Below are 54,258 nucleotides of genomic sequence, written 5' to 3'. Positions count from 1 at the left end.
AAAAAATGTGTGTTTCGAGATTAAAACCATGACCCCCACGGAAGATAAATGGTTGGTACCTCAACAGGGAGATGGGCTCAAAAATGTAATCCATGCAACGATTCGGTGAAATCTTATAAGGATTTATCTACCTTTACCAAATAAATTTGTTGTTATGTTTTTGTAACTCATAAACCGTTAGCGTATAAACCTAGAGTCTTTTTGTTTGAGGTCCTTGGATTCTAACTTACAAAATGAGATCAAGGTCAAAGGTCAAGGTCATGTTCTCAATTTTGAACAATTGGTTTTTAATTATTATTTTTTTTTCTTCTTCCGCCACATTTATTTCTTGCGTTTAAAGAGGTACTAAAACGCTAAAATCATGTTTGCCTTAATCTAAAGTTCGTAATTAACTTTTAAGAATGCAAAAAACCCGATAAAATTTGATCTTATAATTATCGAGATAATTACTGTCAGTTTGTCATTTGAACACCTGAACGATTTAGTAAAACACGCCACTACAACGCACTACTTATACCCAACGGAAGTGACGCACAGTGGGTAACCCTGATCAAATACGTGTGTTATATCGTATGCAAAGAGATCACGACTTGCTAAGTTAAAAAACAGTTTTGAAATATAGCGGTGACAATTATTACATTGAGAATATTGATAACCATTTATCGCGAGGCTTGATAATCGCATAAATATTTTAATCAAATGTTTATAATTAGAAAAGTATTGAAAAACCAAAAGCACAAATCAACCTTTTTTTCTATAAAATATTAACATGTGCATCCTAAAGTGGCCGTATAAGCAGAAGTAGAACCGTGCATGTTATTTTCCATGCCGGAAAAACGGCATTCAAAATAGGACATTCCCAACACGTGCTTCCAAAAGACGACGAAGTTCGATTTGTTTAATAAACTATGTGGGTTTTTCTGAGCTACAAAAAAATAAAAATTCTCTTTCTTACGACTTTAGTAAGCTACACCAGCATTTCAAAATTATATAAGTTTGTTCTCCAGATAATGTGAAGAATTGAGAACTGTCAGTCACAGTAATCTGCTTGACTGGTTTAGCAAAAACCTGAATATGTATTGATCAAGCTATTTCATTAAAAATGAAATACTGGATAGACTTGTAATTTACCTATACGGAGATTTGAAAATCAAACAAAATTTTAAAATGGAAATCAGTATAAGTATATATGATTGTCATAGTCCTTGGACCTTATGTAAAAATATTGCTATATGTGTCATATATACTAACGTTATATCAGATCCCAGCTGGAACCAGCATCATGAGCATAGTCCCTCCTACGGACGAATGTAGGATAGAAAGTCACAGTACAAAAATTCACAATTCAGTTTTTAGTTTATTTATTTATTTTTTTTTTTGGAATAAAAAAACATTTGTCAAAATAATTTTTGTTATTTTTCTAGAACTTTTATATATATAGCAACTTTGTAAACAAACTTTTTTCTGAAAAAAATCAATAATAAAAAATAATTGTAAAGATAACAATTTATCAAAGTGGCTTGGTACTTAAATAGTTTCATTATGACATAGTGCCAATAAATATATCCTTTTCATGCATAAAATTTGACATCTATTCATTACTCTAGGTTTAAATGAACTATTTCATAAATTGCAAAATGAATAAATGCAAGTAACCAAAAAAAAAAATTGTAGAAATTTTTCCTATGTTTTCAAACAAAACTAAACAAATAGTATGTGTGACTTTTGTACTATAAAATTTGTTACTTTCTGTCCTGTAACTTTCAGTACGTTTGCCATCACAGTCCTATTTTATATGTAAATATATATATTTTTTTTGTTATTAGAAAAAAACCTATAACGTAGAAATATAAGAGAATAGAATGATTAAATAAGTTAAAATATATTTGAGCATTTAAAACTACAACAAAAACCATTGATATAAAATCTTTAGAAAAAGGGTTGCGCATTCCAAAATAACTTGTGTCTTAAATCCTGAATGTTATGATCACACCTTTTTTTTTAAATAAAAAAAAAAATTATACCATACTGCTTTTAAGATTAAGATATTGAACTTTTCATTCATTTGAAATTTAAGCAATGACAAATAAATGACCAAACAAAAAAATATTAATCCTCTCGATCACCTTTTGATCCTTTTAATTAAAACAGTCCGCACTTTGACACTACTGATAAGTACACATCCTGTATACAGTAAGGTAGTAAAGATCAAGCGGTAGCTATTATCCCTCCACTCAGGTATTTAACAACTTTGCCATGCAGAAATGCCACCTGTTGTTTATAAAGTGATAAACTTTATAGTTTGACAATTAACATTATTAAAAAGGTATTACACATACCCGGTTTTTAACTGGCAATTAATTATTTTTATTACATGGAACAGAAGCCTCTACCGTCATATCTTGCCAAGCCATGATGTTATGCAACTTTACGTACATGTAAATATTAACAATATTTTTTCTCGACTCAATAATATTTTTAGTTAATAGCTAGATTAATAATATATTGACCGTCAATTTGTCTCAGTTCTACGATCAGGAACAACGTTTTCAGTTGAAAACTCAATGTTGAATTATCCCAACCCTATCCCCCCTTTTTCTGTTGAAACACGTTATAAATACACTTCCCTTCTGAAACATATTTCGTTCCTTTTGACAAATTGGTCATAATGAAGAATGATCCTTGAATGGGTAGCGAAATTCATTGGCAGTGCTTTAAATCAACGATCAGAAGAAAGTTCATTTATCAAACAACGTTTAGATAAGCCGAAGAAGTGACCCACAGTGCGTCACTTCCGGTAGATTTGGTTTGAGGGCTGTTTCCGGAAGTAGCGTTGATTGGATTTTCCGAAGGTAAAAATAGTTGAACTTCACACGCTATTATCTCTGTAATTAGTGGACCAAATTGCATCGGGTTTTTTGCATTTTTTATCAATTATTTCGATCTTTTAAATAAGAATAACTTGTTATGTGCGTTTTAGTACCTCTTTAACTTTTGTTTCGTAAGATGTCGCTTTGATGTCTGGTATATGATATCGCATAGTTTATACGCCTTCGAAACTAACTCTGCTTAACCGTATACTTTTCTTTGTAAGAGTTCTCTCCCCAAACACTGTTTTCCTTGTGGGTGCATCTCCTCCGTAACTGTGAAAGAAATCGACAAATTTATTTTCCAAGTTCGTTATATCCTTAGGAAGTTTTGTCAAATTTTGACCGAGGCAATGCCAACACTCCATATGAGAGTTATTCCCCCTTCTGTATTTCACATAAGTGATATCTTTATGTATCATATCAATGGTAAGTGATAGAGACCTAAGTATTTTGATCTTAGGTCCTTGTTTAAAACAAATGAATTTGAGGTCAAGGTCAAAGGTCAAAGTCATGTTCTCAATTTTGACTTTTCCTTGTTTTATGATCTGTTCTGACACTTTTAAAGATATTTATTAAAAAAAACTAGTGCAAAATGTTTGCTTTTTTGTGATGAAGATATGATTCATTTGGTCTAAAACAATTCAATGACATCTTATACGAGTTATTGCCCCTGAAATATTTTATTTTAAGGTTAATCAATGATAACTTCAGATTGGTACATGATAGATAAAGGCAACAGTAGTATACCGCTGTTCGAAATTCAAAAATCGATAGAAAAAAACAAATCCGGGTTACAAACTAAAACTGAGGGAAACACATCAAATATAAGAGGAGAAGAAAGACACAACAGACACACTAAAATGCAACACACACAGAAACGAACTATAAGATAACAATAGCCATTTTCCTGACTTGGTACAGGACATTTTAAGAAAAAATGGTGGGTTGAACCTGGTTTTGTGGCTAGCCAAACCTCCCTCTTTAATGGCTATGTTAAATAAAACACTAAAATGACAACATTACATGACAGGACTACAATACAAATAAATGGAAGAACATACAGGACAGAGAAACACACAAATAAACAATACAAAGGTGCCAGGCCTAAAGATGAAGAGATGATGACCCAAAATTCCAAAAAGTTGTGCCAAATACGGCTAAGTTATCTGCCTGGGATAAGAATATATTTAGTATTTAGAATAATTCATATTTTTGCAAACAGTAAATTTATAAAATATAAAAATGGCCATATAATTCATATACATGTTAACACCGAAGTGGTGACTAACTACAGAATTCATAAACATATCATATGAGATCGGAAATTACATTTCCTAAACCAGAAGTTGGAAATGATCTGCCTTACTTCAGGCAAAAGTATATAGAAACCATATGTTTATTGAATCAGTATGAAGAAACCTATAATTGGATGTCAAAAGTAACTTTGAGTAAACCGGAAGTAGCTTATCAATTATTTAGAATATGATGTGGAAAGACCTTTAATTGTTCTCTGAACAATTGGTTTTTTAATTATATATACGATTTTTGTTGAAGTTGACCATTTTGTTTTAAGAGCCTAGGACAGTGCTATTTTTCTTACCCATTCAATTTTTCACAAATTTTGGGAAATGTTGAAATCGTGTAGCCATTTTTTTAATAAGTTTAATCGAAATTTACACCACATACAAATATCATTAACTTTACAAAACATTGCATAAGACAATCCTGTAACCTAATTTTAAAATTTCTCCGGATAATTTTGTGATTCCCTATTCATACTTACTTCCGGGTTGATAAATGTAGCGATGAGACATAAACATGTGACTACAATTTGGTATTTGTATATTTGCATATCAAGTTCATTCCTTTGGATAAGTCTTAAATAAAGTAAATATGTTGGGTTGTGAAATACACATACTCGTAGTAGGGATGAACCACTGGAATAGGTCACATGTTTGATAATATGTAGGAAGGTCGAGAAATTGACATGAAATACATCATTTTACTTTATTACGTTGCTGAAAAAATCTGAAACTAATCAGATTTCATTTTTTTTAAAGATGCGATTAAAACCACAGTCGTAAATGTATCAGATATTCGTCAAATATTCTTATCTCTCCGTGTCAAAACGTAACAATAATAACCATTTGATATAGTAGTATTTTTTTATTAAAAATATGTGAAAACGGTAGGGTATTTGATGTCTCAGCTGCTGCTCCCTCCCGATTCCCGAGCACTTAACATTAAAGCTTTTAAACGTGGTCTTGTATACCATAGATAATTTAAATGTAATTGAATTTAACAGCATTATTTTAGATTCATGTTTCAAAACTAGAACTACATTATATTAATCGTTGTACACTATAAATATGAATTACACAGTCACTCGTTTTCCAAACTTATAAGTATAACTAAATAGATATGGTCACTTTAGTTTTTCATTGTCGATATTTAGAACTTGGCATTACACAAATGACTGCTAATACGTCTTTACGTTGTACCAGTTTTAAAGTGTACTGCTTGATATATAAACTTGGTTTATTGTCTCGCCTGCATCAAATGTCACAGAATGCGAAACATGAAGATGATTATCAGATAACGGCGACGGTGTGAAATATTTACATAAAGATTACAAATCGTTTCTGCAGAAGCCTTATTCAAATAATTTGCACGTTTGTCAACCCCAAAGCCTTGTATAGCAAACCATATTATCACGATTATACGGCATGGATTTTTCTAATTTTTTTAAGGTCGTACGATGACCTGTAATTGTTCACATCTTTGTCCTTTGGTCTCAATGGATACTGTCCCCATTGGCAAGTATACCTCTCTATACCCTATATTTATTTTGTTCATCATTACTTGGATTAAAAAGGTCCTAAATGCTATTGTGCGTGAATGCCTCTACAATTAGATCTTTGATTTTTTTCAACAGTCTATAGAAGCCGGCTGCGGCCGACTTCGAGTGATTTTGCATTGTATGTTTAAAGAAAAAAAGCACCTTAGGTGAAAACGCAAACAGGATATCGGGAAAAAACGCAAAATCGCAAAACTACGAGTAAAAACGCGAGAAAAATACGAAAGTGCAAACTCGACAAATTTCCTGTTTTTGCGTTTTCGCTTTCGTGATTTCGCGTTTTTACGATTTCACATTTCGCAGGTGATATTTTTTCTTTCTTTATACCCGAAATGATTAAACAGTCGTTAATACCGTTATCTACGATGGCTACGAGGCGAGTAAGAGATATCGATTATATAGAGGACATGAATTATAAGGGTTAAGTTTTGTCAATTCTTTAATTTTATGTTAACATTTCTCCACTGAATGAATATCATGGCCCATGAAAGTCGTGTTATTATATGGAACACTATAAAAAAAGACATACATGTTATGAAATTTTTAATTAAATCAAATATCATGTTTGTATTCCTTGTAACTCGAAGAAGCAAATATATATATATTACTGATAGACTTTAAGTAAACGTTTCTGTCAACCTTCAAAAAATTTTTTATTTTCTAATCAGTTATTTAGGGATGGTTGTTAAAATATTTCAATAGATCTACGACATACCACGTTGTTGTGTCATAATCACAAGAGATGAATACTGTTGTATTCATCTTTCACTCCCGTCATTCGTACGTCGGGATTTACAATAATTTCTACGAAAAATGCTCACCTTGTTTATATAATCAGAGATGGTTTCATCATATTATATTCTTCGTCGTTCGCTCTCAGCCTTTACTAAAAATAGCTTCTGAAATTAGTAGTGACTAAGGTGGACTCAACTCTGTGGGATTTAGAGCATTACATGTACGTGCCCGAGTTACCAAATTTGTTTTTGTGCCTCGTATCGATCTTTTGAGTGGAGAATATTGCAACTGATTTTATAGTTTGTTCTTACGTTGAGCTGTAACACCGCTGTCCAAGGTAAGGGGAGGCTTGAGCGCTCGAAAACAGGGTTAACACAGCCGCATTCTGTATGTGCCTGTCCCAAGTCAGGAGCCTGTAATTCGGTTGTTGTTGTTGGTTCATATCTGTCATATTTGTTTTTCGTCAATTGTTTTGTTATAAATTAAACCGTTAGTTTACTCAACTGAATTGTTTTTGGCATCGTAAACTACAAAAAAATGGTCAAATATCGTTTCATCTCGGTTTTTATAGTAAATGTTCTAAAACTAAACTAATATACTACATGTAGTTCAATGAAGATAATTGAAAACTAAACATATCATTTTTTTTGTAATGAAGTACATGAAAATAAAGGAATTCCTGCTTTTGACGGTTGACAGTTATGAATTGTCACTACACTTCCGCAAAATCTAATTAAGTTGAAATTTGGCTAGCTTTCAGTAACTATAAATAGACTTATATTTGTACCTTGTGCTTGTTGTCTTTTTGGTCAGTGTATTTGTGTGTGCTTGGTTCCGATCTGATGAGTCAGGTATTTTTACAATTGACTTTATAGCTTGTATTTATATATATTAATTTTCGGGTATAAAGTCAACTTTCTCTCGGAAAGTATAAAAGCTACAGATATATATTTTTGTTTAGATATTCATCTTGTTCATAAGCAAACTAGTTTGTCGTTCTATAGTTGCGTGAAGGAATTTATAATAAAGCCGTGGGATGGTACATACAAATTTTATATGTATTTCAGTTACAAGTGAAAAACATAGCTAAAATTGTCAAAGTATTGTTTAAAGATTCTTACCAAAATATGAAAATTAAAACATATTTATCACAATTTTGTATGTACTGATTAGGTAAATGTTCTATTATCTTTTATCATATTGCCCTAGGTACAGCTAAACACAATTGGTAATTTAAAAAAAAAAACAGACCTTTGTTGGTCTCCTACTTGTCAATTCAAAGGTTATTATAATCACATTATTAACAAAGGATTATAATTCAGTGTTAAAGAAAAGTATAACTTAAATAAAACGGTCATTATCAAATATACATCTTTTAATTTGGAATATATGTAGAATACTTTTTACTTAGGCTAATGAGGAAATTCAATACTGCAACAGTTTATTTTTTTGAAGAAGTAAATAAATCAATTAAGTCTTAACTAATACTAGCATGAATTATTAACAATATAGACCTATGTTCAATAAAATTGTTATTCCTCGAGAGAAAAAAAATTATCAAAAATGAAACGGACTTCAATATTTTCCCTTCCTTTTGATCTACAAAAAAAAGAGAATGTTAAGCCTTTCAATTCAAATCTCAATTATATCAGAAATGTAGATGTTTGAATCCAATAAATTTGTTATAAATATTATTCTTATTTCTTTTGGATTATTAAAAAAAAAATCAAACTCAGGTTCTTAATTGTCCTCATTAACCTCAGATAAATCTAATAAATCAAACATGTTATAATAATAATCTTTATTTTAAGATGTGTCAAAAAGTTTGAAGTTTTCTTTGTATGTCAAGATATAACAGTTGTACAACTTCAAAATGTTCATTTAAGACCAAACACACAATTTGAAAATTTGTTTCATTGTAATCAGAATGTAATCAAAAAGTAATAAGTAATATGAGAATTAAGACATATTTATCACAATTTTGTTTGTGCTGCATAGGTAAATGTTCTATTATCTTTTATCATATTGCTGATTAATGATTACAATTACAATTACCCCCAAGTCTGGGGATGTATCCATTAGCGTACTTGATACCTTTAGATCAGAGGCTATATAGATGTCGCAGTATATTCTTGATCATGCAAATAAAGGTATGTCGGATGACTATGAAAAGATTTACTCATTCAGTGAAAGGACATTATGTATATACCGGAACGTAAAAGAAGGGCAAAAAATACCAAAGGAAAATTCAAAGTCAAGTCGAAAACAAACTAACAATGCCATGAAAAAAAAATTGCTTCGCCGAACGCAGCTGGATACGACCGCAGAGGTCCAACCCTAAACAGTTGAGGCAAAAATGGACACAATATTCGCGCTTGATGTAGGTCTGAATTTGGATTGTAATTAAATATTTGACACATAATAGGTTTCTGACACAGAATAACTTGTAGTCAAAGAACTTAGAATTGGTTATGTGATTTGAATTTATATTCAATTATTTTGCTTTTGTGCAATACAGTTGCAATTTGACCCCCCCCCCCCAAAAAAAAACAATTTACCCCCCTGTTTTTTTGGCTTTTGTGCAATACACTAAGCTGTTGCGAATTGCCCCTCCCCCCAAAAAAAAATATTTGAAGAAATTTTCTTTCTGAAATCTGAAATTAGAAAAAATTGTCCCCCCACCTCACAATTTCTTTTTTACCCTCCCCCTAAATTTTTTTCACCTCCCCCCTCCCCTTTTTCCAAAAAAAAATGCTTTTCCTCAAGATATGGTCAATATGGTCATAATCTCAATTCAAATTTCCAATAGATTTTGCAACCAAAATTACCAATTTAAATACATCATAAAAGTCTTAAAATAGAAAATGGCATAAATAATCATGGCTAAAATTAATAATCCTTAATAAGCATTTTTAAATAGTAACTTCTAAAATTAATTTGACAGCTAATCACCTCAAGACAATGCAACATTTCCTTATACATAATTTAAAAGCAGTGTAAGGGAGGTAATCCAAACATAACATTGTACTTTTTTTTAATTGTTCAGTAACCAGGAAACCCTTGTTTTTCCCCTTTTGTTGCCCCTAATTTCTATAAGGTTTGAGCTATAACCCCCCCAAAGCAAATCCTAATCATCCCTTTGTGGTATAATTTCAACGAGATCCATACACCGTTCCACAAGTTATTGTCTGGAAACTAGAAAAATGCTTATTTGTGCCCCTTTTATGGCCCCTAATTCCTAAACTGTTAGGACTATAACCCCCAAAATTAACCCAAACCTTCCTTTCGTGGTTATAAACCTTGTGTTTAAATTTATTAAAGTTATTGTCCGGAAACCAAATGTCTTCAGACGACGCTGACGACGAGAACGACGACGTGATACCAATATACGACCGCAACAAATTTTGCGGTCGTATATTGGTATCACGTTGTCGTTAGATTTAATCGTATAAAAACGAAAAAGACCAAACGACAAACAACAGCACACGAAACACAACATAGAATACTAAAGACTTAACAACGCGAACCTCATCAAAAACTGGAGGTGGTCTCAGATGTTCCGGAAGGGTTAGTAGATCCTGCTCCACATGTAAAGCCAATGGTTATTGTAAGCTCCTTTCCACTTTTCTTGAGAAGATCTTGTTTGAATTCTGCATTATAAGAATACAGGGGGAAATTGGCAAAAACATAGTTGGTTCTAAATAAATGCCGAGCATAGGTTTTGGCCTCGGAGGTCGTGAATCTGTCAAACATTTTGTTCATAGGCGTGTTGCATCGACATCTTCATATCATTTATATATCAAATTGTTAGTATCTCGAAAACTATTTAGGACAAAACAAAAAAGATTTTGAATACCAGTAACTATAAACGACAAGAATGTCGAACTAACCTACTACATCTAAAGGAAACTATCTTGCTTTTAATGTGAGAGCACCAAAGAGATAATAAAATTCTATGCACTAAAATGGCACCTTTTTGTTCAAAGGGATGAGCAATAAAGTGGTCTCAGATATTCGATTTTTGTTTCCTTTATATGATATTCTCTCAGTGGTAAGTCGAAGTTGTATTTTTATCCTTGATAGTGTATTGTATTATAACTGGTGCAGTAAAACTTGTACCGTATCGTATTATCGATCAGCGTAAACGTAGGTACAGTTTGCATAAATATACCAGATCAAACTGTTCTCGATATCATCTATAGTGATGTGTATGTTGGGGCTATGGTGATAAAAGCGTTGACTTTTTACACAGTCAAGTTTTAAGTTAAATTAGCTGACTTCTGCATTTAGTAAAAGGTAATTGTGAAGCGTCATCGAATCACAGTAGGATGTTATACACCATCGAAATGTAAGCCTAGGGGTTTGTGTCATCGATTTTTGTGTATCATACCTATCAGTGGTAGATACAGATTTTTCAAGAAGGGGAAGGTAGAGGGTCAATGGAAATTACGGGGTTCAATTTGATGTATATTTTACCTCTCATTTGAACTTTTGATTTAAGACTACAATGAGTAAAGAATAATTATCTGATCATCATATACACAAACAGAGATACCAGTAGTGAACTGATGCCACCCAAGCGGTCAGATCCATTAGTATTGTCATTTTGAAGATTTTGAAGGTACAAATCGGCAGCCATTTCAGCTTTACATGAATCAACTGCTACATTGAATCCCTGCATTTCCTTATTGTCCCACTGAATAGCCATTCGTTTGATCAGTTCGTATACGTCACCTTTCATGCATGGATGCTCTGCAAAAAGGACCTGAAGTGTCGCTTTGCATTCAGATAAACAATTACCGAACGGTTTACAATTTGTCATTACTTCATCCTTTACTCGCTTTGTTTCATTTACATTGACAAATATAAAATCAGACCATTTGCAATCGTTATGTTCTCGTGTAAGCCACAAATTACACATTGAGATATCTTTCCATGCTGTGCACGTAGCGAAAGGCATGTTTGCAGCAGGGTAAAAAGCCACGAATCCGAAACACATCTCGTCACTTGTAGCATCACCATAAAACGTGGTCTTTGGCCTTGAAAGGGATTTGAACTTGCATGTCGTTACAATTTCGTCTCCTGGTAGCACTTGAACTGCAGTTTTAAAATCAGTTGACATAAATTTTGTTACAGAAATCACAATTGCCAAATCAACAAAAACACGAATAAACACTACACTACTGCGTTTTGATTTTTACATTTTAAGTATAAATACTTTAATTTTCAAATCCGACCTAGAAGTGTAATGACTGACATTGCATTATAAGGGTCAATTCCATGAATGTGGCGTACAAAATTATAAGCTTGGTATCTTTGGTGAGTTCTTTTTTCATCATTACTACAAACATGAAAGAGGGTGATGTAGAAAATACGTCCATGAGACAACCCATCTACACAATAAACCAAAAGACGAATAGAGAGTATTATGCAGTCATTAGACAGATATAAACAAAATATGTCAAGCTGTAAAGCGAGTCCATTCGAGTTATATCATTTGTCAAGATAAGAATACACTATAAAAAATCCAAATTTCTTATGTGGTAGCGAATATGATGCCCTTTACTTTTCTACTGGTATCCAAACTCTAATAATTTTGGTCAAATACTAAAACATTGCCCATTCAGAAAATAAGTATATGGAGGAAAGTTTATTTTACGATAACATTGACCACTTTTAATTGTAACTTGATGAAGATGAATTTCATGTTAATTGTGACGTGAATACTTCACAAAGCACTGCTTCGTCCATTCATATTTGATACAAAACCTGTTCTATAACTTCTTTGTAGATAGATGGGCCAATTATGCACACTTAAAATGATTTGGTGAAAGTTGACATCGCGGAGATCTTTAATCAAAACATTTTAATTTGTGCTTGATAAATTATACCGGTATATCACTTTACTTCAATTTGAATTTTGGTTTTGTTTAAGAATGTTATTCGTATACATTTTTTGTACATATACTCTTCTGTTGCAATCTTCATCTTTCTATTTAACCACATTTAGTTCGCTCATATTGTTACAAATACGCCATAATATTGTAAGAACCTCAATATACACACATGACGCTGTGAAAGTGTGCAGTTAGGTCAAGATTTGATAGACTGTTTGAAAACAGCCTTCTTTAAAAATAATAAATCAAGGGAAATTTGTCTACTAGACCTAATTTGCATTTCATCTACAAGAATGCAAGTATTTAATCACTAGTAATTCAAACTATCAGAAACGAGATATCACGTGTTCAGCTTTTTTATATCATTCCATACGCTGAAAAATTCATAATATCGACAAGCAGAAAGCAGGTATCTAAAAAAAAAAGCATACGTTAAAACTCATCTTTACCAAGCTGTTGGTCAACTATTAATGCATTCTGTTTAGTAAACTGAATAAATGCGAGACGAAAATTTTAAGCTCCTTCAATTAATTAAAATCTTTATAGTGTCTGCAAACAGCAAGCAAGAGAGTTTCAGTCAGATCCGAAGTGCTCGCACAGTACAACTAATCAGTGTAAAGCTGCTGACCAAATATAGAGTTGTTCTGTTCTTTTGTTTTTGTGATACGTGTGCCAAAAATATTTGTTGGACGAACAGACGGACGGACGAATAGTCGGACAAGGCTATTGCATTATAGTCCTTACTTTACGAGTCGGGTATAATTGCTTGCAAATAAATTGTGAGAGTTTGTACTATCTATATATAAAGATAAAAAAAAGTAAAAAGCAAGATAAATAACGTAACTCACAACTCTGGTTTTTAGATTTATATAGCTCAATGAAACTTGATTTGTATACTCACTTGTTCTCTACAGGACTGTCATAGTTATAAATAGCATCATTTGTAAGTTCTGTATAAAACACACCGTCTCTGTATACCTGAATACTTATTTCATGTCCTGAAATTTTTTGACAACAAAATTATATTTATTCATCAAATCTAGCTTGTTACAAAACTCACCTAGAATCTAAGACTCTCCTGTTTACCACTATTGATTACTCAGGCAAAGACTTTTTATCTGTTTATGAATAATGCTAACACAATAAATTTAATCATTGCTTCTCCCTTATACTCATTTTATTTGCATTTACAGAAATTAAATTTCAGGAGGTCTCTTTCTCTCTCTCTTTGTATTAATTATCCTATTACCAGGAATGGAAACCAAACATTAACATAATATGCAACAGCGTTCAATAAGTAACTATGGTTTACAACTACCGACTCAAAACAAAACCCAAGGAAGGAGATTTGCTCCGTAAAAAAAAAAACTCTTCAGACAGAAAAATACAAAAACTTACTTTAATCCAATTTCAACGTAACTGAATTTATACCATGTTGTTTTATCATGTGATGTTGTCGTTTAGGTGTTGTGTTTGACGTTGCCATCAAAGCGGGAGGTTTGGCATGCCACAAAACCAGGTTCAACCCACCATTTTTTTCTTAAAATGTCCTGTACCAAGTCAGGAAAATGGCCATTGTTATATTATAGTTCGTTTCTGTGTGTGTTACATTTTTATGTTGTGTTTTAGTTGTGTCGTTATTCTCCTCTTATATTTAATGCGTTTCCCTCAGTTTTAGTTTGTAACCCGGTTTTGTTTTTATCTCTATCGATTTATGAGTTTTGAACAACGGTATACTACTGTTGCCTTTATTTATGCAATGACAGAAACTCAATCAAAATTTACCAACAACGTCCACTTCATAATGGTATTAGGTCTTGAGTGTTAGAGAGAGACAACATTATTATACTGATGTATAACTCCTAAATCAGTATATACGGTATATGCAAACACATGATAAACAAAACTGAGAAAAATTCACGACTCCAAACGGATCGAGACCAGGTGCGACCACATGGTGTATATTGCTATACATGAATATCACTCCTCATGCGAATCCACACTCAGTCAGATATCACCATCAGGAATAGTTCACACTCAGTCAGATATCACCATCAGGAATAGAACACAATCAGTACAATTTACAGAACAGATGACGTTTCTGGTATTAAAGATTTAAAACATGTCGCTTTTGAGTTGAGATATAAAAACATCGTATCGGTCAACGAATTCGTGATCTTAAAATATTTTTTTTATAGAGAACAAACTAATTGTAAACCACTTAATGATAAAACAATTACACATCACATCATCATAGTTTGATTACTGCCTTTTGAATCCGAATGAAAAGCAACCGTACAATCTAAATGCACATGGAATAATATTAATGAGTTCAAATGAAAAAAGTAAAATAACAAAAATACCGAGCTCCAAGGAAACAATAGAAACTACTTATGTTTCATCTCGATTGTTAAATGCTCAGTTTTAACCAGTTGTCAGCTTTATCATGTATATAACGTATACAACTATAAGTGATCAACTGATACAGCAGTGTGCAGAAGCTAAAACCTAATGACATTTAGAAAACACTTTCTCTAATTTTTGTGCTATTTTCACATTTCTTGATCGGTGTGAGAAAAATATTTCTCTTCACTAGTGAAATATCTGTTCTGGGCAAATGATTGGTCGAAATTTAATTATGAGGTCAAATTTCTTTGTTTCTTCTGAGTTTTCCTATTGTGGCGTCATGAAAAAAAGAGACCATACCTGATGACGTCACATATAAAGAACACAACTTTCTGAAATTCTTTGAAAATGAAGGATAAAAATCATTAGGGAAACAGATTTAACCACTATAACTCGTGTATTACGATATTTTTTCACTCTCAACAGTTAAATTTTAATTATTTAAAAAGCTCGGCAAGCCTCGCGCTTTTAACATTAAAATTTAACTATCTCGAGTGGAGAAATATTGTAACACACTTGTTGCAGTAATGGAATGTATATGTAATTTTAAAAGGAATATGTGCGTTAAAGGCTGTTATAAATAACTAAATGAATTGTTTTATAAATTTATATTGGTTAAAAAGGTTGTAGTTAATGTAATTTGTTTTAAAATTTTAAATAATAGGAAAATCAATAGGACTCTAGGGCTAACGTGATGAATAAATTATAGGAGTGATAAATATTAGAATGTGTGTGTTTAATAGACCACTTTTGAGTTTTGTCCTTCACTGGAAACGTTAGTCAATGATGATCACCTTTATAACATCATTTACTAGACAGAGGGGATCGCCTATATCCCTGCACTATTACAAGCGTCTTCGTAGTCGTCATTATACATCATAAACTAGAAATAATGTTTGTTCCGTAGGTACTTAATCACAATTCCCTAATGACAGCAGTGCTGATTATCAATTATAAGAATCTAAGTTGCCAAATAAGTTGTGCAATATAGCATCCTAATTTTTCAACCGCTTGCTCAACATGAAAAGGAAATGACAACGGACGAATGATGTTCACTTAAACCAAAGTTTTTGACGGAGATGCAACGAACTCGATGTGGTCTTTTAGTAATATGTCAAATGCCGTTATTTATAATTAAAGGAATCAACACAGCCTTGGTCTGTAATAACTACATTGATCCTTTATATTATGAATTTGCAAATTCGCATATTATTGACATCTATTTTTAGTACAGGCTTACTAAAATAAGACATAATTATTACCTAAATAGTGCATATGGTTTGTAGCCCAAAATATGTTAATTGGTGCATGTATTAATTTCCTTGAACATTCTGAATGGCATTTCCAAACTACTGTGTAACTCTGTTGTCCAGGTGGAATTTCAATATGTAACTGATCAGTCTGCATAATGGCAGCATCATTTGCTCGAAGTTTCGGAGTATAATAAAGAGTAACTCCCGATGAATCTTTCCAATCCGCTACTAACTGTGGATTGTTCCAGTGAAACTATGAATTGACAAAATTATCATTCTTAGGAAGAAAGATAAGAAGTAAGCAATATTATTTACCTTTACGTTCCGCTATATAGATGATGTTCTCTCCCTGAATAATACAAAATTTGGTGACTATGTTGAACGAATCTATCCCATCAAACTAGAGATAAAGGATACTACAGAAACAGTTAAGTCTGCCTCATATCTTGACTTACATCTAGAAATTGACAATGAGGGTCCGGTGAAAACAAAACTTTACGACAAAAGAGATGATATCAGCTTCCCTATTGTGAACTTTCCATTTCTATATAGCAACATTCCAGCAGCGCCTGCATACGGAGTATACATCTCCCAATTGATACGATATTCCCGGGCTTGTATTTCCTATCCTGATTTCCTTGATAGAGGATTGCTGCTCACAAGGAAGCTATTAAACCAAGAGTTTCAAATGGTGAAATTGAAATCATCCTTTCATAAATTTTACGGACGCCATCACGAGCTGGTTGACCGTTATGAAATAACCGTTTCACAGATGATATCGGATATGTTCCTTATGTCGTAACTACAATACCCTTTCCTTTTCACGAATGTGACCTACCGAATTAGACTATTTACCGGAATTGTAATAACATAAGCAACACGACGGGTGCCACATGTGGAGCAGGATCTGTTTACCCTTCCGGAGCACCTGAGATCACCCCCAGCTTTTGGTGGAGTTCGTGTTGCTTAGTCTTTTTTTTTCTATGTTGTGTCATCTGTACTATTATTTATCTGTTTGTCTTTTTATTTTTGGCCATGGCGTTGTCAGTTTGTTTTCGATCTATGAGTTTGACTGTCCTTCTGATATCTTTCGTCCCTCTTTTAAAACAAATAAATCTTTTTGATTAAAAATATTTTTTCTCTCGCTTTCTCTTCAACAGCAGTTATCATTTTTTTTTACAAAACTTAAACATAGTTTCTGAGATTTAACTTTTTCAGGTGTCCACTTCAGTTGACTGCCAAAAACTAAATCCTTTTATCAGCAAAATACGAGGAAAATATTTTAATTGAACATATTTCTTCAAATGCTTGTTTTTTTTATCATGAGGAAGCATTTGTTCAAGTTTCATAACATTTCATGGAGATTTGACAAAGTAAATTACCTCAGTAACTGCGAGTACTCTCTGATCTGTACTTAAGTGTCTTTTTGTTGTTTGGATGTACCTAGCCACCTCCACTCTGTGTTTTTGGTAGATGTATTTCTATTTGTATCCATCTGATGAGTTAACCCTTTTTCAACTGATTTTTATAGTTTGTTTTTATGTTGTACTGTTACACCACTGTCCCAGGTGGGGGGGGGGGGGGGGGGGGGGGCGCCCACTAACATGTTTAACCCCGCCACATTCTGTATGTGCCTATCATAGTCGGGAGCCTGTAATTCAGTGGTTGTCGTTTGTTGCTGTGTAACATATTTGTTTTTCGATCATTATTTTGTACACAAATAAGGGCATTAGTTATCCTTTTTTGAACTGTTTTACATTCGTCAATTTGGGGCCTTTTATAGCTGACTATGCGGTATGGGTTTTTCTCATTGTTGAAGGTTACGGCGACCTATCATTGTTAATTTCTGTGTCATTTGGTCTCTTGTGAAGAGTTGTCTCATTGGCAATCATACCGCATCTTATTTTTTTTTTTATATCAACTCTTTTTAAGCTGAATAATTTAAAAAAAAAAAAACAAATGATAAACTGACACACTACGATCACTGTACTGACGAAATATAACTTCGATTTCATTGTGACATTATCCTGTTATGATTGTTATAACTAAGTAAAACGTGTCATTAAACAAATAGTTAATGATAGTGTGAAACGAAATTACTGAAAAATACATTTGACTAACATCGTTAGGACGACGATGCTGATCATATCATCACGTCGATGTGAAGTCAAATGTTTTTTTAGATATTGTTCATATTAAATTTCAAAATGAAATGAATTATGTGGTTTTTCCCCATTTATATTTATAACTTTTGAAGGCCTAATGCAAACATGTTAGCTTCAGAAGAATGTTATAAGACATCTTTATAAAACTTCGTGATCTACAAAATCAGAGGAACTACGAGTAGGTGTGTATAACTTCTTCTCTTTTGTGAAATCTTATTTTAAAGATTTTTCTACTTTCAAACCTCTAATGCGGCCTGTTTAAATCAACTTTGACCAAAACAGAATCCCATTGGTCCATCTATGCAATATCCAGGAAATCGAACCGCCCATAATCCGATCAGTTTATTACAGCTACCCTCTTCTCCCATGCCACACTTGGTAACTGTATTGAGCTGTTCGTCTGGCACTGGGTCCTCTGTTTAAGTATAAACATGTATTTTATTCAATTTCTTCTCAGATTCAAATGAAAACTTATTTTATCTCGACATTAATTAATACTCGTGTCTCTAGTTTTATTGCTAAGGTACTGATCCAATCATGAATACTATTACTTAGAAGAGAGGCGAAAGAATTCAAAGGGACATTCACACTTATAAGTCGAAAATAAACTGACAACGTCATGGCTAAAAAAGAAAAAGACCAACAGTCAAACAACAGTACACAAAACACAAAACACAACATAGAAAACTAAAGACTGATCAACACGAACCCCACCAAATCATGGGGGTGATCTCAGGTGCTCCAAAAGTGGAAGCAGAGCTCCAATGTGGCCCCATCTTAATGATGTCAAAATAAGGAGTCAATTACATTTTAATACTTATACAACATTTTTTTATCAGATGTCAGTGGTTTGGTTATTATGTATAATAACTGGGGAATTGCTCCAATCAAGAAACTAAAGCAATTTTTTCAGACACTATCAACTTTAAAAAAGAGGTTAAACATTCAGACAGCATGTCAAGCTGACATAGTTACAGTGCCCTATAGGACACTACTGAAATATCAAAAGCGATAAATAACGAATTATAGTCAAATTCATATTACGTCAACTTTGCCTGAGTGAGTTGAAACAATGGTTTTCTAGTAATTTCTATATTTATCAACGGATAATCTAAAAAATAATTGTTATAAGTCATGTCATATGAAAAATATGGATGGTATTATTTGTCGTCGATGTTGTGTTTGCTTCAAGTTATACATTCTTGTTAGAATAACAGCCATATGTTTAAACTTCAGCAAAACCTTGAAGGGAAGGCACAAACGAAATTATCTGTAACCCATAACAAATTTGCACATTTTTTTCATGTATATACATTTAAAAACAAATATATATGTTTATCAAAAATAAGATTGCATAAGGCCTTTGTGTTGTACTTCTTATAATCTTCTTGTGAAAGGTATTTGTTTGGTTGTATGTAATGAGTTTTATTTGGAATATTTTGCCACTTTTTATACATCCTTGGCTTTTAAATAATTTTGCATTGAGCATGTTAAATGAAACTAAATCCAGACAAACACTTCGGACGCATAACATTTGTTTTGTTATCATATTGTACCTACCATTCGGTTCACATCCGTAAATTAATATATGATGCATGACCATCTCATTATCTATGTAAGGTTCATATGCCACCAGGTGATAATCTTCGTCAGAAGGAAGATTAAAGATCATACAGAAATACGTTGTTTCTTCAGCTGGCACTGCCGTCTCAAGAAAGCGAATGGTTGTATTTAATGTCTCTGAAAACAAAATGGTACGATGAAAATGACTGGGTAAAAGAAATTAGACAAAAAGTATGGATCGAAAATAGTATATTTTAATATACTCTTGCTATCAAAGTTGCTTAAACCTCATAAAATTAGTTCATAAAAATAATAAATCTTCTTATATTTGCTTTTTCTTTTTTTGGGGTTTTACCTGGTTCTTTCATAACATTACAGTTTTTCAGTCCATCTTCCACTTGACAATCTATCCATCCCTTGTCCGCATCACAAATGGACCCATCTGATAACGTACACACTCCTAAAAGTTATATGTATTTATAAGATCTTGTTTAATTGTTGGATGTTTGATCTGTACTCAATGATGCCAATAGCATCAGTATAGAACACAAGGAACATACAGAAAAAAGAACAAAAAAAAAGAACGAAAAGACAATCAGAAGTCAGCTGAATACTTTACAGAAAATTATTAAACATCACACGCACCCTGCTATCTAAAATCCGCTGTTGAATTAAGTTTCTTTATGGATTATGTCCGCAGCCGTTACTACTATAAAGATGCACAAGTGTTACGGACGAACGAATGGACACGCACACACAGAACGTAAATATCTGATTTCTTACATGAACCAGAGAATATGTGACTGTGTTTCAGTTAATACTCTTTTCACAAATTCGCTGCAATGGTTTTTACTTTTAGGACAAAAAAAAAGCAGACATTCATAAAGAAAAATCTAGCGAACAATTTATTTTCGACATTTATAAAAAAAAAAAACAATTTGGAAATGAAGCTTAATAAATACAAATTGATCGAAAAATGTCTCACTCCACTTTTCAATCCTACCTGTTAGTGTTATATCTGTTAAACGTGATGGTAAATTTCATTGTTTCCAGACACAATCAGGATCTCCAAGTTCTTCGCCATTTGTCCTTCCGTCTCCATCAGAATCTTTTCTACACAATTCAAGCGTCCATGACTAAATGCAATTAGAATTAATTTTGATTAGATTCTTTGTATAGTAATCCGTCAGAGCCAACAATGTTCTACATTTTATAAATCAGTTTTAAATTCGTATTGGTAAATGTGTCTTGCTGCGAGACAACGTATTCGAAGATGAAATTAAATATTTGATATTTGAATTCATTATCTTTTTTATTGTGCACGTTTTCATGTAACTTTGTACTACTTCATTGTTATGATTTTTCATTAATAAATACTGCTTAAACTAAGATAGAACAATCAAACTTGAAACACAAAACATTTATTGGTTGTTTTTTGCTTAACTTTCAAAGACTGGTAATTTTTTACCTATTTATTTAGGACGAGAATGGAAATAAAAGGAGATGCTGTATGGTTGTCAGTAAGACAACTATATATTAAAATCAAGTACTTAGATATGGTGAAGCAAGGTCGACCCACCTCGGGCTGAACAGTATATTTCGGCAGTCAGTGGAAAAAAGTTGGTAGCCACAATATGATCCCTAAAGGTTTCTGGAAACAACTCTTACTACACACGGCCCAATGATTAACGGTCCGGTTAAACGCACGTGTTGTCGTATCCTCCACAGCGGAACGGATGCACCTCTTCAGCATGCATCTGGCTTCAGACCACAATTAATTCCCTTTGTTCGTGGTCTAGGAATATAGTTCCCAATTATTATATGGGGTATTTCTTCCTAAGTATTCTGTCTACTGTTTTCTTTGAAATGTTTACTATTTAAGTGAACCTATCAGTTGCATATATATTGAAATAAGTAAAACATGTGGAAAAAATTTATTGTTGAAAGTGAAAGTAGTGATTTGGCCAAAATGAAAGTAGGGTAGAAATTAGCCTTAGTCATTTATTCAAGATTCAAATCCTACCATTGGCATGTTAATAGGGCTCTCAAAAGAAAAAGCACTGATGGATTATCCTGGGACAATCATATTTTATTAGAATAATAATGGTCTATAAGCAGTTAAATTTATTTCAGGTTTGAAGCGGTGCAAATTTTTTAATTCAATTTGACTTTTACCAAAAAGTGCATTATACATGCAAACTCAATAAGGTTTTACAAAAATGAGTTAATCCTGGGACATATAACATGACATACAAACACATTTAAAAATATGAAAAGCAATATGTCTTAAAAATTCAAAAGTGTCATGTCTAAATTATTTTTAGTTGTTTAGAAGTAAATAACCAATAGGTGGGATAGAAAGAAGGAAATAAATCATTTTTTTAGTTTTAATTCACCAACAATTATGCTTTTTATGTCGGTACCCTTATCATACTGACCAATTCTGATTTAATAACCATAGAGATATAAGTATGAAAAAAACTGGCATATAAGAGGCAGTTTGCTTTAGCAGTTGTTTCTTTTCACTTAAATACAAGTTATTTTTACTGGATCAAGGCATATTTTGGTAAAAAATTTCCAAACAAATATTTTCTGAATAAAATTTTGACTGAATTCTTAAAACTTTGCAAATAGCATGTTCCGCAGACAGATATACTAATATAAAAACATTCCAAATTTTTTTAATATTTGTCAGAATGTAATAAAATGTGGCATTTATACTACTAAGATATCATGATAAGTAACTGTAAAGTTTCATAAGAATACTTTAAATTTTTGAGGTCTAATAGGCTTCAGACCACAATTAATTCCCTTTGTTCGTGGTCTAGGAATATAGTTCCCAATTATTATATGGGGTATTTCTTCCTAAGTATTCTGTCTTCTGTTTTCTTTGAAATGTTTACTATTTAAGTGATCCTATCAGTTGCATATATATTGAAATAAGTAAAACATGTGGAAAATATTTATTGTTGAAAGTGAAAGTAGTGATTTGGCCAAAATGAAAGTAGGGTAGAAATTAGCCTTAGTCATTTATTCAAGATTCAAATCCTACCATTGGCATGTTAATAGGGCTCTCAAAAGAAAAAGCACTGATGGATTGTCCTGGGACAAGCATATTTTATTAGAATAATAATGGTCTATAAGCAGTTAAATTTATTTCAGGTTTGAAGCGGTGCAAATTTTTTAATTCAATTTGACTTTTACCAAAAAATGCATTGTAGCAAAGGGGAAGAATAATTGTGGTCTGAGGCCGTCTAAATATATGTCTACTTTGATTATTCCAGTCAACCCAAGTGGTAAAAACAGAAGGAAAAAGTTATATTTGTATGCCTGGTGTCATTGTATAATCGATTATGACCATTGATAAATAAAAATGAAAAAGAGAATCAGTTATTTGATATTCAACGTAAGATATTTTGGCTAAGCGATAAACTAAAACTACTCCATAAAATGTGTTTTACATGTTTGACCAAAAAGGTTGAATAGTGCTTTAAATATGAATGCTTCAATGTTCATTGTATAATCAATTATGACCATTGATAAATAAAAATGAAAAAGGGAATCAGTTATTTTATATTCAACGTAAGATATTTTGGCTAAGCGATAAACTAAAACTACTCCATAAAATGTGTTTTACATGTTAGACCAAAAAGGTTGAATAGTGCTTTAAATGTAAAAGCTTCAATGTTCCGTTCTTTCAAATTTTTACCATACTAAACCTACTGTAAAAAAACAGCAGAAATTATCAATAACCAGGAACATTCAGACGATTATTACAGGGTTTTGTTTTGGTACACCTAGTGCAAACTGGGAAATAAAATGTCTCGTGCCGGGAGAATGAATCGCAGTCTGCACGTTCAAGAACCCTTGCAATAATTCTACCATCGGAGGTATATGACCTGTTGCAAGACAAAATTTCTATCCGTATCCAAAATACCTCTTTTCCAAATACAGTCTAAAATTCATGCTCTTTATCACGGTCAGGCTTAACAAAACGCACATAATGTTTTAATATAGTATATACGGTCATAAAGATCAACACGATACGTCAAAAAAACAAACAACAATCATTTATTTTATACGTGTTGTATAAAAGTTATGATTTCAACATACCAATCCCACTGCTTTAAAATCCAAACCAAACTGGTTTCTACTTCCATCTCCAAGTGGATTGTTGTGGCCTACACCATGCCACAAGTAGATATAGGAAGATGTGGTATGAGTGCCAATGAGACAACTTTCCATCCAAGTTACAATTTATAAAAGTAAACCATTATAGGTCACGGTACGGCCTTCAACACGGAGCATTGGCTCACACCGAACAGCAAGCTATAAAGGGCCCCAAAAAATTACTAGTGTAAAAAAAATAAATTTTAATAGCTTTGAGAGTTTATTTAAGACGTTCAAGTTTGACACGCAATTTTGGCAATCTTAATAGAATGTACCCAGTGTGTGACCTCGGGACACACTACAATACAATATTTTAAAGGTAGTCAATGACTAGTTTATTTTCATCTTATACAATAATTACTGTCTATTGAATCAGCAAATTCGTGGTTTTATTGACTTGAAAAAAAGACGTTCAAGTTTGACACGCAATTTTGGCAATCTTAATAGAATGTACCCAGTTTGTGACCTCGGGACACACTACAATACAATATTTTAAAGGTAGTCAATGACTAGTTTATTTTCATTTTATACAATAATTACTGTCTATTGAATCAGCAAATTCGTGGTTTTATTGACTTGAAAAAAAAACTGTCATTCACCGAGGCCGCCGGCACTTCTCTGTATGTGTAGAAACTGAAAAACTGAACAAAAGTTACAATTTTGATCTCACGGTGATTTTTTAACGAAAATTTGTATTCAAGCTAATCTTGAAGTCGTTAATTAAAATACAAATGTATGTTATTAAAAATATACCTTCATGCGCTACTTTTAGAGATGAATGGGTCGAAAATTTAGACATTTACCCAAAATCGAGGTTTGAAAGAATGAATGAATGAATATTTTATTTGCAAAAGCATAAATAACATGCTATGGCAATAAATAGACAAGTATATACAGTATGACAAAACGACAGATAGCAGAGAACAATACATAATGTAATTTCTATCCTTCAGAGGGACATACCAAACATTTTTGTTTCAAAAGATAAACACAAGCGGAATTTTTTTAAAACCATTTGTAAGATCTTTTTTACATAAGTATGCTTTAAATTTATGTAAATTTGGAAATAATTCATTTCATTAAATTTTCATGATTTTAAAAAAACCTTCATTTTTTGTTTACTGTTTATTTATCGTTTATGAAAATTAATACAAAAAATCTTCACTCATATTAAAGATAAAGGCCACTTTAAAAAAGAGGGGCCCATGTACTCGTTTTCTAGCTAATGATTAAAATCAGTCGAAATAGGGTCTTTTCCCGATAAGTCTCAGTTTGACGTCTCGAAAAATAACATTTTACATTATCAACGTAATTACCTCCCCTGTAACTGTATCGCATATGCCTTTAAATCTGATGCCTCGTATATATGCATAGTGTCGCGCTCACTCCGCTTTAAGGGGCCTGATGGGTTATTTTCGTTCTTCGTGATCGGCGCATTTTCGCTATCGTGATCCGTTTTTCTACAGATTTTTTTCATATTTTCGTGATCCGTGATCATGGAAATTTATTTTCTGTGAATCGTGATTGACAAAAAAATCAAGTCGTGAATCGTGATGAGACCCCCCCCCCCCCCCCCCCCCCCCCAATCGGGCCCCTCCGCTTTGTAACAGTCTTTCAACAATTCTTTTAGGGGTTTGAAGGGTGCCTGTTGCAAGGCAATATGTCTGCTCCCATCAAACATTTAGTTTCCAGTGACCGTCAAAATGATGAGTACTTGTCGACAGGTCAGATATATAGTGTTTTCGTGTTTGTGCAGGGTAGACAGTATTTTAGAAATGCACGTATACAATAACGGGCTATATAAATAGTTCATCTGCAGAAAAGATCAACCGCAACCTCATTTCCAGTTTAAACATGTAATTCTTATAGTTATACAATATGGAACAATTCCAGTCAGTGCAGCTTGAATAATCATAAGTTATTTATTTTTACAGGAACAGCCTCAAAATTAAATTTACGAAATAAGATCAAGGTTTTGAAAACTTCGAGCGCGTGAGAAAAGAAGTGAGGTTGAATGAATATTTGTGTTCCACAACTATCGAAAGATTTAAAAAGGTGTCATTTGGAAGACATTATATCTATATTTTCTTCACTTGCAACCACTACAGCATTGTATCGCCCTTGGCGCTTGAGTTATAATGTTGGTAAAGATGTCATCGTCAATTTGTGCAGATACCGGTATGTGACTATATTACTGACATAATTAACTTTGTTTAATCTAAAATTTTATATTCATAAATTAATTATTAAAATACACCTGTGATGTAAATCTTTTGTTCAAACTCTCCGTTATTTTTCATGAATCTAGAGTTATTTTCTATTGTTCGTCTTCATTCATCCGGACGTTTTGCCCTTAGGATATTTCCATGTGCACTTTCTTAAAAAGTGTTCATCCATGGGAATAGTTCTAGAGGACGTAACGCAATATTGAATGAAGATGAAATCTTACTAAAACGACTGATACTAGATTTTTTTAAATTGGGATCGTAGAAATACAATGAACACTAAATATCTCATTATTAACAAACAGCTTTTATTTGCGAGTCGTAATTCCATCGTGTAAAATATAGTATCGTATTCACTAAAATTCAACAATATAATCCACAATATGTTTTCCGATGCAAATCTTGGCTGAATTTTTGTCACGGATAGTATCCAAGTGGGTAAAAACGAATATTTTCCGTTGAGTCCCATTCCTCTTCTGTGCATCTACAAAATATCAAATGTGTTAACTGTGTGTGAGTCAGTGAATGCTATTGTAATATTGAACACACTTATATGATTCAATAATGAAAGTAAGAAAAAAATATATTTCACATAAAGATTTGATTTTAATTTTACCGTTTAAGATATCATTTCCTTGAAATATTTTGATTTTGTACAGCAAAAATCGTTTATTGCATTTTTATATATATATAAATTAAAAACACAAAAATTACTCGGATAGTTTCTACAATAATATTGTGGTTTAATAGAATAAATAGTCCAAGAAACTGAAATGGTCAAAATGGCGTATTCGGTATTTTATTTGAGTGTTCGTTGTTATAATTTAAATATAGTACTAATGAATACAATTTGAGGGGGTATGTATAACATTTGTGTTAAATATTAGGCGGCGTTTTTATTCAATTTTCAACAGAAACGCGTAACATAATCGAATTCATTCACTGTTGTTAGATGTCCAGTGGCTAATATAACAGTTATATCGGCAGTTCAAATAAACGGCGTTAATCTTGAAATAAATGTTTAAATGAAATTAAAAGGTAGTTGTCCACTTAAGTTAAATACATACAAAACGGAATCCAGAAATGTTTTTAATCATGCGGATTTTTGTTTCTAAAACTTTTTTGCTTCCTTTCTGATAAAAGGAAAGAATGAAAAATATCTTCAGTTTGCTTGTATTGCTTTTTTAAAAATGCATAAAAGTTTTGTTCGTTGTAATTAGCAAAGGGAAAGACGAAATACTGGGTTATGCGTGAAATACTGTTTTCTTGTTTCATATTATTTCATCGAATAAAATGGTTTGAAATATATAATCACATTTTGTTTTCGATATGACTTGAAATCGAGCACCCCGTTATTAGTTGAAAAACCTATACTAGAGTGTTACATACCTGGAATTTCATTCTAGTTGTACCATTTCACATTTCATAGACGATTCTACATCTAATATTTATCAAAAGAAAAACACACATAATCCATTAACATATATGAATAAATACTAGTTTTTTTTAACTCTCCCGAGATACCACTTAAAGACACAAATAAATATCCTTTCAATCCCACTACAAGAAAGACGTGCGTATCCAATGACTTTAAATATAAATCTGAATGAACTTTATTCAAGATCTTTTTATAGTAATTATTCTTCTTTGTATAAATACTTCGTTAAGTGAGTAGATGGTCAGCTTGATCTTAAATTTTGCCTGCGGATTCTTGGGTACAACACGGGGAAAATGAAAAGAAAACCATTACAAAATTAAATAAAATTCTTTAAAATGTTATAATCTGAAGATTCGTTTTTAATATTTAAGGTGTATTTTAAGTTAGCGAAAGTCCAAATAGCTCCATTCCTGGGAAATAATGGGCGTTGGCCCTACGAGCCTCCGCTCCATTATTTCCCAGGAATGGACAGTTATTTGGACTTTCTCTATAACGTATTTACACTATATAAATAGAAAATATGTATTTGTTGATTTCCAGTGGTTATTCAAACTTTAAAGTAGGACAAAATCGAACTCTATTCTTAACCATTTATCTGCAACTTCGTACCTCGAATTTAACCTTTCGGAATATGGGGTTCTTATTGCTCTTCAACTTCGTACTTTATTTGGCTATTTTAACTTTTTAAATTGAGCTGGCGTCATTGGCGTCTTTTGTAGACACAGTTTTAAGCCTGGTATCTATGATGGTTTAATTTAAAACTTTTGTTCATTCATTTTTCAACTCATACTCAAATTCTAACATGAATCTATTACCTTTAACACGAACTTTTATATAGTTCAACTTCAACTTCATCTCCAACTAGCACAAAAGCTCTAAATTTCATTTGTCCTCAGAATTTAATTTTTTTAATATTTCTTTCAAAATTATTAATAAAACTCGTTTTAATTGTTAAGGGAATTTTACATTTAGCAAAGTAACTAAATTTCCAAAACTGAAAATTGTTTTGAAATGTTGAATATTACTTTTTTAATTTTATTTTAAAAACTTTTATATCGTTAATCCTGCCAAGGACTCCATGATGCTGTGTGTTTAAAGAATATCTAACATAGTTAAAATGTGTCTTAATTTGACTAAAAATTGAAGGGTTAGATGTCCGTACTAAATTCTTTCACAAAAATACAACAATATGAATATCTTGGTGTTAAATTCTCCTGAAATATATCTCTCTTTTTTTTGCCACTAGAAACTATCTTCGAAATCAAGCTATTAAAGTCATGTTTTGTGTTATAAAGAAGTGTAGATCTAACCATTTATCTAAAGATTGCTATCTCGATGTGTTTGATAAAAAAAGGAGATGTGGTATGAATGCCAATGAGACAGTTATCCACCAAAGCCCAAATAAAGTGGATGTAAGCAATCATAGGCAACCATACAGCCTTTAAAAATGAGAAACCCATACCGTACAGTCGGCTATAAAAGGCCCCGACATGAAAATATGAAACAATTCAATTGAGAAAACTGAGGCCTAATTTATAACAAAACAATTTACGAAAAATAAATACGACAAACATGAACCAACGACAACCAATGAACTACAGGCTCCTGACTTGGGACCTGCACATAAAGAATGTGGCGGGGTTAAACATGTTTGGGAGCGCGCAACCCTCCCCTAACCTCGGACAGTAGTGTAGCAGCACAACATAAGAACAAACTATAAAAATCAGTTGAAGAAGGCTTAACTCATCAGATCGATATAAAGCAGAAAAACATCAAACAAAAACACAGACCGGACGTGGCAGGGTATATATCCATCCCTCGTCCTTAACAACAAAAAATACACAAAGATCAGATCTGAGAGTACTCGCAGTAACTGACAGCTAGTTCAAAGCCAATAACAACTAATAAAAAAAAATCATGTATCTAAGACTAAGATATCAATCCGTACACATCAAACATCCAATAGAGTTAGTGTGAAGTCGTCATTAACAGTCAGAGAAAAATATGACCTTGCACAATGCCAAAATATAGGTATCGACAGATTGTAGTACCGTGAAAGTACATATGTATATAACAATAATATTTAGTATGGTTTAAATTTACTGATAACAAAATCAATATATATATACCAATAAAAACAATTTTTAAAGATTTAATTGCAGTAGGCTGTTTCACCTATTCTTTTATAAGGAGCCGAAATCTTGGGGTACGAAACTCTTGATATTTTGGAAAGGATACATTTTAGTTTTGTAAGCATGTATTGTGGATAAAAAGATCAACTCCTAATTTAATGACTATGGTTTATTGGGAATTTAACCGATTTTATACACGTTAAATTATGGATGATGAAATTTTGGTGAAACCTTTTTGATAATACATTTGAAAACAAGATTTCGTCAATGTTATATAAATTGAGATATATATATATATATATATATATATATATATATATATATATATATATATATATATATGTTACAGCAAATGTGTATAATTAGGGATTATGTATAATCACTGGTCACTCTAGTGATTATATATAACTACTAAAATTTTCAGAAATTATGCATAATCACTAGAAAAAATGTCAGGAATTATACATAATAACTGGAATGAAAAGACAATGAATAAGAGTTAAATAATTTGTTCTTTAAAATCAAATTTAAACATCTTTAGGAATAAAAATATTAAAATTTTAAGCACAATATACACATCATTTATTTTTACATACGACATTGTAAATTTGGATGACATCTATTATGAGGGTCTGGATATGGATCCTTCATTTCTTTATTCTTCAATTTTTCGATCATTTTTTTCTATTCTTTTTTTATTTTTCTCATTATTCTCTTTTCTGTATAATTTAACATTCCATTATTCTCTATTCTTTATCTTTTTTGTATATTTTTCTTTTTTCTTTTTGTCCTTTATTTTGCAATTTTTGTCCATCATTCTTTATTTGTAAACCCCATCCAGACCCTCTACTATTGATCATTTGCTCGGCTGTTTGTGGTTGTTTTTTTTTTGTTTTTTTTGGCAACAAAACAAAAAACAAAAAACAAAAACTTAACCTTCGCATACAAGGTTTGAATCAGATTTTACTGCTCGTTAAAGAAAACTAAAGTGTTCATCAGAAACATCTGAAGGTGCTAAAAAGGTCAATCAGGCACCTCTAATTTATTCCTTGTGACGGCTTGTATACTATCTAAGAAAAATTTCATGGTTCGCAGGCAGTAATCATTTTCAGTCCTTTTATGAACAATGGCCATTACATTTTTGGGGTCTCCTTTTCCACGAATCACCATGCGGAAGCGACCTCCTCCAAAATTGTGTTCAATCTGTCAAACATTTGTTCTGTTTGTGTTACAGTACCTTTAGTTGCAATTCTTTGCTTGGTTTGAATTCTTTGTTCTTTGGAACAAAGAACACACAAAATTTTAAATACGTTTCTGTTGGTGAGTTAATGCGGTCAAGACATTTAAATAGAATATCACCGGATAAACTGTTAACTTTATACGATTCGATAAATAGACAGAGAATGAAAACTGTCCACTCAAACCATAAAGGGGTAAACAAAAAAATGATTTATTTGCCTATATTTAATTTATTCCAATCAAACAAAGGATCTTTGTATTATTGATAATCCCATTATCATTTCAGGGAATTTGTAAAATAATTCTTAAAATTTTCAGTGATTATGTAAAATCACTGGTCATTTTCAAGAATTATATATAATCACTAATGATTTTAGTAATTATGCAAAATCCCTGAAAAATCAGGATTCTACATAATTCCTGATTATGCAAATTCACTGTAACATATAAATTGATTATAACAATTATGAAGTTGCCAGTGTAGACAGGAAGGTGGCATAATGTTCCAAGGCTAGAGAGATCAAGCAACCCTTTTGACACTGCAGTCATCGCAATTTTGTAATGTTTTGTCCTTATTTCTTTTCTTTTTTTAGAAAAGAACGATATAAGTATTTACCACACTGTTGTTTTACAAATGTTAATATCATTAAATTTAATAATGTATTCACTACAGTCAATATTGTTTTACTAGAAAATCTGTGTGTAGATTAATTAATTATATATATATATATATATATATATATATATATATATATATATATAAACAAGTCTAAATTGAAAACAACGTTCAAACCTATGATTGCGTTGGAGAAAAACCGCAATTTTTATACGTGTGCATGCAAAACAAATTTCTTGTTAGAGGGGTCTAAATACAGCACAAACAACATTTTCCAAAAGACCAAAAGAGTGAAAAGTATATTTTAACAAAACGCATTTATATATATATATATATAATGCGTTTTGTTAAAATACACTTTTTCACTTTTTTGGTCTTTTGGAAAATGTTGTTTGTGCTGTATTTAGACCCCTCTAACAAGAAATTTGTTTTGCATGCACAGGTATAAAAATTGCGATTTTTATCCAACGCAATCATAGGTTTGAACGTTGTTTTCAATTTAGACTTGTATATATATATATATATATCAGTGAAAGTCTGTCCTCCTAATTAAATATAAAAATAAGAAGATGTGGTATGATTGCCTATGGGAAACTCTCCACAAGAGACTAATTGCCACAGAAAATAACAACTATAGGTCACCATTCGGCCTTCAACAATGAGCAAAGCCCATACCGCATAGTCAGCTATAAAAGGCCCCGGAATGACAAATGTAAAACAATTCAAACAAGAAAACTAACGGCCTAATTTATGTACAAAATAATGAATGAAAAACAAATATGTTACACAGCAACAAACGACAACCACTGAATTACAGGCTCCTGACTTGGGACAGGCACATACAGAATGTGCCATGGTTAAACTCGTTTGAAGGCGCTAAGTACAGTTAATTTTGTAATTTTCACAATTTGCAAAATATGTGAAATGATATTGTGTATATTATTATCTCTGTGACTATGGTCTTTAGTTAACAAGAATAAAGATCTAGTCTATTCTAGACTAAGAAAAACTGACAACGCCATGGCGATAAGAGTGAAAACATTAAAACATTTTCAATTTTTATAATCCAAAATTTGTTAATTTTTTTTAGATATCTGTCGTTAACACTTGTAGCACCTACTAGTGTTTATTCAATCTGTAAAAATATGTTATTTTAAAACACACTTAAGTATTATTTTGATCGTAAAATGTAAAAAAAAATATATATGTATAAAAGTAATTAAAAAACAATAAACAGTTAATTGGAAAATGAATATATTTTGAAACAGAAATAACAGTTATTGTTAATCAAAAGGAGTATATAAAATCACTGACACCATGATGATTGATCAAAGGAATGGGGACGCTCATTTTCCTGGCCTCATACAGGAAAGTTGGGGTTGAAGTTTTTCGGCCCCTCAAACCTCTCATGTGTTTCAGAGTTATTTTAAATGCAAAATGTATTGCCCGCAGTCATACAATGAATTAATGTTTACCGTCAAAACACTTTCTAAATGTTTTGTTTGCCATTTATATATTTTATTTGAAACATGGTCCTCAAGACTTGAACTTAGAGTGAAATTCGATATGTTATAAGACATAAATATTCAACTTCTGAGAACCATATTGGATGTTTGATTTCTAGTGACGAACTTTTTTTTTTCTTTCGAACTCTACAAGTCAATGAAAAATCTAACAAAATCATGAAATTGTTGTCAGATCATATTCAAATCAACTGTAAAAGACAGGCGAAAGATAACAAAGGGACATTCAAACTCATAAGTCGAAATTAAACTGACAACGCCATGGCAAAAAAAAAAAGGACAAAAGTCTACAAAACACAACATAGAAAACTAAAGACTGAGCAACACGAACCCCGCCAAAAATCGAGGGTCATCTCAGGTGCTCCGGAAGAGTAAGCAGATCCTGCTCTACATTTAACATCCGTCGTGTTGCTCATGTTAGTACAAACCCGGTGATAAGTCTAAATCGGTAGCAATTGGCAATCCCCGGGAGAATCTGCTACTCTTCTTAAATGAAGGAACGGAATCGGCCGAGTTATGACGAATGATTCGGTAGGTCACATTCGGGAAAAAGAGGACGGGATTTTAGTTACGACAATTGGAACATATTCGTCATCATCTGTGAAACGGGTATTCATTAACGGTCAACCAACTCGTGATGGCGTCCGTAAAGACATTTCATAGTACCAATGTCAATATCTATGCAGCACGTATTGTCTGTGATTCTGAATACTGTATTGTATGATCAAACAAAACAAATACCGTGTCTGGACCTGCGCCCCTGCAACCAATTACTAGAAGTAACATGTATACTGAAGTATGACTGATCATTCCGTAAAATCATTGAAGCCAAGGAACAGACTATACAATTGTATTCTCATTAAACCTTTTGACTTTTTTGTTTTCTTTACTAATAGATAATCGGTATAATTAAATGTGCTCAAACCAGTAGTAAACCTTATATATGATCGAATAATTGCAAAAATTATTATTATATATTTTTACACTAGAATATGAATTAGACAACCGAAACAACTACAATGAGAATAAATGTAAAGGTTCTTTTGTGGAAACTGGCGAAGATATCAAAAACGACAGGCATGCAGTGACCGTTGACTGGTCATCTACCAGAAATAAAAAAACACAAAGTTGAACTATTTTGTTAACTCTGTCACACCACCATTGAAGTCCATGTATGTATACCCACGTAAATTAGTGGGTTATATCAAAGTCAGTTTAGTCTATAATAGAGGGGGCGGACAGGGGGTACCTTTCTCCTTTCTCCCGCCCCTTCTCTCCTTTCTCCCGCCCCCTTTCTCCTTTCTCCCGCCCTTTTTCTCCTTTCTCCCACCCCCTTTTTCTTGTCTCCCGACCTCGAACATGTAAAACTAATGTATAGAAATCTCGTTTTAATAAAAATCGATCAAATTTGTTGCTTTTTTTATAATAGCTAGTCCCTGTCTTGTCCTTTCTCAAGATAGAAGTGCTGTTTCTTCTGCTTGAAGAACTTCAATATTATTTTCACTGACTGTTAAGCTGTCTGTTTGCATTGAATTTGCAACTGAGTTTGATGCACGCCGTTTCCCGATGATTTTTTTTAAAGTAGAAATCCAAATGCTGCTACATAAGAGGAAAACAAATATCATTTATTGGACTGTTTAGAAGAAATTCGATACGATTTCGGAAGTATACCTCATGAGGATAGGCCTACGTATATATGACCATAACCGAAACACCTCGTTTAGTATAAAAAACACAGACCAGATCTGGATTTTTATTCTAAAAATACACACACACAATAATTATCACTACAAGCATGGAAATGTGAATGTCTTAAAAAATATGAAAATAAATTCTGAAAAATGTATTCCACAACAAGAAATATGTATCACATGCTGAGTATACCAGCTCCAAATTACTCTAAATATATGCACATAGAAAATGGAATTAATTACGAAGGATTATAATAAGATATACTGGATTGGTCCTGGACCTGATTGATTTTAATATAGGTTCAAGTTAATTTACGCTTCGGTGTACAGGAATGGTTGTATTTTTTTTTTGTTTGAGCTGGACATGCTGTACAGGTACAGATGATGAAAAATGCACCATTTCATAAAACGGTGAGTCAAAACGATTCATAAATGATTAACAACGGTATCTTTTTGGGGAGGGACACATTGCCGACATGACTCCATGAGCGTCGGAAAAAGTCAGAGGGTATTTTCGATCTTTAAAAGAGATTTTATAACAAGTACATATACAAGTATGTATGTTAAATAAAAGTGTTGTAAATGGAGATATGGGAGATTCAATAAGACTGCAACTGGCCAAATAACGACACACAAAAACCAAAGACATCTAGATAACACAGGACAAATGCAGGATGGACGAGAATTTTTATATGGCTAATATGTAGATTTAGAAAAGATAATTTGGTCCCTTGAATTGAAAGTTAATAAGTATATTTACTATAGTAAGTATAAAATCTATCATATGATAACATCACACGTTCACAACATTAGTCATATTAATTATAATACAAACATATGTCAATCTCGTAAGGTACACATTTGTTAGTCTTTAAACAACTCGTATTTCAGAAGAAAACTCAAACCATTATGAAATAAGGAGATGTAGTGCCTATGAGACATCTCTCTATCAAAGATAATATTATGTTTTGTCACAAAATGCCTTAAAAAATTGACCATCACCAGATACGCTTAATATATATTTTGGTCCCGGAAGCATACTGTTTTACCCGTGTCCGTATGACCGCCCGTTCCTGACTTGGTATATATAACTGAGGGTTTGTTCAGTTTATTTCTTATTGCTAAGTTTTTTAGATTCAACTTTAAATAATGTACCAGGTGATAGTATATATATCAGAAGTGCGCATATTGTCAGGATTTTTGTTTGTTTTTTGTTTTAAATGTCAGGTTGTTGAATTTGGCATTTTGATAATATATAAATACACGCAGAATACATAGCCCTGCTTACTCCTTCTACGACAACATGTACAATTTCAAGCTTGAACTTTTATATTGCGCCGAGTGTTTTACTTATAAAGAGGGTGCATATATATTCTCAGGATTTTTTATTGTATAATTTTTCACGAATGACAGAATGTTGAACTTTGTCTTTTCAAGTGAAATTTTGAATACAATTTGTAAGGTGCCTTTATATATTACCAAAATGTTAAAATGAGCAAACTCATTAAAAAAAATCACACGTTTACACCATACAGTATACTTGATTAAGAATATGTATTTCATCAAGATATTGTTTGTATCTATCATTTTTACAACTAACAGAATGTTTAACCTTTTTTGATGGTTGCATTAAATGTGTCTTTTGAACACAACTATTTCTAATTGTATTGAATCGTCCTAAACATGCATGAAATATTTGACACACGGAAATTGCGGTGGCATCACCCTTGTCTAATTTGGCTAGTAGGGTTAAGTTGAAGATTTGAATTTCTTTATAAGCTAATTATGCATCCGGTTAGGACGAAATGTAAGTAACCAGACAGGGGAAATGAAAACAAAATAACAAACACCATTCATATCCCGTTACATATTTTCATACCTCTCCGTAAAAATAACGTTATTTGATATGCAGAACCGTCATCCCTTTTCTGTCAAATTCTTTGCATATCGGTCAACTTTGACGCAATTTATCTAAAAAAAACAGGGATGGTAACATGTTTGTTACTATAAATGCACGGATTCAGAATACAATCATTGATATTCTGTTAGTTTTTAGTCTTTCTCCGTATATAAGAGATCGTAATGATTGAATAAGTGACGACGCTTGGCGTATTTATGAGGTCGTTTTCATTAAGCCTACTACGGCATTTATTAGCAATTTCTTCAAGCTTTGTATTATCTAATTTAATAAAATAATCAATTTCCGACTCACTTTTATTATTTTTTATAAACATTTTTGTCTCCCTTATCTACACCTTTTCTCCTTTCTCCCGCCCCTCCTCTCCTTTCTCCTGCCCCCTCTCTCCTTTCTCCCGCCCCCTCTCTCCTTTCTCCCACCCCTTCTCTCCCTGTCTCCCTTTACCCTGTCCGCCCCCTCATAATTGACAATTTGGCCGCTTTGAATGCAAGCTCGTTTCCAATATATGAAGATTTATTTATTCATATATGTTTGGGGGCGCATTGCATTTGCGCCAATTGTTTTTTGAAATTCGCATTGTTGCTTCACGATTGTTTTGAAAAGAAGGTATGTAAATAACGTTTTGATTTTATAGAAATATGTTAAAATGTTAACAACAATACTCTCTTATTTAATTCATAACCCAGTCACTTTTAACAACTTTTAGATTGTATATTTGACCCAGCAGGAAAACAAATACGAGGAAAGTTGGCCCTACTAATCGTTTGTTATATATACGATTTTTGTTGAAGTTGACCATTCTGTTTCAAGAGCCTAGGACAGTGATACTTTTCTTAACACATTCAAATTTTTACAAGTATTGGGAAATGTTGAAACCGTGAAGCCATTTCTTTTTAATTAAATTAATCGAAACACACCAAATACCAAAATAATCATTAACTATACAAAAAACTGCACAATAAAATCCTATAACTTCACCTCATTTTACATTTCTAAATATCCTTTTGAATAATTATGTAATTCTCTATTCATACTTACTTTAGGGTTGATAAATGAAGCGATGAGACATAAACACGTGACTTCAATTATGTATTTGTATATTTGTATATCAAGTGCATTCCTTTGGAGAAGTTATAAATAACGTAAATATGTTGGGTTGTGAAATACACATAACCTCGTAGTAGGGATAAGCCGCGGTTGTAGGTCACCTGTGATAATATGTAATTAAATCGAAAAATTGACATCAAATATATCATATTACTTTATTAAGTACCTAAAAAATCTGAAACTTATCCGATCTTAATGTTTTTTAAAGATGCGATTAAAACCACAGTCGTAAATGCATCAGATATTCGTCAAATCTTTTTATCTCTCCGTAAAATAGCGGAACCATAATAGCTATATATAGATGTATTTTTTTATTGAAAAAAATATATGAAAACGGTAGGGTACTGGATATCTCAGCTGCTCCTCCCTCCCGATCCCTGAGCATATAACAGCATGGAAGCTTTTGAACAATGTAATTGAATTCAACACTATTTGTTTTTAGAATCATGTTTAAAAATTAGTACACCATTATATTAATAGTTGTACAATATAGATATGAGTTACACAGTTATTCGTTGTACAGACTTATAAGTATAACTAAATAAATATGGTCACTTTTTTCCTACATTGTCGATATTTATATGATGGCATTACACAAATGACTGCTAATGACGTATTTACGCTATACCCGTTTTTAGGTGTACTGATTGATATCTTATTCTGATTTATTATCACGCCTGCTTCAAATGTCACAGAATGCAAGACATAAAGATGATTATCAGATAACAGCGACGGTGTACACTATTTACATAGAGATTACAAATCGTTTATGATGAAGCCTTATATTCCAAACTCTCCTTCTGGTATATGTTCGTTGTCCTTAACCTGATTTGTATCCTGTGTGTTTTTCAGTAATGATTCATAGAACAACTTTTTTGTAAGTATGTCCGTAAACCACACGTGTAAAACAGGGGTTACCTTACCTCGACTTCGTAAATAATCAGTGTGAAGTTTTCGTGATCGGCACTTTTTTTTTTATTTTCCTGGTTTTCTCTTTTAAATTGTTTGCAATTTTGTCAACCCCAAAGCCTTTTATAGCTGACTATATTAGCATGATTATACGGTATGGACTCTGCTCATTTTTGAAGGTCGTACGATGACTGTAATTGTTCACATCTTTGTCGTTTGGTCTCAATGGATATTTTTCCCATTGGCAATTATACCTCTATACTTTATATTTATTTTGTTCATCATTACCTGGATTAAGAAGGTCCTTAATGCCAGCGCGCGTGAATGCCTCTACAATTAAATCTTTGATTTTTTAACAGTTTATGGAAGCCGGATGCGGCCAACTTCGAGTTTTTGCTATTTTAAAGTGAAAAAGGTGAAAACGCAAACTGTGAAATCGGGAAAAAACGCGATATCGCAAAATCGCAAAACTACGAGTAAAAACTCGAAACAAAATACAAAATTGTATACGCGAAATGAAACGCTTTCTTGATTTCGCTTTTTTGCAATTTCACATTTCGCGGGTGGTATGTTTTCTCTCTAACCCGAAATGATTAAACAGTCGTTAATACCGCTGATCTACGATGGCTACGAAGCGAGTAAGAGATATCGATTATATAGAGGACCTGAATTATACGGGTTATGTTTTCTCACGCTCCTTAATTACATGTAAAACATTTCTCCACTGAATAAATATCATGGCACATGACAGTCGTGTTATTATATGGAACACTACAATAAAAGACAAACATGTTATGAAATTTTTATTTAAATCAAATATCATGTTTGTAGTCCTTGTAACTCGAAGAAGCAAGTATATATATATATGTTAATGATAGACTTAAAGTAAACGTTTTTGTCAACCTTCAATAAATTGTTCAATTTTTAATCAGCGTTTAGGGATGATTGGTGAATTATCTATTTTACATCTACAACATACCACTTTGTTATGTCATAAACACAAGAGATAAATAAATTTGCATTCATCTTTCACACCCGTCATTCGTTTGTTAAAAGGTCTTTGGCCGGTGTAGATACATTACCTGCTTTTGACGGTTGACAGTTATATAAAAATAAGGAGATGTGGTATGATTACCAATGAAACAACTATCAACCAAAGTTCAAATAGTGGATGGAAGCAATTATAGGCAACCGTATGGCCTTCAATAATTAGAAAAACCCATACCGTATATCGGCTATAAAAGGCCCCGACATGAAAAATATGAAGCAATTCAATTGAGAAAACTTTTGGCCTAGTTCATAACAAAACAATTTACGAAAAACAAATATGACAGACAATGAACCAACGACAACCACTGAACTACAGGATCCTGACTTGGGACAGGCACATAAAGAACGTGACGGGGTTAAACATGTTATCTGCCCTTGAATTTTTACTTGATAACATTTTTGTTCGCTTTGGAGATTCCGTATATCGTCAAGTTATCGGAATTCCAATGGGGACTAACTGTGCACCACTTATTGCGGACCTGTTTTTGTATTGTTATGAGTTACAATTTATGACTAAAATCAGCAAAGACCCATCGAAACAACATCTGATACAAAAATTTAACAATACTTTTAGATATTTGGATGATATATAGGCTCTCAATAATGACGACTTCAGTATGTATACTTAAGAAATTTATCCTGTTGAACTTACTTTAAATAAAGCTAATACTAATAATGACCACTGTCCTTTCCTCGATCTTGATATATATATATCATTAACGGGAAGTTTAATACAACAATTTATGATAAAAGAGATGATCCCATTTTTAGATGGTGACGTCCCCTTGTGACCCTCTTATGGTGTTTATATATCTCAACTTGTACGATTCGCTCGTGTATGTAACAACGTATTAGATTTTAGCGAGAGAAATTTATGTATTACTGAAAAATTATTACACCAGGGTTTTCGATATCATAAACTAGTCAAAACATTTACTAAATTTTATCATTGGTATAAGGACATCATTCGTAAATATAACTCAACATGCAGACATCTTATACGTTCGGGTATTTCACATCCAATCTTTTATGGTAATATTCTTTACAAAGCACAAAGATGTCAGTATTCACCTCAAAAGCTAACAAAACCTTTAAACAGACTTATTAAGAAGGGATATAGTTACGATACTGTTGTCAGGTCATTAAAGATTGCATATTTTGGCTTTAATATTGATTCACTTATAGGGTCTTTGCGGCGGAATTAAACATATTTATTCTAAAACCAGTTGTTGGCATGACACGGGTTATGTTCTTCTCATATATTTTATGATGGTATAATACTAAACCCCTATTAGGAGGGATTGTGCCTTCATATGATAAAGACATAATCTTTCAATCAGTTTAATTGAGGTCTGGAGCTGGCATGTCAGTAACTGCTAGTAGTCTGTTGTTATTTATGTATTATTGTCATTTTGTTTATTTTCTTTTGTTTCCTATTCTGACATCGGACTCGGAATTCTCTTAAACTGAGTTTTACTGTGCGTACTGTTGTACGTTTGTTTTTCTACATTTGCTAGAGGTATAGGGGGAGGGTTGAGATCTCAAAAAACATGTTTAACCCCGCCGCATTTTTGCGCCTGTCCCAAGTTAGGAGCCTCTGGCCTTTGTTAGTCTTGTATCATTTTTAATTTTAGTTTCTTGTGTATAATTTGGAGTTTAGTATGCCGTCCATTATCACTGAACTAGTATACATATTTGTTTAGGGGCCAGCTGAAGGACGCCTCCGGGTGTGGGAGTTTCTGGCTGCATTGAAGACCCATTGGTGGCCTTCGGCTGTTGCTCTATGGTCGGGTTGTTGTCTCTTTGACACATTCCCCATTTCCATTCTCAATTTTATTGTGAGTGCTCAACCCTCCACCTAACCTGGGACAGTAGTGTAACAGCACAACATAAGAACACACTATAAAAATCAGTTGAAAAAGGCTTAATTCATCAGATCAATACTAAGCAGAAAAACATCATACAAAAAAAAAAACAGACCGGACGTGGCAGGGTATTTATCCACCCCTCGTCCCTAACAACAAAACAGACACTAAGTACAGATCTGAGAGTACTCGCAGTTACAGACAGCTAGTTCAAACCCGATAACAACTAATAAAAAAAATCATGTATCTTAGACTAAAATATCAAGTAGAACCCATCCAACATCCAATGGGTATAGTGTAAAACGCCATTAACAATCAGAGAAAAACACGACCTTGTGCAATGCCAAAATATAGGTATCGACAGATTGTAGTACCGTGAAATACCATATGTATATAACAATTATATTTAGTATGGTTTTGATTTACTGATAACAAAATCAATATTTATACCTATAAAAACAATATTTAAAGATTCAATTACAGTGTTGAATTGGTAACCTTTCAGAATAAGTTTATTTAATTGATTGATAAGTTTACCCGGATCGTATCTCAATTTCCGGGCTCTGTTAACAACATCACTGTAAAATTTAGGATGTACTATTCTGTTTGAAATAAGTTTTTTACGAGTAGAGCAAAACTTGCAAACCAAATCTTTGTATCTATGGATTTAGTAAAGGTTTTAAGTTATTTGGGGTATTTGACATAATAATTTACTCGTAATACATAGATTACGCTCATTGAAATCCAAAACGTCACTACAGACACGGGCATCATGAAATAGTTGGTATATATAAACACCGTAAGACGGTGCCAAAGGAACATAACCGTCCAAAAAAGGAAAACTAACAATACGGAAAGTAAAATCATCCCTTTAGTCGTAAATGTTTGTGTAGAGTTTCTGGTGTAACACTGAAGTATCTAAATCTAGGAAAGGACAGTTATTGCTGAATGTTTGATTTATTCAAAGTAAGTTCCTTTGGGTAAATTTCAGCAGTATATTTAGAAAGTTCTTGATTATTTAACGAACAAATTTCATCAAGATAAGTGTTGTTGAATTTATCAATTAAATAGAATTTAGACGTTTCTTTACTGAGTTTGGCCATAAACTGTGATTCATAACAGTATAGGAACAAGTCTGCTATTAAAGGGGCACAATTGGTGCCCATAGGAATCCTACACCCTGTCGATAAACTTTATTGCCGAAGCGTACATAAATGTTGTCAAGGAGAAAATTTACGGCTTTAATCATCTCATTACACCTCCAGTAAGTATATCTAGCATATTTACCTTCAAGTTTCTCATTTGAGAAATAGGCTTTATATGAGTTGCAGCAAATAAATTTGCAATCAGATTTATCAAAAGACCATTTAATTAAATAGGAAAACTTTTGTTTGATAAGATTGTGTCGAAGTGTAGTAAGTAAGTGGAAAAGTCAAAACTGTTAACCGAATCAAAAGGGCCATCAAAAGCACGTAATTTATCTAAAACATCAAAAGAATGTTTTACACCCAAAAAATGGTTAAGCGATTAAGCGAAAACAAATCCGGGTTACAAGATAAAACCGACGGAAATACATCAAATATAAGAGGAAAACAACGGAACAACAGAAACACTGAACTGCAACAAAAACAAACGCCAACATACAAAGAAACGAACTATTTGATAACAACTGCCATATTCCTGACTTGGTACAGGACATTTTAAGAAAAAAATGGTGGGTTTAACCTGGTTTTATGGCTAGCCAAACCTCCCGCCTATTTGGCACTGTTAAAAATACCGCTAAATGACAACACAACGTGACAGAAATACAGTACAAACAAATGCAAGAACACTCAGCACAGAGAAACACATAAATAAATAATATAAGTACATTACAGGGTATTTTTGTGTGCTTACCGACCTGATGAGTCAAGCTTTTTCCATTTGATGCTTATAGTTTGTACTTATTTATATCTATTTTTCGGTTATAAAGTATTAAAGCTATAGATAAATCTTTTATTAGATATTCATATGTAGACCGGTTTCTCGTGCTTTAGTTGCATGAAGGAATTTAAAATAAGGCCGTGAGATGTATGCATTAGCGTACTTGTTACCTTTAGATTAGAGGCTATATAGATGTCGCAGTATATTCTTGATCATGCAAATAAATGTTTATCTGAAGACTATGAAAAGATTTTAGTTGAAATTTAACATGAAAGGCGACTCGCGAATAATGACCAAGAAATCATTTGTAATGAAAAATCTTGTATTCAGAATTGAGTTTACAGGTATTAAAATATTCCCACGAGGCCCTGGATTGGGTTTATAGGATAGAAAATAATAGGACAAAAAATAAACGAAAAAATTGGACCAAACAATAAAAATGAGAGACCAAATAGGGTGCTAAAATATATAGAATAGAGAATAATGGGCAAAAATATAAAGAATAGAAATAAATTGCTTTAAAATTAAAGAATACAAAAATGTAGGATTCTCCTCATCCAGACCCTCACACGTGAGTACACCATTTTAGTCAGGACAATACTTGCTTTTGCATGTTCGGCGCTTTTTTTTCGTGATGTGCAGAAGATTCAACGATACATTTATTTATATTCAAAAAACGAATTCAATGACCCCATACGAATTTTACACCAATAAAACAGAAAGTTCACTGGAAATAACATATCAGTCTATGTAAGAAAGGTCGTAGGACAGGGTTAAGAGAAATACTAACTTAAAGCCTAAATTGCTGAAGTTGTTTGCTATATTTACGTACTTTCCAAACTTTTGATGTCTAAACTTTTTGTGTCGTTTGGTTGATGTCTTATTGAATTAGCAGTTTACATGTAAATCTTCTTTAAATTTGCTCATGTAAGTCTTGGCGATGTTTAACCTTGGTTTCTCTTAACATTGTCACATAGTATAATTTACATTTATTCCAACCGTGAATTCTTGAAATATTGCTTTCTAGGTTATGAAACTATTTTCTTTTCTGTTTTTAGTACATCCAAAAACAAATATTGGGCGTTTGTGATTTGTACATGTTGTATTCGTTGGATAGATGTTTAGTTCAAGACAGATAATAGGTAATGAACATAAACAACTCATATTCATTAAAAAACCTTTCATTTAGTTGAAGTCTATTTTGTAGAATATTTAAGTAATATTGATTTTAAAGTGTCCGCTTTTTAGGGAAAAAGTTGTTTTAGTATTGGCTTTTAGTTGGTCTTTTGTGTACCCAAGGCAAGTGATGGAAGTCAACTTAGGAGCTCTGTGATTGGATGTAAGGGTATATATTTTTTTTAATTCATTCATGAATAACTGCAGTGTGTATATTTACAATATAGATTTTAAAACACATTGAAATATTTTCTTGAGAATTATTCGAAAAGGCTTCCAAATTTTCATAAATTTGATGTAAAATGACGGTGGGCATGGATACCATAAACAAGATCTGTTCGAAGATGGTCATGCTAACATTTGACTTCAATTTAGAAAACAGAATAATAAAGTATTAATATCACACATAACTGATTTGTCCACGTTTTTATTACAAAAAGTGATAAATTTAGAAAAATATTAGTATTGTCGCCTATGGAAGAATAAATACTACCGTTTTTCCTATACTAAAGATAGCAAGAGAAATCAAAATCATTCAGAGTTCAGTCAGATTGCACTATTTTAAAGCTTGATAAGAACATTTGATTTTTTTTTTCTTTTCATACTTGATTGATAGGTTTGACATTTGTTAATGGATACATCAAATACCGGTACCTTATCCCGGCCTCGTCAACCGTTAGTGGTATATACTAAGTAATCAATTTGGTTAGTACTTGTTAGTTTATTTTATCTGTAATATATATATTTATTAATTATAATATATCCAACTAATACATTATCAATATAGAATGATCCATATATTTGAATAGAATAGGAAAATAAAAGAATAAATAAATAAAAATCACAGAAATTTGGAATTTTGGAAAAAGCAAAAAAAAAAAAAAAAAAAAATATATCTTACTTACAGCATTCTTAATACATCTTGCAAAGGATTTTTTTTCAATTATTTTCGTACAGGCAATAACAAGAGGAACATAAATGTAGTTATAAACATAGACAAAACATCAAGCATACATATAAACCAACATATAACAGTATTAAATCATAACATAGATGGTGATGTGGATAAGGTAAAGAAATGTAAGTGAAAGTAATTCCGGTATACAATGTACCTATTTTTTGTATAATAAAAAAATATTCTTAATTCGTAAGCCAGGGGTCCCAGCAGATATTGGCCATATGAAAAGGGTTTCTTTTAAAAATATATTCTTTTCTAGTGCGAGAGATTCTTTAAGGTAATTTTTAAGTCCTGTAAAATTTACCTTATTTTCACAGAGTTTTGTTCTATAAATATAGAATTTTGTAAGGAGTATTATTAAGTTTTTTATCATATTATTTCCTTTGTTACCTAAATTTCCAAATAAAATAATATCTATATTAAATGGAATTAATATTTGTATTTGGTTATAAATCCAATCACTAAGTTCAATCCATAAATCTGAAATTTTATAGCATGTCCAAAATATGTGCTCAATATCTTCAATAGCTTCATTACAGAAAGTACATTTATCTGTTTGTTTTATCTTAATTTTGAATAAAATTCATATGTGCCTATGATTCTGTGTACTATTCTGTATTGGAACCAATGAAGTTTAGAGCTTTTTGTGGTGTAGAAAGACATATTATGCACCTTTTTCCAATCAAATTTTTTATTTAATCTTAGAGACCATTTATCTTCACAGCTAGGCCTTGTACTATTTTTTTCTAATAAAACATAATACATATCTTTTGACCCTTTATTTGATAAAAAAAAATGTTCTTATGTTATATGGAAGAATTGGTCCATGAATTTTATAAAGACTGTAGGACTGAAGGACGCCTCCGGATGCGGGAATTTCTCGCTGCATTGAAGACCTGTTGGTGACCTTCTGCTGTTGTCTGTTCTATGGTCGGGTTGTTGTCTCTTTGACACATTCCCCATTTCCATTCTCAATTTTATGTCTATAGAGATATTATGTTTAGAGAATTTTGATATGATTTTATTGCTGATATAACCCCATTTTAAACTAGAAAGTTAGATTTAATTTCATAAATATTTTTCCATTGCTCAAAAGACATTAATTTACCCTCATTATCTACCAGATCATTAATCAACAAAATACCGTTATCAGCCCAGTCTTTATAGAAAACAGATGCGTTACCTATTTTGATATTTCCATTATTCCAAAGTGAGTCTGTTAAAAATTCTTCTTCATTTTTTGGTATAAGTTTATTTTGCATTTCTGTCCATGCTTTAAGAACCTTTTTCCAAAAGGGGTTTTTACATCTGTTTGATGAACCTAGAAATACTAGGTTTTTAATATTAATATTTTCTGTGCTTTCTATTAGCCTTTTTAGTTTTGTATTGTATTTTAGCAACCGTTGACCCACGTTAGTTTTAACCCTTTAACATATTCTTCAATATCTAGCATTTTCAACCCCTCCCCCAAATTTATATTCCAGACATAATATTTCTCTTTTAATCTTGTCAGGCTTGTTTTTCCAAATAAATGAATATATTGTACGAATAAGTTGTTTAAGAGTAGTATAGCATGGTGCTTGTAATTTTAAAAACAGATGATTTAATTTTGAAATAATTAGTGTCTTGATAATTGTCATCTTTTTCCATTGGAGTAAGTTTTTGTTTAGACCAAATATTAATTATATTTTTAATTTCTTTTATTTTAGGATAATAGTTCAAAGATTCCATTTCTTGCAAATTGACCGAAAAGTTTATTCCTAGTAGTGTAAACCTACTGGAACCCCATTCCAATCCCCACTTTACACACATGGTGTCTTGACTATATTTTTTCTTCCCTATCCACACCACCTTTGTCTTGTCCAAGTTCATATGGAGACCAGACATTTCAGCATATTAGTGTAATAGACGGAGAGATGCATCAAGAGATTCTGGTGTACCATCAAGAATAATTGACGTGTCATCAGCATATTGAGAGGACAAATATTCGGTATCATCAGTTTTAATTCCCTTCATTTCTTTTATTTTTTCTAATTAATATTCCAAGTATTTTTGCACATAAAAGAAATATATAAGGTGATAAAGGGTCCCCTTGTCGACAACCTCTTTGAATTTCAAAAAATTCAGATAAAAAACAATTTTGAAAAACTGCAGAACTTATATTTTTGTAAAAGGTTCTTACCCAGTGTTTTATAGAGGGTCTTTGAGTAATAGATATTTCCCCTTAACCATTAATTATAGAGCGAAATACAAATTTTCCTATATCTATCCAAAAAAAATTGAAAAATTCATATGTGAAACCATCTGACCCAGGGCTTTTTTCATTTTTCATTTTTCGCAAAGCTGTTGTTAATTCACTATAAGTAATTTTACCCTCTAAAGATTCTTCTATGGTATTATTTAGTTTTTTAATATCAGTATAAGGGATTTCACAATTAAGGTTTACATTATTCAAGCTTACTGTTTTGGTATATAGCCTTATGTAATAATTGTTTGCCTCCTTTAATATTTTATCTTGCTCACTGACAGTGTCCCCTTTTTCATTGACTAATTTTGGAATAGTTTTATTTACTTATTTACAAAATGTTTAATTTTAAATTTAGAAAAAAGTTTGAAGGTTTTTCTCCTTCCTCTATCCATTGCTTTTTAGATCTGATGTAGGAACCCCTCATTTTTTCTTGCCTTAATACTTTTAGATTAGTTTTCTTTTTTTCAATTTCAGTAAAGATTACTTCTGACAAGATTTTTTCTTCTAGTTTTTTAATATCTTCTGATAGTATTCTTTCTTTTTTATCTTTTTCTTTCTTCCTAAAAGAAGCATATGAAATTGATTTTCCTCTAATGTTTGTTAATAAAGTTTCTAAAAAGAGTTGATCGTTTATAGTAAATTGAATTTCTAAGTCATTTATCTTTTCTAATGTGTCTCTGTTGTATACTAGTGATGCATATTGTTCTTTTACTTTATTTATAGTCTCTTTAACAGCAGCTGAATATTCAATGTCATGTATATGTGAATTGTTAAATTTCCATAGACCTTTACCAAATATAAAGTTATTCATCTTTAAATGTAACATTATTGGGGAGTGATCAGATCTATAACTGTTAAGAATGTGTACATTATGTACATGTTGATTAAGGCCTTGTGATATTAAAAAGAAATCCAATATTGCTTGTTTAAGGGATTATTTTTTCTTCATGTATTTTTTTTTAGTTCAGGGTACAATTCCCTATAGGGATCTGTTAAATCATAATTTTCTATTATATCTTAAACTTTCTCTTTGGCTTTCGGGTTATTTACATTTTGGTAATTATAAGTATCAAGATTTTGGTTTTGGACTAAATTATAATCTCCAGTTATTATAACTGATTGGTTGTTCTAGTTTTCTATTGTGTCACTAACTCTAGAATAAAATTCAGGTGAATCTTTATTTGGACCATATAAGCTTATCAAAGTTATTCTTTTTCCTTCAGTTTCAGTATCAATTCCTAACAGATTCCCTTGATCATCTTTTTTCATTCTATGTATCTTGTATTCAAAGTTTTTGATAAAAAATATTGCTACCCCTCTTTTGTTTGTTGCAAAGGAATTGAAAATACAGTCTCCTCCCCATATATTTTTTATTGATATTTCTTCTTTTTCTGAAAACAATTGAAAACAACACGTTTAATAATTTCATGCGTCCGAAGCGCTTTTCTGGATTTACCTTCATCAGGAACGCTCCAAGCCAAAGATTTGAAATCCGAGGGATGTATAAGTACCGAAACAGTTGAAGAGCTATATGACAAAAATATCTAAAACAAATAGCCAAATTCATCTAAGGTCAACTTTGCCTGAGGGAGTTGAAACCTTAGAAAAATGTGTATCTTGCAAACAATATATGTGGCAATTTTTTGCTTTAAGATAATCAAAAACATCTCTCCTCTTCTCCTTTGAATTTAAACCTTGACAATTGTATGAAACAATTTTAAACCATTATCACTCATTTATTAAATATCTATTTTAATAGCTGAACAAAAACTTGAGATTTGATAAGTGTATTTCGACCTTATTCTCCCATAATGTATTATATAAGTAAGTGATAATGTAACTCTGAAATGTCTGACCTCCTCTACCTTGTCTGCATCAATTTCCTGGTGTATCCTAAATGCATCATAATTGCTGTACAATAAATAATACTGTTCCAAAATGAAAAAGAAACATAAAAAAAATAAAAGAAACAAAAAGAAAGAAAATTTGAGATCATAGTATAAATAACAATCGTCTAAGAATGATTAAAAACAAATTATTATTGTGATGAAGAGTAACATTTCCACTTGTGTTCAAATATTTTTTGATACAGAAATATTGTATACAAAGGGAGATTATTCTATCTAACTGAAATTTTAATAAAAATTATCTCCCTTATATAATGTGTTTTCATATCAAAATCTAAATGCATTAAATATCAACTGTTTTAGTTGATTAAAGTAAGTTTTTGTTTTGTTTTAATTCAAATGAGTCAAACCCAAAGAAATAATGGATTATTTCAATATATGAAGATAAGAAATATGTGTATATTTAGTTTTTGCTTACAACATGTACAAACAGATGTTTGGTTTTCAGTGAAATCAATAGATTTGTTTTCTTTATATTGTTCATGTAGTGTTAACATTTCCAACATTTTGCAGGTGTTTTTTTCTTTTCTTCTTTTTTTTAAAAGCAGTGAACACACACTTCATAATATTTACACCAAGAGCATAGGAAATCATGTATATGTAATTGAGAATTAATAGCAGCTAATTTAAAAAACTCTTGCCATGCACAAATTAAGCTTCAAGCAAATCAACGAAAACAAAATACATATAAATATAAGCTAAGCGCTGGCAGAAAAGTAGTTCATGAAAGGGCTATACGATTGAATGTTAAAAAAAAAAATATTTCTGCAATTAATTTTTAAAGTAATCTTTGTTAAGCCAGCATTACTTATTCATTCAAATCATTTGTAATAATCTCACCTTCTATCATGGTATTATTTGAGACAAGATAGCAGTAAAAAAAGGCCTGTTGCATAAAGTTTCATTATAACAAGGCTTCTAATGATGAATTTTGTATAAATTTTACAATTTTATAGTTTCTATTATCTGTTGAGTACTGACCTTTCGACCAGTCATTTAAGCGTGAGAAAATATCAGTCATTTAGCTTTAAATTTTGAGACTATATAATATATATATATGACATATACATAGTTTAAACTAGTATCTTATCTTGGCTATTTTTGTGGGGTGTGAAAAACATTCCTGTTTGTACCTATAAGTAAACAAAAAGGCGAAATACATGCTGGAAAGCACTTAAATAGAAAAAGCTGTAGTTAAACAAAAAATCAGCAAAAACCATACACACATTACAAAAAACGAAACAACATTAACACATCTATACTAACTGGTGTGTCAAACCCTAAAAAATATTAAAGTATAATAGATACATTTTTGTATATTTGTTTTTGAACACAAATGTTTAGAACGAACAAGTAAATATACAAAAAAACACAGATGCGCATCAACAATCTGTGTACTACTTGTTCTACATGGACATGTACAAGTGCTGATCAGACACAACTGATGTCTTTACGGATCGACGTTCCAGACATCACGTGCATTTCGACGGGTTTCTAGAACCAAGTGTACACCTCTTGCTCTTATCCTTTTTTGAAGTTTTTCTTTAGTCCTGATGTTATATGCTATTTGCGCAAGATCGTTACGTTCCTCTTTCATAATAACTGGAAGATCGTCAACAATTCGTATCTTTTTGTTTGCAACTTTGTAAGCCTGAGCCATAATACATTGCTTGTCAGCATAATGCATGAACCTTACAATAATTGCATCAGGGCGTTTTGTACCAACAACTGGAGTTTTGCGGGAATCCTATATGCCAAGATCTTTAACATATAAATTATCAATCGTTTCCCAAATTATCTCATTTTGTTTTTGTTCGATTCCGTAGATGAAGATGTCCTATTTCCTATCATGTTTCTCAAGCAGTACTTGACATTCTTTGACATGTCTGAGTGAAGCGAGTTTTTTTGTCTATGTCTATCTTGAGCACTTCCAATTTCTCTGTTTCTAAACAATTAAACTGAGATTCCAAGTGTCCTTCACCTCTCTCAAGCTCATTGTTGTCTTGCCTAAGTAGTTTTACCTTAGTGTTTGTGATACTGAGGTCAGATTTTACTTGCCCTACCTCAGATTTCACATCACTAATTAGTTCAGTCAAGTTTTTCTCCACGGAGTCAAGCCTAGATGAGAAATTTGTTACCTTAGTATCTATACCTATCATTATATTTTTAAGGTCAGCGAAATCTTCTCTCAATAAAAAGTTTTCATTCAATCAATCTACTGGTTTTCGATATTTAACCTTTCAGTATTTATTTGTTACCACAATATTCTGCGCTTAAACCATTTTCATTTTGAAAGTTATATGACTATCAATTTCATATTTTTAACTACACAAACACATTTTAAATGGATAAATTACTCTTTTTTTTTCCAGCTCGAAATTTTCATGGGCGCCGCCATGACAGGAGCGATAATCGATCTGAACATTTGATTTTTATCACCAGGAGCATATATTGTTCACTGCGACGAATACTGCGTTAAGAAAAGTGCTGAGTCATCACGATAAGTCAAATTGATGGGTACTGATATAAAACTTTATTCTAGGAATCCAATATTAGTTATATTGTATAAAATGCACCAAACTCTTGTTCTTTTGTATTTGTAAAACCTTTCGCAATGATTGATTCAATTGGATACACCAGAATTGAAGTCGCGAATAATATTTTTTCTTGAAATATTTGCCTTTTGGATGGGTAATACCCTAAGTGTATCACTTAGGTATTTACCAAGACATAATCTGTCAAAATTAGAAACTGTATGGTTTAGTTTGTACTGTTAATGTAAAAAAGAGGCCCAGTTTAAGCTAAATTTAGATCGAATTTATACTTTCCTGTGTAAAGAATTGTTCACATTCTTGGCAGTTCATGCAGCAAATATTTCAATAGTACTTCATTTTGTAGTTTCTATCTTTTATTATATCAAACATATCTATTTTTTTATTTTTTACTTTTTTGAAGGATTTTATTTAGAAATGAATACTCCCAATGGACATAATTCAGCTTTCTAATAGATAAATTCAGGCAACAAAGGCAACTTTATAGCTGTGGTTTTGGCTTATTTAATGTTTTAAGTGTCAAATATCTTTGTCTCTATCATCTCAAGACAAAATAATATATTTTATAACAAGTTCTGACATTTTGGACCAAACATATAATATATATACTAAAGCATGGAATGGAGATTAGTATAAAAAAAATCTTGAATTTGTGCTTATGTTGTAAATGTTGGATAACATGAATACAAATTGAATAAAACGGTCATTTTTATCTGTTTGTATGGTACTGTTTATTACTCTTTTTAAATAAGATATGATGTGATTGGATACAGGTAGTTTATCATGCCTTATCTGCAAAAGGAGTACAGAAAGAGGTAAACCAACAAGTAGGGTGGGGACATAAAATGATCCATGTTTCTATAAGTAATGGGGACAGACAAGTATTTTCTATGGCGCATAGTTTCACAAATAACTCAGTATTGCATTGATGGTATCATAAAAATTCGTCGTATCTTTATGTCACAGGATAGGGAAAAAAGTAGTATTACATTTTCCTGGATATAGGTTGGCCTTTTGTGTACCCAAGGAGCGCTGTGATTGGATGTAAGGGTATATTTTTTTTTATTATTTATTTATGAATAACTGCAGTGTGTATATTTACAATATAGATTTTAAAACACATTGAAATATTTTCTTGAGAGTTATTCGAAAAGACTTCCACATTTTCATAAATTTGATGTAAAATGACGGTGGGCATGGATACCGTAAACAGTGGTATCGACCCAATGCTATAACAAAAATGAAAATAACACTTCATAATTATGCGTCCGAAGCGCTTTCCTGCATTTACCTTTATCAAGAACGCTCAAAGCCGAATATTTGAAAGCCAAGGATGTTTAAGAACCGACCCAGTTGAAGATTATACGATAAAAAAGGACCGGAAAATAATAGCCAAATCCAATTCCGGTCAACTTTGCCAGAGGGAGTTGAAAACTTAGTTTGTAAATAATTTATGAATCTATAAAATAGCTATTTTATAACACTGAAATAAAAACAATAATCTTGAAGGAATCACGAAGCTTGAAAATAAAGAATGAAATCTTTTTTACCAGAGTTTGTGTGAACCATGAGTGTTCTTCATTAATGATTTACTTAAGGAGAACAGCGACTTTTTGACTTTATATGAATTCCGAGAAAAGTTTAATCATAATATCAATTTCCATTCTATACTACATATGTTATCAAATGCTTGGCAAAATAAATGTTCACTGCCTGAAAGAAACTACATGTTGGACAAATACTCTTCAATTTCGTATTTGATTTCGGCTTCCGACTATTTTGATTCGAGCGCCACTCATGAGTCTTATGTAGACTAAACGCACGTCTTGCGTACCAAATTAAAAATCTAGTACATGTTTCTTCGA

The 54,258-nt window shown here is 31.9% G+C and overlaps 2 long non-coding RNA genes and 1 pseudogene across 2 annotated transcripts; all 3 read right to left on the bottom strand.

Moving 5' to 3' along the window:
• Positions 1–9,281: 9,281 nt before the first annotated feature.
• On the bottom strand, positions 9,282–25,464 carry LOC127728856 (tyramine beta-hydroxylase-like; annotated as a pseudogene).
• Positions 11,776–13,355, bottom strand: LOC127729102 (uncharacterized). Its single transcript, XR_007994522.1, has 2 exons — positions 13,261–13,355; positions 11,776–12,772 (listed from the first exon to the last, which is right to left on the bottom strand). It is a non-coding gene; the product is annotated as an uncharacterized LOC127729102 (long non-coding RNA).
• A 961-nt stretch (positions 25,465–26,425) lies between the features above and the next one.
• On the bottom strand, positions 26,426–38,848 carry LOC127729099 (uncharacterized). The gene is made up of 3 exons (XR_007994519.1): positions 38,729–38,848; positions 27,531–27,582; positions 26,426–26,625 (listed from the first exon to the last, which is right to left on the bottom strand). It is a non-coding gene; the product is annotated as an uncharacterized LOC127729099 (long non-coding RNA).
• Positions 38,849–54,258: the final 15,410 nt, after the last annotated feature.

The sequence above is a fragment of the Mytilus californianus genome, unplaced genomic scaffold (genome assembly GCF_021869535.1).
Source record: "Mytilus californianus isolate M0D057914Y unplaced genomic scaffold, xbMytCali1.0.p SCAF_2, whole genome shotgun sequence".
Lineage (NCBI taxonomy): Eukaryota > Metazoa > Mollusca > Bivalvia > Mytilida > Mytilidae > Mytilus > Mytilus californianus.
Note: the sequence above shows the minus strand (reverse complement) of the source record. Positions and strands in the feature narration are given on the sequence as shown.